The sequence below is a fragment of the Salmo salar genome, chromosome 10 (assembly GCF_965601325.2).
Source record: "Salmo salar chromosome 10, fSalSal1, whole genome shotgun sequence".
Taxonomy (NCBI): Eukaryota; Metazoa; Chordata; class Actinopteri; order Salmoniformes; family Salmonidae; genus Salmo; species Salmo salar.
Window position 1 is genome coordinate 89493135 of NC_138300.1, and position 72089 is coordinate 89565223.

The window sequence follows — 72089 nt, forward strand, 5'->3', positions numbered from 1 at the left end:
CATTGAAATGTACAGCTGTGTATCATCTGCATAGCAGTGAAAGTTAACATTATGTTTCCGAATTACATCACCAAGATGTAAAATATATAGTAAAAACAATAGTGGTCCTAAAACGGAACCTTGAGGAACACCGAAATTTACAGTTGATTTGTCAGAGGACAAACCATCCACAGAGACAAACTGATATCTTTCCGACAGATAAGATCTAAACCAGGCCAGAACTTCTCCATGTAGACCAATTTGGGTTTCCAATCTCTCCAAAAGAATGTGGTGATTGATGGTGTCAAAAGCAGCACTAATGTCTAGGAGCACGAGGACAGATGCAGAACCTTGGTCTGACACCATTAAAAGGTAATTTACCACCTTCATGAGTGCAGTCTCAGTGCTATGATGGGGTCTAGAACCAGATTGAAGCGTTTCGTATACATTGTTTATCTTTAGGAAGGCAGTGAGTTGCTGTGCAGCAGCTTTTTCCTTTTTTTTTTGAGGAATGAGAGATTCGATATACTGTAGGCCGATAGTTTTTTTTATATTTTCTGGGTCAAGGTTCAGCTTTTTCAAGAGAGGCTTTATTACTTCCACTTTTAGTGAGTTTGGTACACATCCGGTGGATAGGAAGCCATTTATTATGTTCAACATAGGAGGGCCAAGAACAGGAAGCAGCTCTTTCAATAGTTTAGTTGGAATAGGGTCCAGTATGCAGCTTGACATTTTTGAGGAAATTACTATTTTCATGAATGTGTCAAGAGATATTGGATTGAAAAACTTGAGTGTCTCCCTTGATTATAGCATGGGCATAATGCTATGTAAATGGTGATGCACTTCACTGGGTAGTGCTGCTGGGGGACACCATGTTAGCAGCTTACATGAGGCTTTTAACTTGATTAATTACTAGATCATGAGCCTGGGGCTGCACTGGCGACCACAGATGAGTGTTTTAAGTCCTTCATCTTATTTTAATCTTTCCTGGCGGCTGACAAGTCCAGGATTGCATGGTGCCCATGGTAAGTGAGACTGCCTGCCATAGATTTAGGGAACATCACAGAAAGATGCATATCATTGGATCCAATTAGGTGGAACAGATTTGTCTGATATAACAGTGTAATATAACAGAAACATGACAGGTGTAAATCCAAACTGTAAAGAGCAAACAGGATTTGGCTTTGCAAGTCAGCTTATCATACATCCCCTAATGCCCCCACTATACTTGACCATGGTGTGACCTTCAACCTTCCCCTGGTGTAAAGAAGTACTTACTGTGTGTGTTTAGGGAGTAATGAGATAAGAGAAATCCAAACAAATCCTCCACCTGGGAAGAAATAAAACATTGAAAATCATGTTAATGCATTGGCCTCATTCATTATGGTTAGATTTATACTGGACCTTCTCTGCTGGATTCTACTGTTCTGTCAACAGACTGTAGGTACAACATCTATTATAGCTCTTTAGTCTAGCATGCCCATGATATACATGACCAGGCCAAGAGAATAAACATCAAGGCAATGCATTTTTTACTCTGCATAGGTATTTCCAGACCCAGCGCCAGGATAAAGTGACAAAGGGGGCAGTTGAATTTTTTTTTTCTTACATTGGAATTATATTGAATTTGGTTTATCATGCTATAGCACAATAAACATAAAGTTCAAATGCAGAGACTCATTGAGTGCTTTTTGAAGCTGTGCTGTACACCAAAAAAATGCTGGGTTTTTTGGGTGACCAATCTGCTGGGTTGCAGGCATTGGGTCATTTAGTTGGGTTGTTTTCTTTAAAAAGAGCAAGGTTGGGTTGTTAATGCTGGGTTATTGATGTTGGGTTATTGAGATATGACTCAGTGGGTGGGTTAATTCTCCCACCAAATCCAGAAGATCAAATTCATCCGGCAAGCTCGTGAATGAGGACTGTTGAAGCTGTAGCAAGTCTACCAGACAGTGGAGCCAGCGCTGAGAGGAATTACTGTCCAACGGACAAATGGGTATCACTTTTCAACGGACAAATGGGCAAGGTAATGTGGCTGACCAAAAACGGTGAGTAAAAAGCTAGCTAACATTACTAATTATCCATTTAGGTTAAATAGACCTAGCTATCATAATGACATATTATCTCAGTCATTGACAATTTTAGATCACGTTAGCTAGCAAGCTAGCTAGTAAACCACTCCAGCAGTTAGTTAGCTAGCTAATTAACTACTTACCTAACGTTTGCTAACTTAGCTGGCTAGCTAAGTATTTTTTCCGTCAGTAATTTTACCAGGCAGGTGACCCGTGATACAAGTCAATATTCGACATTCATCCATATCTGAGGACGTCAGGAGATGGTGTGGAAACCGGCCACTAGGGGCAACAGTGAGAGCTATTACCTTCAACAAGGTTTCGGTTTTGCTAGGGCATTTTGGACAGGGATGGTGGATGGGCGTAAACATCTGCCTCTGGTTCCGTGTTCAAATCCAGCGATAGAAAGTCGTTTTTAATATTTTTGTTTTCAGCCTATCCCAAACCTTAACCCTTACCTTAACTATTCAAAGTTAATGCCTAACCTTAAGAATTCTGAGTAAATGCCTAAACTTAACCTTAAACCCTTTGAAATATTACTTTGGAACAACTTAGAGATTTGACTTTTTGAGAAACATGGATGAAAATCTAATTCTGACTTGAGACCAGTGGCGATTTTAGCATGTCAATCTTGTTGGGTTTTGGGGGGTATGCATGCCAGCAAAGCCACTACACAACACAACACAACACTAAACAACACATTAACTGCACTATAATGGTGACAAATGGTGCCCACAAACTTGTTACGGAGTCTAGTTGATAGGTAATCGACTAGCCGGACTGTTCCCCAGACTCCGCGTGTAGGGATTTGTACAATGCATGAACAAGGCTATTGAACTTGACATTGGTGTCTCCCTTTATTCCTTTATCAAACATATCAAACTGAAACATGGTATCAGAAGTGGCTCGAAAACCACACGTTGTCACATCCTGACCATTGTAAGAAGTCATTTTTCTATAGTAGATGGGTCAGGGCGTAGCATGGGGTGTTTGGTTGGTTGCCTGGTTTGCTATTTCTATTTTTTGGGTTCTAGGGTTTCTATTTCTATGTCGGGTTTTGTTTGGGGTTGATCTCCAATCGGAGGCAGCTGCTTCTTGTTGCCTCTGATTGGAGATCATTTTTATGTAGGGGGTTTTCCATTTGTATGCGGTGGGTTGTTAATTTTGTGAGTAGTGAATGCCTGCTCTGCGTCACGGCTTTCTTGTTTTGTATGTCAAGTTTATTGTATATTGCATTAGTTTCACGATTGAATAAAAGATGTGGCACTACGATCACGCTGCGTATTGGTCCGATCCTTCTGATAGCCCTGACACACGTTTGTTATTTTTGTAGCTAAGTACAGTATAGGCGCAGTTACGTTCCATATGAGAACACATGCCGTTTCCTACTCCTAGTCACAACACTGATCAACTCGTTGTTAGCTGGCTAGCTAGCATCACTACCTACCTCGATGACTGAAGGCAAAGAAATCTCCAATTCCATTGCTATGGAAGCGAACATTCTGCCACCAAATCCCATGGTTCTCACAGGGGACTGGAATACTGATAGAATAATTTGTATGTTTAAGATAATGACTAAAGTATTCCACCCTGAAACCATATAATTGTTTGAAATGTGTTAAGAGTCATAATTCAATAATGTGTGTGACTAGGCCATTGTGTTACTATTTCGCAATATGAGCTGGGTATAGTTGAGACACTCAAGGCCAACTGAACTGTCGACTTGTAAGAACTCTGAAACCAATAACAGGAAAGAGGCCTCCCCAACCTAGGTAGGGGAGTAACTGTTAGAAATGGCTGAGCTTGCAGAAGATAATGAGAAACTATGTGTTAGTATTGTGGAAAAATTCAGCCCACCTAAAGAAAGGTGGAGTTTCTACAGATGTGAGTTCATTTGTGTGTGTGTATGTTATAAAAGATTGTGTTCTCATTTTGAAGTCAGAGTGCTCTCTGAATAAAATATTGATCTAATGCAGAATCGGAGACTTTGTATAATTCTTTATTAAAAACCTGTTAGGGACTGACGTTCCGCTAGCAGAACGTCTCACCAATATCCAATGGTAGAGCGTGGCGCGAAATACAAATACCTTAAAAATGCAATAACTTCAATTTCTCAAACATATGACTATTTTACACCATTTTAAAGACAAGACTCTCGTTAATCTAACCACATTGTCCGATTTCAAAAAGGCTTTACAGCAAAAGCAAAACATTAGATTATGTCAGGAGAGTACCTTGCCAAAAATAATCACACAGCCATTTTCAAAGCAAGCATATATGTCACAAAAACCAAAACCACAGCTAAATGCAGCACTAACCTTTGATGATCTTCATCAGATGACACTCCTAGGAGATTATGTTATACAATACATGCATGTTTTGTTCAATCAAGTTCATATTTATATCAAAAAACAGCTTTTTATATTAGCATGTGATGTTCAGAACTAGCACACCCACCGCAAACTTCCGGTGAATTTACTAAATTACTCACGATAAACGTTTACAAAAAACATAACAATTATTTTAAGAATTATAGATACAGAACTCCTTTATGCAATCGCGGTGTCAGATTTTAAAATAGCTTTTCGGCGAAAGCACATTTTGTAATATTCTGAGTACATAGCTCGGCCATCACAGGCTAGCTAATTTGACACCCACCAAGTTTGGTGCTCACTAAACTCAGAATTACTATAAGAAAAATTGGATTACCTTTCCTGTTCTTCGTCAGAATGCACTCCCAGGACTTCTACTTCAACAACAAATGTTGTTTTGGTTCGAAATAATCCATAGTTATATTGAAATAGCTCAGTTTTGTTCGTGCGTTGAGGTCACTATCCGAAGGGTGACGCACGGGCGCATTTCGTGACAAAAAATGTCAAAATATTCCATTACCGTACTTCGAAGCATGTGAAACGCTGTTTAAAATCATTTTTTATGCTATTTTTCTTGTAAAATAGCGATAATATTCCAACCGGGCGACGTTATATTCATTCATAGACTGAAAGAAAAACATGGAGTCGTCTCGTGCACGCGCACTCCAGTGTCATTGTTCCCTGCCTGACCACTCACAAAAACTCCTGCTGTTTTTCACCCAGAGACTGCAGAGACGTCATTCCACTTTCTGGTGCCTTCTGAGAGCCAATGGAAGCCTTAGAAAATGTCACATTACAGCAGAGATGCTGTATTTTTGATAGAGATGCAACAGAAGGACAACAAATTGTCAGACAGGGCACTTCCTGTATGGAATCTTCTCAGGTTTTGGCCTGCCATATGAGTTCTGTTATACTCACAGACACCATTCAAACAGTTTTAGAAACTTTAGAGTGTTTTCTATCCAAATCTACTAATTATATGCATATTCTCGTTTCTGGGCAAGAGTAGTAACCAGATTAAATCGGGTACATTTTTTATCCGGCCGTGAAAATACTGCCCCCTAGCCACAACAGGTTTTAAACCGGAGATTTACGACCTCTGGGGAAATAGACAAAGCTTAAGTGATAGTTGAGTTCAACCATTGGGATAAAAATTCTCTTGACAACTTGGTCCTTTGAGCCGGATCTCAATACCTGTTTCTGTCGTCCCATGGGAGCACTGAAAACCATGCACGGGCGGATCAGAGATCCGTAAGATAAAGACCTGACCTCTGAAATTGAGGGTCCATTTCAGGCCGGTGGCAAACTGGTACACAACAGAAACGGTGATGAGATCCAACCAACATTTGAATCTCAGCTTCAAGGATAAGGTCTGTAATCTTTATTCATTAGTTTGGTGGTTAAGTTTAAAAACTCGCTTAAAAATTTACTTTAATAGACTGAATTAAATTCCTCTAGAGCATTAGTCAAAATAGAGTGGGAAAAGGCTTGATTCTTAAAACTAACAGTATTGATTTGTACCGGGTATACCATCCATATAATCTAATGTAGAGAAAGTTTAAATACAAAAGTATCTATGTTAGTGTTGGCGGCACTGGGTGACAGATCTCAGAACAGAGAAGACGGGTCCGAAATTATTTGTGGTAGTTAAGGCCATTGCCAAAAGAAACTACCCTGTATTGAGATAGTCCGTGACTGTTGAAAGTATACAGGGGGGATTGAACTTGTTGAGTATTGGTGTAGAGAAACATTAAAATAATTAACAGATAGAAATCCCACTAGGATTGAACTTGTTAAGTATTTTACATTTACATTTTACATTTTAGTCATTTAGCAGATGCTCTTATCCAGAGCGACTTACAGTAGTGAATGCATACATTTCATACAATTTCATACATTTTTTTTTCTGTGCTGTATTGGTGTAGAGATACATTCAAATAGTTAACAGATAGAAATCCAATTAAAAAGGGTTTAGGATTATTCTAAGAACGCTCGTATGTAAATAACAACCATATAACCCTATACCGTATAGGAGAATTTTCTAGAAACCAACAGAGGATGCCATGGGTGGCAAATCCTCAAAGGAGGTCCCGGAATTAACCGGGGATGAGAGATATATGGAGTCTAAGGATAAGATGAACGTGTATTATGGTGTGAAATGGAGGAAGAAGTATGGTTTTGAAGGGCGCCTAGATGTAGATAAACTATGATAAAGCAGATACATAAGAGGTGTGTAGATAATCAAGGGAAACAGCAGGTCGAGGGTTAGATACAGCCAGGGTGTGGCTGTCTAAAGCCCGGAAAAGAAGGCAAGAAGGCAAGTGTAAAGAAAGAAGAAGAAAGTGATAAAGGAACAGAGAAAGAGAGAGAGAAAGTTTCAAGAAGGATATCAGCAGGGGAAAAATTATGTGCGTGTGAGAGGTTTATTAACCAGTCAAAAGTCATAAGAAGCGGTAACCCGTATACGTGTGAGACCTAATAGTCTATTGTTAACCGGGGATGAGAGGTATATGGCTGGGGAATAATTACGTACGTGTGAGACAGAAATATTAACCAGTCAAAAGTCATGAGGCGATAACTCGTGTACGTGTGAGACCTAATAGTCCATTATAGAGAGAGACATATTAATCAGTCGAGAGTCACAAAGATGATAACTCGCCCACGTGTGAGACCTAATAATCTGTCAAAAGTCCTAACAGTGATTATTCCTAGTTCCAAGAAGAGTAGAGATGGATATATTAATCAGTCGAGAGTAAAAAAAAAAGATAATTCGCTCACGTGTGAGACCTAATAATTTATCAAAAGTCACAATAGTAATTATTCCTAAATTCTGAGAAGGAGATAGACAGAGACAACGAGAGCGAGAGCAGAGAGAAAGTTTCAAGCTAGACACAGGGATACTGGAGATGTTATGGTTAAAAGGAGTGACAGATGTGGGATTTATTAAAGGAGTTTTACCTGTAACTGTTACTCCTAAATAATTTTATTGACCTTATTGAAGGCAGTATATATTGAAACCAGAAGTAATAGCAGGGATTATACCTATGTTTAATTAAATAATGGATAATGATGTTATTATTGGAGAAGAAGATGCTTTTTGAAACTTGTCCATATTTTTTGTCCGAAAGGCTCCACCCTTAGTGGGATAGAGAATGGTGCTGGACTTATAAGGAGTAAATAGAAGTATTATTTTAAGAGTTTCTTGCGTCCCTGATTCTAGTACTCTCCTAAATTTGGGAAAATTAGATAGTAGATATTTCTCTGTGATTGATTTGGTTGTCACGTCCTGACCAGTAAAGGGGTTATTTGTTCTTATTAGTTTGGTCAGGACGTGGCAGGGGGTATTTTTTTTATGTGGTTCAGGGTGTGTTTGTGTATGTGTTCATGTAGAGGGGGTATTTGCTTTATATGGTTCAGGGTGGTTGTGTATGTAGAGGGATATTTGATTTATGTATTCTGGGGTTTTTGGGTTATTGTTGTATGTTAGTTTATTTCTATGTTCTGTCTAGACGTTTGTATTTCTATGTTTTGATAATGGGGATTGGGGCCTTCAATTGGAGGCAGCTGTCTATCATTGCCTCTGATTGAAGGTCCTATATTTAGGAGTGTGTTTGTTTTGGGAATTGTGGGAGATTGTTTCTTGTTTAGCTGTGTGCCTGACGAGACTGTCCAGTTCGTTTGTTTTTTGTATACGTTGTTTGTGTTTTCATTCTTCACTAAATCAAAAGAAGATGAGTATACATTTTCCCGCTGCGTTTTGGTCTACACCCTACGACACCCGTGACATTGGTCAATGAGTTTTTCTTACATTTTTGTTCACCCAGATAGTTAGGGGTGGTTTGGATTCCGAGTCTTATTCTCCCTTAGGTAGTTAGCTGTTGTTGTATGTAGATGATATGTTTGTGAGAAATTTAACACAACAAGGCTGTAAAATTGATATTATAGTATTATTATATTTTGTTGTTGAATAAGGTTACAAAGTTAGCAAGAATAAGTTTTAATTATGGTAGACTTATGTTAAGTATTTAGGACATATTTTAAGCCAACAGGACAGGGAAATGGATAGAGATAGAAAAACAGTGATTTTATAAGCGTTAAAAGTAATTATGAAAAGAAATATGATGCAGTTCTTAGGGATGGCAAATTACTGTAGATAATGGATCCCAAACTATGCAACATATATTCAATTATTGATGGGACTGATTTAAGATTAACCCATGTTATTGTTAAATAGAATACAGTGGACTCCCGAAGGAGAGATGTCATTAGTACAGATAAAACATATGCTATGTTTAGCATTCGTTTTAGTTTTATTTAATTATTAGAAGATTTTTATTTAAATAGTAGAAAGTTAACAGGGATATATGACATCTGTGGTGATCCAGGATCATTGAGAGTATAGAGATCAACTTAATCAACTACGTAATAATCGTAGAGATTGCTACCATAGACATGTTGATTTTTCTCAAATCCATGAGTGCAAAAAGGGAGACAGTGAGACAGTTAGTCAATATTTGGAAACAGAAACCATACTTGACACTGACTGTTATGGGAAAGAAAAGACACGTAAGAAAGAACAGAGAGAAAGCGCATCAGGCAGATCGTAGGAAAGGCAGACGGAGAAGGGCTCCCCCGCCCTATGTTGAGCCCGAAATGACCTTGATGGTTATGGAGTAGTAGGAAGAGGGGGGGGGGGGGGGGGGGCAGGAGGAGAGCAAGATAGAGAGAAAAGGTTAGAATCTCATAATAAGCCAGGATTTAGAGAAGATAGAAGTGACACAGAACGGTTAGATAACAGTTACTGAGTGGAGACCAGCATAGTTAATTTATAGACAGGTATAGATGAAAACTGAATTGGAAAAGCGAGAACTAAACCTGGTGTCCACTTAGACGTGGGGCCCGATTAACCTGTTAGGGCTAGGGGGCAGTATTTGCACGGCTGGATAAAAAAAATGTACCCGATTTAATCTGGTTACTAATCCTACCCAGTAACTAGAATATGCATATACTTATTATATATGGATAGAAAACACTCTAAAGTTTCTAAAACTGTTTGAATGGTGTCTGTGAGTATAACAGAACTCATTTGGCAGGCAAAACCCTGAGACATTTTCTGACAGGAAGTGGATACCTGATGTGTTGTATTACCTTTAAACCTATCCCATTGAAAAACACAGGGGCTGAGGAATATTTTGGCACTTCCTATTGCTTCCACTAGATGTCACCAGCCTTTACAAAGTGTTTTGAGTCTTCTGGAGGGAGATCTGACCGAACAAGAGCCATGGAACGATGATGGCCCATTAGACACCTGGCGCGCGAGTTCATGTTGGGTACCCTCGTTCCAATACGTTATAAAAGAGTATGCATTCGTCCACCTTGAATATTATTCATGTTCTGGTTAAAAAAGGCCCTAATGATTTATGCTATACAACGTTTGACATGTTTGAACGAACGGAAATATATTTTTTCCCCTCGTTCATGACGAGAAGTCCGGCTGGCTTAGATCATGTGCTAACAAGACGGAGATTTTTGGACATAAATGATGAGCTTTTTTGAACAAAACTACATTCGTTATGGACCTGTGATACCTGGAAGTGACATCTGATGAAGAGAATCAAAGGTAATGGATTATTTACATAGTATTTTCGATTTTAGATCTCCCCAACATGACGTCTAGTCTGTATCGCAACGCGTATTTTTCTGGGCGCAGTGCTCAGATTATTGCAAAGTGTGATTTCCCAGTAAGGTTATTTTTAAATCTGGCAAGTTGATTGCGTTCAAGAGATGTAAATCTATAATTCTTTAAATGACAATATAATATTTTACCAATGTTTTCTAATTTTAATTATTTAATTTGTGGTGTTGACTTGACTGCCGGTTATTGGAGGGAAACGATTTCCTCAACATCAATGCCATAGTAAAACGCTGTTTTTGGATATAAATATGAACTTGATAGAACTAAAAATGCATGCATTGTCTAACATAATGTCCTAGGAGTGTCATCTGATGGAGATTGTAAAAGGTTAGTGCATCATTTTAGCTGGTTTTATGGTTTTGGTGACCCTGTCTTTGAATTGACAAAACATTACACACAACTCTTGTAAATGTACTGTCCTAACATACTCTAAATTTATGCTTTCGCCGTAAAACCTTTTTGAAATCGTAAAACGTGGTTAGATTAAGGAGATGTTTATCTTTCAAAGGGTGTAAAATAGTTGTATGTTTGAAAAATGTGAATTTTGACATTTATTTGGATTCAAATTTGCCGCTCTTGAAATGCACCTGCTGTTGATGGAGTGCACCACGGGGGGGACGCTAGCGTCCCACCTAGCCCATAGAGGTTAATGACAGGATGATTTGTTTTTAACTTAGGAACAGGAAGAGGAGTTAGAAGCTGTACCCTCCGTGTTATGGTCCCAAGGACCCGTTGATGTGGGGTTAATTAAAGGAGTTATTTTAGTATAAGTAGTCCCGAAGTCAAAATATAGATTTTATTAAAAGTAATATTTAATGAAGCCCGAGGTTATAAAAGGGATTACTCCCATATTTGAGTAATTGGTAGAAGGGGGAGTAATCAGAGAAGGAGATGAAGCATAGTGAAATTCTCCAATGTTTTTGGTAAAGAAAGCAGCCCCGAGTAATGACTGGAGGATGTTATATCTACTTGGCTACTATAAGGAGTGATTTAGAGTATAATACCTGGAGCTTTATGTGTGCCAGATGTATATACTTTGTTTAATTAATTAAAACTAGAAAAAACTTGTTTTACTGTGATAGATTTGGTTAATGTATTCTTTTTTTTAGTAATACTAGTATATCCTGATAGCCAAGGTAGGTTGGGCTTTACCTTTTAGGGGAGGGAAGGGATATATACTAGGGTATTATATGATTTTTTTATAAGTAATTATGTGTAATTTAGGTCAATTTGAGCCCCCAGAAGGAAGTTAAATTTTGATTTATGTAGATGATATTTTAGTGGCTAATCCAACTTGTGAAAGATGTAAAAAAGATATACTGCAGTTGTGGACGTATATGGCAGAATAAGGCCATAAAATAAGTAAAAGGAAATTATAATTGTGGTAAACCAAGGTCGTTTATCTGGGATATATTATAATTCGAGAAGGGTGTACCCCTCTAGAAAAAAGGTGATTTTTCTTGGAATTATTAATTACTGCAGAGTCTGGGTGCTATATTATGCTTTCTATATAGGGAAGTTAAGTGCAAAGAAGGAAGCTTTAAAACCATATACAGCAGCACAGATAAATCTTAGAGGACAGAACAATTGATAAAGATTTGTTACAGTAAAGCCGAGAACAAGCACTTCAAAAGGAATTGGACATGTAGAAAAATAAATGGGTAATTCTACAAGATAATGTCTGGTATAAGAATTATTTATTTATTTTATTAAAGTTACTGTTTAGATATGCGGTAATATTGACACATGGGTAAAGCCATGTGTCAACAGGTGGGATGGTAGAGCAGGTTAGGAAACACTTTGTGGCCTATGGGGCCTATGGTATAACTAACTACTTCAAAAAAAAATATTCACGATGTGTTATCTGTGCACAGAATAATCATCAAGGTAGAGTAAGAGCACCACTGGGGGAATACCCCCAGGTAGAATATCCATTCCAACAATTGGAAATGGACTTCATTGAACTATCCCGAAGTGAGGGAAAGAAGTGGTGTTTAACAATAATAGATAAGTATATTAAATGGGTAGAAGCATTCCCAACTTACTTGGCGGACACGATTATGGTAGCTAAAATATTAGGTCCAGATATTATCCCTAGAGTTGGTTTACTTGGATCTATTTCTTTAAACAATGGATTACATTTTAGCTAATCAGGTAGACCATATAGAATGCCAGAGTTGGGGAGACCAGAACAGGCAGACATAGAAGTTGAAGACACACTAGCAGAACACCTGAGAAGACTGTTTGTTAACCATACCCGTATGTCCAAGATTTTGTGTCCAACAGGTGAATTACAGAAGAAGGTGATTCACTCAATCCAACCAGGAGACTGGGTGTGGATCCAGTCCCTGAGGAGAAAAGAATGGAAGCAGCCCCGTTGGGAAGGCCCATACCAGGTTCTGTTAACCACCGCCTTTGCCGTTAGAATAGCTGAGAGAGCTACCTAGGACCACGTTACCCACTGCAAAAAGGTAGGAACACATACAAGCACTGCTGATCACACACAGAGTTAGGAGAAGAACTGAGTACCAACAGGTTTCGGGGTTACCTCCTTAACCTGTTTAGGATAGGGGGCAGTATTTTCACGGCCGGATAAAAACGTACCCGATTTAATCTGGTTATTACTCCTGCCCAGAAACTATAATATGCATATCATTGTTTGATTTGGATAGAAAACACCCTAAAGTTTCTAAAACTGTTTGAATGGTGTCTGTGAGTATAACAGAACTCATATGGCAGGCCAAAACCTGAGAAGATTCTATACAGGAAGTGCCCTGTCTGACCATTTCTTGGCCTTCTATAGCCTCTTTATCGAAAACAGAGGGTCTCTGCTGTAACGTGACATTTTCTAAGGCTCCCATAGGCTCTCAGAAGGCGCCAGAATGGGGAATGATGACTCTGCAGTCCCTGGGCGAAAAACAGTAGGGCATTTGGAAAGTGGTCGATCTGAGAACAATGACACGGGTGTGCACGTGCATGTGAACAGTCCATTTTACATTTTCAGTGTTTGAACGAAAACAAGGTCTCCCGGTCGGAATATTATCGCTATGTAACGAGAAAAATCGCATAAAAAATTATTTTAAACAGCGTTTGACATGCTTCGAAGTACGGTAATGGAATATTTTGACATTTTTTGTCACGATATGCGCCGGTGCGTCACCCTTCGGATAGTGTCTTGAACGCAAGAACAAACGCAGCTATTTGGATATAACTATGGATTATTTGGAACCAAAACAACATTGGGTGTTGAAGTAGAAGTCCTGGGAGTGCATTCTGACGAAGAACAGCAAAGGTAATCCAATTTTTCTTATAGTAAATCTGAGTTTGGTGAGTGCCAAACTTGGTGGGTGTCAAAATAGCTAGCCATGATGGCCGGGCTATGTACTCAGAATATTGCAAAATGTGCTTTCACCGAAAATATATTTTAAAATCGGACACCGCGATTGCATAAAGGAGTTCTGTATCTATAATTCTTAAAATAATTGTTATGTTTTTTGTGAACGTTTATCGTGAGTAATTTAGTAAAATCACCGGAAGTTTCGGTGGGTATTGTCATGACGTTGGCCTCTTTGAGTACAGGGAGGACAGTTGACCCCCTTCCCCTTTCACCATCCCCCACCCTACCTTCCCCCACCCAGTCCCTGTGTGAAGGAGTGGTAAAATTCCAGAGAAGAATCTCTGGTCACATGGCCCATAGAGAGACACAGGAAATTCTTCCAACTCACAGAATTGGGGAACCGAGTGACATTTGTGTTCTGGAGAAGGTATGGAAGATTGGTGAAGAATCCAGCTACGAACTGGTCCGCTTGGTACAATTTTGTGATACTCAGAAGAGACAATATAGCCATATTACCATAAAACGGTTTATATAATAGCCTCAGCCTTGAGACTTGCATCCACATGGTTGTATAGAATGTATTAATAAGGATAAAGCTATTTGTAATACATTGAGATGCTATGTACTGATGTTAATGTGATAGAATTGTATTTCTGTACCAAGCTTAACTCAGTCATCGGCACGCCCCCAGGGACACAGACAGGACCAGGCGTCATGTGACATGTTCACTATAAAACTATACCCTGATCTACTTTCTTCAGACCAGGCCTCCACTCCATTGCGAGTTGGCCAATAGGTTTGACCATCCAAGTACTCTACTGAAAGTGAACCATACCATGTGGTTAACTTTTAGACTATTGATACCGACAGAATAAGAACAAGTCTTTGATATTAATTAATAGTCTGCAGCTAAAAATTATATCATTGAACGCGAAGACCAACGAAACATCCATTCTATAACGACATTAATGAATGTCGCTTTGAAAGATCCATTCTAACCGAGAGAGAGAGAGAGAGAGAGAGAGAGAACGCGGACAAAACTCCAACAGAACGACGCTCCAACAAGGATCCCGACGACACACTGAGCGTAAATATATATTGATTGCAATTGTTCCCAAATGAGTGAGCGTTCATGTGCAATTGATTAGCATGTCAATTGTTAATATTAATGAACTCTGTGTGTCTCCTCAGCTGACCGTTTATGACCCATTGTTCAACAGGCCACCAGGCCTGTTAGCCCACTAGGGCACATTACTCTACCAATTCTTTGTGACGATAATTACTGTTTGTATACTTTCTGTGAATTACTTAGTTTAGTAAATAAATGATTTTAAGACAATTGATGTATGGATGACTCTTAGTAAAGACTGGGTTCGTGCAGATACAACAATTTACGACGTTTGGAATGAGACTGGACGCGAGGTAAAATACACCATTTAAACCAGAAGATAATCGGCCTATACTATAATAGAATATAATATATATTGTTATAATATAGGAAAGTTATATTAGGAAAATTATAACTTTGTAATCTGAATATTTTCCTTGGTGCCCCGAATCTCCTAGTTAATTACAATTAAACGATTAATCAGTTTAATCGCGTGATAATAATTACAGGCAGTTAATTGATAAACATGTCTTCAGTTTAATGGTACCCCAAAGACACGACAGTATGCTAGTTCTGAACGTCACATGCTAATGTAAAAAGCTGGTTTTTGATATAAATATGAACTTGATTGAACAAAACATGCATGTATTGTATAACATAATGTCCTAGGAGTGTCATCCGATGAAGATCATCCAAGGTTAGTGCTGCATTTAGCTGTGGTTTTGGTTTTTGTGAAATTATATGCTAGCTTGAAAAATGGGTGTCTGATTATTTCTGGCTGGGTACTCTCCTGACATAATCTAATGTTTTGCTTTCGCTGTAAAGCCTTTTGGAAATCGGACAGTGTGGTTAGATTAACGAGAGTCTTATCTTTCAAATGGTGCATATTCTAGTTTCTGGGCAGTAGTAATAACCAGATTAAATCGGGTACGTTTTTTTATCCGGATGTGAAAATACTGCCCCCTACCCGAGAGAGGTTAAGAGTCATAATTCAATAATGTGTGTGACTAGGCCATTGTGTTACTATTTCGCAATATGAGCTGGGTATAGTTGAGACACTCAAGGCCAACTGAACTGTCGACTTATAAGAACTCTGAAACCAATAACAGGAAAGAGGCCTCCCCAACCTAGGTAGGGGAGTAACTGTTAGAAATGGCTGAGCTTGCAGAAGATAATGAGAAACTATGTGTTAGTATTGTGGGAAAATTCAGCCCACCTAAAGAGAGGTGGAGTTTCTACTGATGTGAGTTCATTTGTGTGTCCGTATGTTATAAAAGGATAGTGTTCTCATTTTGAAGTCAGAGTGCTCTCTGAATAAAGTATTGATCTATTGCAGAATCTGAGACTTTGTCAAATTTTTTATTAAACCGTAGATTTACGAACTCTGGGGAAATAGACAAAGCTTGAGTGATAGTTGAGTTCAACCATTGGGATAAAAATTCTCTTGACAAATACTGATTGGGACAACTTCAGGGATGAATTCGAGGACTACGCGCTGGCGACCGGTCTACATGAGAAACCCAACGAGGTACAAGCGGCAACTCTGAGGAGTTTGCTGGGCAGCCAATGCAGGCATATCTACCGGCACAATCTCATTCTGACAGCACGACAACAGTATGATGCAAAGGCTATATTGGATGCATTGGAGAATTACTTCAAACCCGCCAGAAACGTAATTTACGAGCCGTTCGTTTTCGGAAGCTGCAAACAGGAAGAAGGTGAGTCAGTACACAACTTTGTAACCCATTTGAGAGAAAAATCCGCCACTTGTGAATACGGGGGATTGAAAGATGAATTGATTCGTGACAAAATAGTACTGGGAATTGCAAATGAGGATACGTGCCGGCGTCTACTGAGAGAGAGAGGCTTAACATTAATAACTGCCATCGTAATGTGCCGCACTGCTGAAGTCACTGACATGAGAATGAGAGCAATGGAAATTGAAACCCCACGCTCCGACGTTGATACTGTTCACGCTGTTGCTAGGCAGACATTCAGACAAAACCAATCGAGGCAGAGTAATTCACCACGAACGGTGAACACAGAGAGCCCCGTAGCATGTAAATACTGTGGGAATACACACACACGTGGCAAAGAGCACTGCCCTGCCTACGGAAAACCATACAGAGCTTGTGGAACTAATAATCACTTTGCAAAAGTGTGTCTCAAAAGCAAAAGAAGGGTGAGTGAGGGCAAGATTCACTGTGTTGATGATGTCACTCAATGTTCAGAGCTGAACAGTGAAAGTGACATTTACATGCATGAATCCATTGGGGCTGTACACTCAAGAGGGAAGAAATGGTTTGTGACACTATGATTACACAACAAGCAACAACAATGTCAACTGGATTCTGGTGCTACATGCAACGTAATGAGCTACAAAGAAAAAATCAATCTGGCACCTGACACACATCTAATGCCCAGTGATACTAGACTAAAGCTGTACTCAGGAGAGCTAATGAGCTCTATGGGCACCTTTGAGACCGAATGTGTTATTCGGGGATGCAAACACAAGCTGGAGTTTGAGATTGTGAAAACCAGTCAACATCCTCTCCTCTCAGGCTCTACATGCAAACGCCTGGGACTGATGCAGTTCACTGTACCAAATGACCTGCACATTGTGGATCATGTCCAGCATGGACCCCTGTCCAAAGAACAACTACTCAGCAGATATGACGATGTATTCAACATGCCCGTTGAATCAGTGCCTGGGGAGGTACACTTTGAAGTGGATGAGAGCATCACTCCAGTCCAGTGTTCTCCTCGCAATGTGCCAATTGCAATGAAAGTGGCTGTGAAGGCCCAACTGGACAAGTATGAGGCCGCCACATGACATCTGTGACTGAACCAACTGACTGGATCAGCAATATGGTCATAGTGAAAAAAAACAGAGAAGCTGAAGGTCTGCATCAACCCAAAGCATCTGAACCAAGCACTGAAACAATCCCACTACATCATGCCGACACTAGAGGATGTCCTCTACAGCTTCCAAAGACAAGGATTTTCACCTTGGTGGATGCCCGTGATGCATTCCTTCAATGCAAGCTGGACGAAGAAAGCAGCTTCATGACTACCTTCTGGACCCCCTGGGGTCGGAAACGCTGGCTCAAGCTCCCGTTTGGTGTCTCAGTGGCGCCTGAGGTATACCAACGCAAGCAGCACGAGTTACTGGCTGGGCTCAAGGGCATTGAACCCATTGCCGATGATGTCCTGATCGTAGGCTGTGGTGACACAGACGAAGAAGCAGAACGCAACCACGATGTGAAGCTCCTGGCACTGATGGAGCGCTGCCGATCAGTTAAGCTTCGTCTTGGCCTGAAGAAGCTGCAGTTCAAGGTGAAAGACGTCCACTTCCATGGCCACATTCTCTCGGCAAAAGGCCTGAAGCCGACCCAGACAAGGTCCGAGCGATCCTCGACATGCCAAACCCGTCTGATGCAAAAGGAGTACAGCGTCTCATCGGTTTTGCAAACTATCTTGCAAAGTTCATGCCACACCTATCAGCAGTCTGTATGCCACTGCGCCGGTTGCTGGACAAAGACACACCATGGCACTGGCTACCCAAGCACGAGGCTACAGTGCAGGAGATGAAATCTCTGGCTTCATCCATGCCAGTGTTGCGCTACTACGACGTCACGAAGCCTGTCACAATCCAGAGCGACTCCAGCCAAAGGGGACTTGGATGCTGCCTTATGCAGGAAGAACAGCCTGTTGCGTTTTCCTCGAGAGCACTCACCCCCACTGAACAAAACTATGCACAAATTGAGAAAGAGTGCCGCAGCATCGTCTTCTCCTGCCAGCGATTCCATTACTTACATGGTCGAGAGCTGGTCACTGCTGAAACTGACCACAAATCACTCATTGCCATATTCAGGAAACCTCTCCAAAACTCGCCCAAGAGGCTACAAAGCATGCTCCTGACTCTGCAAAACTACAGCCTGAAGGTTCTTTACAAGCCAGGACCAGAGATGTAGATCAGCGACACACTGAGCAGGGCAACAGCACAATGTACAGGCAGAGGCACTGCCTATCAGCGGCAGGCCATCTGTTCGCTACAGCAGGAACAACAAGATGTTCAACAGATAAGTCAGGCAGACTACTTAAACGTCACAGATCACCGCCTAGCCCAGATCAGGCAACACACTGATAAGGACGAACACCTACAGTCACTGAAGTCCATGGCTCTCGCAGGTTGGCCATACCTGAAAGAGGAGACACCTTTCACAGTGAGAGAATACTGGACCTTTCGAGATGAGATCAGCGTGCAAAATGGCGTCTTGTTCAGAGGTCAGAAGGTCATTATTCCCAAATCACTACGTCCAGAGATGCTTACCCGCATACACTCCAGTCACGTTGGAGGTGACGCATGCTATTGCCAGGCTCGTGAAACATTATACTGGCCAAACATGCAAGCAAAAATTAAAGACTTTGTCAGCAACTGTACCACATGCAACGAGTACGCTCATGAACAGCAAAAGGAAACCATGAGTTCACACGAACTGCCCACAAGGGCCTGGCAAATCATCAGCATGGACTTATTCAGCCAGAGAGAAAAGGACTATCTTCTCATCTTTGATCACTACTCTGACTTTTGGGAACTTGAACTGCTCCCTGACTTGTCTGCAGAGACGGTCATAAGGCGCTGCAAGGCGCAGTTTGCAAGGCAAGGTCAGCCTGACAAGATAGTCACGGACAATGGCCCACAATTCACTGCACAGTTCAAGCGTTTCGCCTCAGAATGGGAATTTGACCACGTGACCTCCTCTCCAAGACACCCAAAAGCAAATGGCAAGGCAGAATCAGCTGTCAAGATTGCAAAAAATCTGTTAAGCAGGGCCTTACGCGACAGCAACGACCCATGGAAAGCGATCTTACAGTGGAGGAACACACCCACCGAAAACATGGACAGCAGCCCAGCACAACGCCTTCTGTCCAGACGTCTGAAAACTACCATCCCCGTAGCTAACAAACTACTTGAGCCCTGAGTCATGGTTGGCGTCACGGACAAACTGCGTCACAGAAAGCAGCTCGCTAAGTGCTTCTACGACCGGTCTGCTCGAGACCTACCAGAACTGGAGATGGGTGAAACGATAAGGATGAAACCGCTGCCGGGAGACCACACAGGACTTTGGAGGCTGGGCACGTGCCTACAGAGAGTTGCACCACGTTCTTACCTGGTGGATGTTGGTGGCTCCCTCTATCGTCGTCATCGGGTGGATCTGTGCATAGCAGTGCAGACAAACCAGAACACGCCATACACTCACCTAGATGAGCTGGATCACAGTCCAGGCCTAAGGGTAAGGGGCGCAGAATTGAGGCATGAGCCAACTGAAGGTGAGGCTTCTACCCCACCAAGCTCTCCAGCTCGTGGCCCTAATCCTACCCCTGTCAGAGCCAATACTTACTCACGGGTGGGTCGGCTGTGCAAGCCACCGAACAGGCTTACTATGTAAGCAAGAGACTGTGTTGACTTGTCCTCTGTTTATAAAAAAAAAGGGAAAAAAGGAAGATGACAACTGAAGTAAAAAGACAATGTCATGCTTTTTCAATTGTTATGACTTGACTGTTAAGCACTTAATGTTATGCCGTTATGTTTGCACATTCTATTGAAAAGGATGATGTTACGGAGTCTAGTTGATAGGTAATCGACTAGCCGGACTGTTCCCTGGACTCCGCGTGTAGGGATTTGTACAATGCATGAACAAGGCTATTGAACTTGACATTGGTGTCTGTCTTTATTCCTTTATCCAACATATCATACTGAAACGAAACTGTTAGGGCCTACATAAAGCTGTGCCAACAGCAATCCCAAAACATTACCACTGCTACACCTGGCTATCAGCGGAGCCTTGTCTGGCAGCGAAACAGTTCATACAGCCTCATTTACTGCCTTTAAAAAAACATAGCTGATATGGCTGACTTGCAATCTCTTAGGGATAGGGGGCAGTATTTTCATGGTCGGATGAAAAACGTACCCAAATTAAACTGCCTGCTACTCGGGCCCAGGAGGTAGGATATGCATATTATTAGTAGATTTGGATAGAAAACACTCTGAAGGTTCTAAAACTGTTTGAATGATGTCTGTGAGTGTAACAGAACTCATATGGCAGGCAAAAACCTGAGAAAAATCCAACCAGGGAAATCTGAGTTGTAGTGGGAAATCTGAGTTGTAGTTCTTTCAAGTGATTGCCTTTACAGTATACAGTGACTTCGGGTTCATTTTGCACTTCCTAAAGCTTCCACTAGATGTCAACAGTCTTTAGAACGTTGTTTGAAGATTCTATGGTGAATTTGATGGGAATAACAGCCCAAGGAAGTAGTTGTCCCATTATAAGGCATGGGCTCAGTCACGCGCAAGGACTTGGGAGCGAGCTGAGTTCATATTCACTCCTAAAGAGAACGGATAGGTCCGGTTGGAATTTTATTGAAGATATATGTTAAAAAGCCCCAATTTAGCCTACTGTTCTGACTTGGTGGTGCACATGTAGCCTATAGCCTGTTTCAGAGAAAAGTCATCATCGAATATTGTAAGAGCTTTCATTGTCTGCTTATATGCCCCCTTTATTTATCCTACAGTTCTGACTTGGTGTGTAGGGAGAATACTGTAAGAACGGCCCATGTTCTGAATTTTGTTGCTGTACATTTCAAAAGTGCTCAACAAATAGATATATTGTCTACATCCGTCCTAGCTCGCTCATTAATGTCTTAATCGAAATTACGGATTGCCTCTTATCCACTCGTTGTCCCCTTATGCCATAGTTTGTACATCTCAATTGTCAGCAGAAACCACATTTGTTTTAGCAAGTCAGCCATATCAGCTATGTTTTTTTTAAAGGCAGTAAATGAGGCTGAATGAACTGTTTCGCTGCCAGACAAAGCTCCGCTGATAGCCAGGTGTAACAATGGTGAGGTGTTGACTCTTCTGATGGGAATGCCTTATCTACACGTACATACTACCTCAATCAGCCCAACTAACCGGTGCCTGTATGTTGCCTTGTTAGTTATAGCCTCGCTACTGTTATTTTTCACTGTCTTTTTACTGTTGTTTTTATTTCTTTACTTACCTATTGTTCACCTAATACCTTTTTTGCGCTGTTGGCTAGAGCCTGTAAGTAAGCATTTCACTGAAAGGTCTACACCTGTTGTATTTGGTGCACGTGACAAATAAACTTTGATTTGATTTATGTAGGCCCTAACAGTTTGTGGGCACCGTTTGTCACTGTTATAGTCAAATTCATGTATTGTATAGTGTTGTGTAGTGGCTTTGCTGGCATGCATCCCACATTTATGGGGGGAGTTTACTCCACCAAGATTTACATTCTAAAATCACCACTGCACAGGAGGTTGGTGACACCTTATTTGGGGAGGATGGGCTCATGGTAGTGGCTGGAGCAGCATAGGTGGAATGGTATCAAATACATCAAACACATGGTTGCCATGTGTTTAATGCCATTCCAGGTGTCCATTTCAGCCTTTATTATGAGCCATTCTCCCCTCAGCAGCCTCCACTGAATATATATACAAAGTTCTGACTTCAAAATGTCAGCATTTAAAAGAAAAAAGCCTCTCATCAGGCAAAACCTGTCTTAACCAATAAAGCACAGGTGGGGTCTACCAGGCTCAGCCTCCCCTTGTGTTACCCCAAATTTCACTAAATACAACATCCCCAAATGGGGCCCTAAACACTGTCCACTATCATTTTGGTGATGTGGGGGCACTAACTTCCCAGCATGGGCCTTTGTTGAAGCAGGTAAGGGAGCATTATTTTCCCAAACAATGCACAGTGGACACTGGTGGATCCGGGTACAGGTATTACAGCCATATCTCTCCCAGGCACATGCGGGGTAAAATGCATCTAAATGCAAATGCAAGTGATTTCCTGCTTCACATTTAGACAAAATTCAATTTGTTGCAGCTTTGTAGTCTCTCTCAGCCTAAATGTCTTATTTTGGAGAAAGCCCTTCGTATCCTGATACTTTCTATGTCAACTATTCTCAGATTATTAGAAATCTTAAGATAAATGTTGTTTTGGGATATTAAACTTACTGTATCTTTGACAGGTTGCTTAAATTAGCTAGCAGTGCAGTATGTTTCTCTAATGGACCAGCGCTGCTGATGTTTTATGCTTCCAGGGCAGAGAGGGCATTTTTGGCCTGCCTGCATGAAGCCTCTGAACCTGGCTAGCTTTTGGAGACATCCTGTTGGTCCACCTGGAAGACATCCTGAACCTCATATTCAAATGAAAGAGTATATGAGACTCCTTGTTATTACAGTGGTGACCTGTTCTATGTGCAGTGACCATAAACTGGCCATCCGTAGTATATGATTTTTATGTCCATAAATCTAAACACCAGATGGCACCAGAAGTCCATTATTTTAACGTTGTAGGCCAGAACAAAGTTAAATATCCATTATGAAGTGGTGGGAAAAGTACCAAATTGTCATACTTGAGTAAAAGTAAAGATACCTTAATAGAAAATGACTCAAGTGAAAGTGAAAGTCACCCAATAAAATTCTACTTGAGTAAAAGTCTAAAAGTATTGGGTTTGAAATATACTTAAGTACGAAAAGTAAATGTAATTTAAAAAAGTATAAATCATCTCAAAGTCCTTATATTAGGCAAACCAGACAGCACAATTGTATCGTTTTTTTAAATTTACGAATAGTCAGGGGCACACCTGTTCTGCTAAGCATTCAAAATGTAATGACTACTTTTGGGTGTCAGGGAAAATGTAAGGAGTAGAAAGTACATTATTTTCTTTAGGAATGTAGTGAATTAAAAGTAAAAGTTGTCAAAAATATAAATAGTAAGGTACATATACCAAAGCAAACTACTTAGTAGTACTTGAAAGTATTTTTACTTAAGTACTTTAACCACTGCCCTTATGTGAGACGGAAAAAGAGTGCTGGGTGAGTGATTATTGAAGGGCTCATTGTGGGCAAGTGTTGTACAAAGGTTGCTGCACAAAGGTTGCTACTAGTTTGAAAGGTAGCCTATATGTCAGCCTTAAATATAAGTCAAACATTTTCATGTTACTATTTTGCATTCATGTATATGTGTATGGACCAATATAATTTGATTTGATGTTTCGCACTTTGGTGTTTCTTTTTGTAATTGCCTTCAGTTTTGTTTAATCATGTCAATTGTTTTCCCAATTATAGGCTTGATTTAATTTGTATTTCATAATTTGTTTTTAGGTGAATATTTTTTAAACATAAAGAAGTTAACTACACTAAACAAAAATACACTGCTCAAAAAAATAAAGAGAACACTTAAACAACACAATGTAACTCCAAGTCAATCACACTTCTGTAAAATCAAACTGTCCACTTAGGAAGCAACACTGATTGACAATAAATTTCACATGCTGTTGTGCAAATGGAATAGACAACAGGTGGAAATTATAGGCAATTAGCAAGACACCCCCAATAAAGGAGTGGTTCTGCAGGTGGGGACCACAGACCACTTCTCAGTTCCTAAGCTTCCTGGCTGATGTTTTGGTCACTTTTGAATGCTGGTGGTGCTTTCACTCTAGTGGTAGCATGAGACGGAGTCTACAACCCACGCAAGTGGCTCAGGTAGTGCAGCTCATCCAGGATGGCACATCAATGTGAGCTGTGGCAAGAAGGTTTGCTGTGTCAGCGTAGTGTCCAGAGCATGGAGGTGCTACCAGGAGACAGGCCAGTACATCAGCAGACGTGGAGGAGGCCGTAGGAAGGCAACAACCCAGCAGCAGGACCGCTACCTCCGCCTTTGTGCAAGGAGCAGCAGGAGAAGCACTGCCAGAGCCCTGCAAAATGACCTCCAGCAGGCCACAAATGTGCATGTGTCTGCTCAAACGGTCAGAAACAGACTCCATGAGGGTGGTATGAGGGCCCGACGTCCACAGGTGGGGGTTGTGCTTACAGCCCAACACCGTGCAGGACGTTTGGCATTTGCCAGAGAACACCAAGATTGGCAAATTCGCCACTGGCGCCCTGTGCTCTTCACAGATGAAAGCAGGTTCACACTGAGCACGTGACAGACGTGACAGAGTCTGGAGATGCCGTGGAGAACGTTCTGCTGCCTGCAACATCCTCCAGCATGACCGGTTTGGCGGTGGGTCAGTCATGGTGTGGGGTGGCATTTCTTTGGGGGGCCGCACAGCCCTCCATGTGCTCGCAAGAGGTAGCCTGACTGCCATTAGGTACCAAGATGAGATCCTCAGACCCCTTGTGAGACCATATGCTGGTGCGGTTGGCCCTGGGTTCCTCCTAATGCAAGACAATGCTAGACCTCATGTGGCTGGAGTGTGTCAGAAGTTCCTGCAAGAGGAAGGCATTGATGCTATGGACTGGCCCGCCCGTTCCCCAGACCTGAATCCAATTGAGCACATCTGGGACATCATGTCTCGCTCCATCCACCAACGCCACGTTGCACCACAGACTGTCCAGGAGTTGGGGGATGCTTTAGTCCAGGTCTGGGAGGAGATCCCTCAGGAGACCATCCGCCACCTCATCAGGAGCATGCCCAGGCATTGTAGGGAGGTCATACAGGCACTTGGAGGCCACACACACTACTGAGCCTCATTTTGACTTGTTTTAAGGACATTACATCAAAGTTGGATCAGCCTGTAGTGTGGTTTTCCACTTTAATTTTGAGTGTGACTCCAAATCCAGACCTCCATGGGTTGATAAATTGGATTTCCATTGATTATTTTTGTGTGATTTTGTTGTCAGCACATTCAACTATGTAAAGAAAAAAGTATTTAATAAGATTATTTCTTTCATTCAGATCTAGGATGTGTTGTTTAAGTGTTGCCTTTATTTTTTTGAGCAGTATATAAATGAAACAATTTCAAAGATTTTACTGAGTTACTGTAATGAAGACGCTGAGAGTCGAGAAGCAGGTGAAATGTTTAATAAAACAACAAACGAGACACCATAACAGTAGCATAAATGCAGGAACAATAGTGACTGAGGAAAGAACCAAAGGAAGTGGCAGATATATGGGAGGTAATCAGGAAGGTGATGGAGTCCAGGTGAGTATCATGATGACGTGTGTGTAATGATTGATGCCAGGTGTGCGTAATGATGAATCCCAGGACCGGTGGTTAGTATACCGACAACGTCGAATGCTGGAGGGGAGGAGTGGGAGTAGACGTGACAGTTCCAGTTCATATAAGGAAATCGGTCTACTGAAACGAAATCATTAGGCGCTAATCTATGAATTTCACATTATAGAGAATACAGATATGTATCTCTTGGTCACAGATACTTTTTTTTTAAAGATAGGGATGTGGAGCAGAAAATCAGTTGGTATCTGGTGTGACCACCATTTGCCTCATGCAGAGCTACACATCTCCTTCGCAAAAAGTTGATCACGCTGTTGATTGTGGCCTGTGGAATGTTGTCCCACTCCTCTTCAATGGCTCTGTGAAGTTGCTGGATATTGGCGGGAACTGGAACACGCTGTCGTACACGTCAATCCAGAGCATCCCAAACATGCTCAATAGATGACATGTCTGGTGAGTATGCAGGCCATCGAAGAACTGGGACATTGTCAACTTCCAGGAATTCTGTATAGATCTTTGCAACATGGGATTGTGCATTATCATGCTGAAACATGGTTATTGCGGCGGACGGATGGGCGAAACAATGGGCCTCAGGATCTCGTCATGGTATCTCTGTGCTTTGAAATTGTCATCGATAAAATGCAATCATGTTCGTTGCTTATGCCTGCCCATAGCATAACCCCATCGCCACCATGGGGCTCTGTTCATAACGTTGACATCAGCAAACCACTCGACCACACGATGCCATACCGTGATTCATTGAAGGTGAGCATTTGCCCACTGAAGTTGGTTATGATGCCGAACTGCAGTCAGGTCAAGACCCTGGTGAGGATGACGAGTGTGCAGATGAGCTTTCCTGAGACAGTTTCAGACAGTTTGCACAGAAACTATTTGGTTGTGCAAATCCACGGTTTCATCAGCTGTCCAGGTGGCTGGTCTCCGACGATCTCGCAGGTGAAGAAGCCAAATGTGGAGGTCCTGGGCTGGCTACATGTGGTCTGCGGTTGTGAAAAAGTGAAGTTGGAGGCGGCTGATGGTATAAAAAGGAACATAAAATTCTCTGGCAAAAGCTCCGGTGGACATTCCTACAGTCAGCGTGCCAATTGCACGCTCCCTCAAAACATGAGACATCTGTGGCATTATGTTGTGTGACAAAACTTCACATTTTAGAGTGGACTATTGTCACCAGCACAAGGTGCACCTGTGTAATTATTATGCTGTTTAATCAGCTTCTTGATATGCCACATCTGTCAGGTGGATGAAATTATCACCAATAGGGATGTTAACAAATTTGTGCACAACATTTTTGAGAAATAAGCTTTCTGGGATCTTTTATTTCAGTTCTTGAAGCATGGGACCAACACTTTACATGTTGCGTTTATATTTTTGTTCAGTGTATTTGTCATGTGATTAACCACAGATCAAGGTGCATAAAATTAGCATTCTCCAGGGATGCAAACAAGAATACAAATTGCATGGTCACAAATAGGAACTAATTTATTTCTGACCAGAATTTGAAATTTATTTTATCAGATTTTTCAATGACACAAAGAACTTCACAAAAATGTTCTTGAAAAATTGTGAAACAAAACCAGTGGTTGTGACACAAAACCAGTGGTTGTTGATACAAAAATCTTACAAACCACATACTGTATGATGTACTCTTTCTAAGGGTTACATGTTATATGATATTTATGTGTTTGTCCTTGAGCTATGAAGATGAGTCTGTGAGTGTAGGTCGGTGTATCATGGCCTTCATGAATTGTGATGAATGTGCGGTCTTCAAGTCAACGACTCTCCTCTTGGAACTGGCCCTGAAAAGATGTTCTTACAGGAGTGTTTATATCTGGACACACACACACACACACGTATTCACCAGCGCTCCTGTGCTGTATCGTATTGTTTGGCATGACAGTGTGGTATTATTTTAGGCTTTGTAATGGCCTGTATTGTTTCCCAGTGGGGTCTTTTGTGTTGGAGGGCTATAGTGACGCTGCAGGGGCAGGTTTGTGCTGACGCTGGCCTGTAGGGATGACAGGGCCTGATATGGCCGAATGAGTAGTCCAGAGAGAGTCAGCAGCAAAGCAGCTCAGAGATGGAGTAGGACCTGTGCACGTACACACTCTCTCATACACATTCTTAATAACAGTTTGTTCATCCAACTGAAGCGCAGCCATGCAGGAATCTCCTGGCTCTATTGGTGTGGATGGGGGTTATGCCAGTAACGTGCCTGCCTTCCTAACCAAACTGTGGACCCTGGTCGAGGACCCGGACACCAACCATCTCATCTGCTGGAGTGCTGTGAGTACCTGAAGGACTGACACTTCTGGTTGGTTAAAGAGAGTTAGCGGTCTTTCATATAGTGGAATATATTTCATGTGTTTGATAGAAATTACAAGATAGAGAAGTCCTGTTTTAGTGAAGATTCTACTTCTCTATTACTCAAGGATAGTTCTATGTTTGAACATCAAATCAATTGGTGACCATTTATACCCGGATTAACAAAAAAAGTTATCTGTTTAAACCTTTGGCTAACTCAAAACACGTGCCTGCCTTGCAATTCATCAGTGAAATTAGAAAATGCCTCTGAATGAAACAAGTTGTATTTCCGACATCACAACTAGGAAGTTCCGATGAGCACGTGAATGCAGGATTAGCTTCACCGCTACATGGCAAAAAGGTTCTGAACTATTTAAAACACTACCAAGATTTGAATTTAGTTCAACTACCACCAAGTAGTTTAATTACTAGTTGAACAACATGTAGTTCACTAGGCTACTCCCCAACACTGAGCTACAATGGTAACACATTTTCACTTATTGCAGCTGTTTAGCTTGTTAAACAAAGATTAGCCATAGGTTGGCAAAATAAATTATATCCAAGTCAAGAAATAAAGTTGTCATCATTAGAAAGAAGACATGCTCCTCTTTTCTACTGAAAATGTATTTATTCTGTTGTTGCTAGCAATATTCAAAAAGACATTGGGGGGGAATTTTCTAAAGATATTTTTGCTGACCCCAGGTTGATTACCCCTGTGCTACTGGACTTTACCTAAGTGACAAAAGTCCATCATCTTGTCATTGATTTACTGTCAAATAGGTTGTGTACAGCTTACTGATAAATGTGTTTTTCCCTCAACTTTCATTTCAGCTTTTAGCATACTTAAATTCTAAGAAATTAAAAAGGGAAGTGGCTAAGGTTCCCCTGTCTGCTCAAATCCATATATTATTTTCAAAAAGAACTAGGATATGCAAAGTAAAGACTTAATATGGACTTCTTGTTGTAAAAAGCAAATAAGACTTCCTATTTGATCAATCTTCACATGATTTATAGGACTGAGCCTTAGATGGTTTTGACACTAACGTCCTTGACTAAAAAGCATTCATCTGTGTCTGGGAAACTGGCTCTGAATGTTGAATTGAGGTAGTCAATGGCCAATCAGTGGTTCATAGAACTTAAACACAAACCCATATTTTGGTTCTGTCCCTCAGACTGGAACCAGCTTCCATGTTTTTGACCAGGGCAGGTTTGCCAAGGAGGTGCTGCCAAAGTACTTCAAACATAACAACATGGCCAGCTTTGTCCGACAGCTCAACATGTGTGAGTACCTCTCCTCATCCCTAAAGAATAAAGACTCTCTCGAATATTTAGCAGTATTTAGAAGTGAATAGTGTAGGAATGACTTGTGTATTGTTTATGTGTAGGTACTGTAGGATAGGCATTCATTTGAGTGTTTGTGCCTCTGGAGGTGTGTTTTGTGTGCCGCTAACTGTGACTGGTGTGCAGATGGCTTCAGGAAGGTGGTGAACATAGAGCAGAGTGGCCTGGTGAAGCCAGAGCGAGACGACACAGAGTTCCAGCACCTCTACTTCCTGCAAGGCCACGAACACTTGCTGGAGCACATCAAGAGGAAGGTGAGACAGAAACCTAGGAAATAAAACACACACACACACACACACGCCAACAAAGTACACATGGTAAGACCTCTGTGTGTGTTTAGGTCTCAATCGTGAAAAGTGAAGAGACTAAAGTACGGCAGGAGGACTTGAGTAAGCTGCTGTATGAGGTGCAGGTGCTGCGCAGTCAACAAGAGAACATGGAGTGTCAGATGCAAGACATGAAACAGTAAGTAGGAAGAACAGTGTGCTGATACAACGCATCAATCATAACTACATCCACAATGTATGACACATGCTAAATCAATACAGTTACAATTAGCAGTACTGTAGTTGGTTTAATGCTATGACATTTAGTTTGAGGCACTGAACTGGGACAAAACATATTACTAATCATACTAAGCCATATGCAACAGAGTCAAAGCAACTCATAGTCCATCCTCAGTAGTCCATGCATTGTCCCTGGCCGCATTGTATGTTCCAATGGTTTGGTCTATTGTCTACATTGGTTGAAGAGAACATTCAGCCGCTCACCTGACCGTTGCGCCCTATAATAGTGTCCGGTGAGCTGGTCAGGTGCATGCGTCAGGTAGCAGTACAGGTGACCTTTCACATGTCTCTGTCTGATCTGGAATAGGTGGATGACATTTGGCTGAGCACTCCGATATGACCCATCAGGGTGAACGGGCTGAAACCAGAGCACTGCCTAGTCACACCATTTAATCACACATAGATCACACACATGCGGGATGGTGAGTGATGGGGTTGATAATGAAATAGTGAATGTCACAGTGGTCTGTCTTACTCCTCCAGGCAGAATGAGGTGCTGTGGAGAGAGGTGGTCTCACTGAGACAGAACCACACCCAGCAGCAGAAAGTCATGAACAAGGTGAGAACCTCTGAACAAACATGACAATTGTGTGTGTGTGTGTGTGTGTGTGTGTGTGTGTGTGTGTGTGTGTGTGTGTGTGTGTGTGTGTGTGTGTGTGTGTGTGTGTGTGTGTGTGTGTGTTAGAGAGCGAGCGAGCGACAGGGGGGAGGAGTCCAAGTGTGTTACTTTGGTGCTGTTCTCAGAACCCCAGACCGCGGAACATTGTAAGAGGTAACTCGTCTGTCTAGAGAGACTACTTAGTGCTGCATCATTCTCTGTTTTTTGCTCCTTTATAGCTGATTCAGTTCCTATTCAGCCAGATGCAATCAAGCACACCCAGCACTGTAGCAATGAAGAGAAAGCTGTGAGTATACTGCTTCTCTTTGTAGTGCGTGCCCACACACACACGTACACACACACAGGCTAAGATTAACAATACATGCACTCAAAAACACACACACAAACACACCTGTATGTACATACACTATACTAACAAATCGACAATAGTAACACAAACACTGCAGTGGGAACGGCCAACTCAGCTGGATGTGGTCAGCTGCACAATCACAGTTGAGATGAATGGAGCTGAATGCTGAATCAGACCTACTGAGCTCTAAGCCCCTCACACACACACACACACACACAATCACTCACCCCCCCTCCCATCCTCTCACACCCACACCACCCCACTTAACCAGGGCGCATGACCCTCTATCCTCTATGAGAAATGCACTGTCAGCTTGTGTGACCCGTGTGAACAAATCGGTCGAAGGACAAGGCACAGTCACATACAACGCTCATATGTTCGCAGGTAGCCTAATGGTAAGAGCATTGGGCCAGTAACCAAAAGGTTGCTGGATCGAATCCCAGAGCTGACAAGGTAAAAAGCTGTCGTTCTGCCCCTGAGCAAGGCAGTTAACCCATTAGAAGACGTGGATGTTGATTATGGCAGCTCCTCTCTGATTCAGAGGGGTTGGGTTAAATGCAGAAGACACATTTAAGTTGTACAACTGACTAGGTATCCCCCTTTCTCTCATTACAGCGGTCATGCCCATAACACCTAAAGATTTACAATCACAACTGACATTAACTGTACATTGTTCACATTCATAACACTGTGGCATAGCTGTGTTCTACAATACAATTCATGTTGTCATTGTGCCCTGCTGTTTGTGCTTAGTATTGGTTGCAGTAAATTAAACTGATAGAGATATAGCATTGTGTACACAGCCTTGGCAAAATAGAAACAGTAGTGGCTGGTATAAGATGAATGAAATAAAATATCACAAAAGTCAATTACGTAGTGTAATTACTAACATACATTATTAACTTTTCTCAGTGGTTGAAAAGCAAGTGGGTTATTCAGTGTTTTAAGGTCTACATGTTCTACACAAGCCAAGCTAGTTTCTCAAAACTACCACTGCTTTCTTAGTCACCCTTGCAATAGAGGTTACAGGTACTTCCCCTTATCCTTGGCTCTCATCCAGTAAAGACGAGCAGACACTGCTCTCTCTGTCAGTTCCATGGCATGTCATTGCATAAGAGTATTTATATTGTTTTCTCAATATTCCCCCTCATGGTGATGCCTGGCCCATCCAGTCCCCTCATGCTGGATGTTGGCTCCACCACGCCCCCAGCCTCTAAGTTCAACCATAGCCACCAAATGGAGTCCCTGCATGAGCCCTTCTATATCCAGTCGGTGAGAACCCACTCTACCGTTCACCATTACACTACTTTTTGCTAGTTGTACTGCATTTAAAGTTTCCATTTAGCATTGGGACATTATGATTATCATAAAATAAAGCCCTTCATATTTTGAACTGCATAGTGACTGTCAGGCTGTGAGCTTCACAAACCTTTCATCAAACTCTCTTACTGCTCCTTCTCTACAGCCATCTACAGAAACTGCCTCTTGCTCCAATAGTGCAATGACAGGAGGACCAATCATATCAGACGTTACGGAAATGTCACAACCCAGCAACATGGCCATTCAAATGCAAACAGAAGAGACAAGGTGAGGATGAAATGTCAAAGTCACCTTTTATCCTGTAGTGATTCCCAAAGTAACAAAATCCAGTATCTAGCCTTATTCAGCAGGAACGATATGAACAGATGAGACTGCTGTGTTTCTGTCCCCACACAGGGATAAGTGTATGATGCTGATCAAAGAGGAACCAGTGAGCCCAGGGGTGCGAGGCCGGGGGGAGGGTGTTCCACTGGGCTCCTGCGAGGTGTGTTCTGAACCCCCTGTCCTCCATGTTGCCATGGTACAGTCCGTCCTGGAGGGCAGAGGGTCTGGAGCAGAGAGGAGGAGCAAGAGACCTGCTCTGGAAAGGTACACCCCCACACACACACACAGATAAACAGCTCTATATTGTTTTATTTTATTACATATTAACGTATTGTTTTCAAGTGAAGCCCAAGTAGTGTGATATGGTGTGTGTGTTGTAGACCAGAAGTACCTGATGCTGTAGATAATGTGGACATGAGTCTGGAGGACTTGCAGCTTCTCCTGAGGACCCACCAGCAAAGTGTGGAGCCCACCGCTGCTGTCGCAGATGTGAGTAGGACCCTCCGAAGCTTAGCAGACAGTGTGTTTAAAGCCTGTCTCCCGGAAGCAATGGGGAAACGTTACTGCAGAAACAGGCATAATAGCTCTCATGTGAAGTTTCTCTTCACTAGATAAGAGTGATAACAGTGATCACAGCAGCTCATACTGATAGGACGCTGTTCTGTCTTTACAGCCATTCAATTTTAACCTGCCCTTGAGTGAGTGGAACTTTAATGACATGGAGTCCAACCTAAAATCAGTGAGTAGAATATGTTTATGGTGTTTGAATTAGCTCTGCACAGATATTATATGTTGAAGTCGTCTAGTTATATATTCAGTAAAGTCAACACAAGTTATGAGTTACTGTGATTTTCCACTAGTTGCCACAAAGTTAAAATGGTATATATCGTAAAATTCTGTCTTAATATAAGGTTAGCAGTGTGGTTTAGGTTAGGGTTAAGATTAGGTTTAAAATCAGATTTTAAGAAGATAAATTGTAGAAATAGGCTGGGTTTGACTTTGTGTCTGTGGTAACTAGTGATCACCATTACTGTGTCAGCCATAAATGACTGGCTTTAGTCAGACAAAGGCAGGTAATGGTAAAACAACTTGTCAACATTTGACCTCACTTCTTGGGAGTATGAATCATTGTGTGCTGTGCAGGTAGCCTCTCTGTAGTTGGTTTATAGTACTGGTCAGTGTTATCTTTAGTAGTATCTAATCCCCCCCATGAAACACGTGTTCCAGTACATGTTTCAGAGCCAGGAGGCAGAGGCATACCCCAATGCTGGATGTGAGGAACAGTAACGGCTTGACAGATCAGCTGGCACAGGCTAGTCCTGACAAAGAAAGGTACAGTAAGTCGTTTTTGGGGGGTGTCTGTACTTTACTATTTATATTTGACAACTTTTACTCCACTACATTCCTAAGAAAATATTGACTTTTTACTCTTACATTTTCCCTGACACCCAAAAGTACTCTACATTTGGAATGCTTAGCAGAATAGGAAAATGGCCCAATTCACACACTTATCAAGAGAACACATGGTGATCCCTACTGCCTCTGATCTAGCAGACTCGATAAACACAAATGCTTTGTTTGTAAATTATGTCAGTGTTGGAGGGTGCCCCTCGCTATCCGGACATTTTTTAAACAAGAAAACCATGCTGTCTGGTTTGCTTAATATAAGGAGTTTAAGTGATCTATAGCATTTGCTTTTGATACTAATGTATATTTTAGCAATTGCATTTATTTTTGATACTTAAGTATATTTAAAACCCAATACTTTTAGACTTTTACTCAATTATTTTACTGGGTGACTTTCACTTTTACTTGAGTCATTTTCTATTAAGATATCTTTACTTTTACTCAAGTATGACAATTGGGTACACTTTGAACCACAGGCCATTTCTCGACCTGGATCTTTGTGCGTAGTTGAATGATTATATGGGCAGCAGTGGCGACCAAGAAAAAAAACATAAAAATAATTTATTTTGTCTCTCTGTGTTTCATAAATTTCCTTAAATTCGCAAGAGGCTGAACGTATCTTACTGGAGGAAGCTAACGAAACAGCGCCACTCTGTCTCTGTATGTGTAGCCCATCTATGCTGTCTGATCAAAAAGAGTATGACATTGTTGCCGTCTGTAGCATTGAATGCAAGGGAAGGCAGCGAGCATTTGGCCTCCCTTGGTCTTTCTTTAAAGATAATCTTCTCGTTAATCCAACCACAATGTCCGATTTCAAAAAGGCTTTACGGCAAAAGCATAACATTAGATTATGTTAGGACAGCGCCTAAACAAGAAAAACCACAAAGCCATTTTCCAAGCAAGGAGAGGCGTCACAAAAACCAGAAATACAGCTAAAATTAATCACTAACCTTTGATGATGATCATCAGATGACACTCCCAGGACTCAATGTTACACAATACATGTCTGGATATCATAAGGTGAATGCACCAATTTGTAAGTCGCTCTGGATAAGAGTGTCTGCTAAATGACTTAAATATAATGTTAAATGTAATGTATGTTTTGTTCGATAAAGTTCATATTTATATCCATAAACCCCATTTTACATTGGCTCGTGATGTTCAGAAATGTTTTGCCTCCCAAAACTTCCGGTGAATGAGCACATCAATTTACAAAAATACTCATCATAAACGTTGATAAAATTTACAACAGTTATTGAAAGAATTATAGATACACTTCTCCTTAATGCAACCGCTGTGTCAGATTTCAAAATAGCTTTACGGTGAAAGCACATTGTTCAATATTCTGAGTACAGAGCTCAGCCATCAAAGCAAGCTATACAGTTACCCGCCAAGTTCTGGAGTCAACTAAACTCAGAAATAGTATTATAAATCTTCACTTACCTTTGCTGATCTTCATCAGAATGCACTCCCAGGACTCCCACTTCCACAAGAAATGTTTGTTTTGTTCGATAAACTCCATATTTTTGTCCAAATACCTCCATTTTGTTTGCATGTTCAGATCACTAATCCAAAGGCATAATGTGCGAGCGCAAAACCCGAGACGAAAAGTCAAATAGTTCCATTACCGTTCGTAGAAACATGTCAAACGATGTTTACAATCAATCCTTAGGGTCTTTTTAACATAAATGTTCGATAATATTCCAACCAGACAATAGCGTATTCATTACAGAGGAAAAAGAAGGAGCGGCGCGCCTGTGTAAGCACGCAGTAAACAACTTGTTGGTCCCAGGCTTAAGACAGCTCTTATTCTCTCCCCAGTAACAGTAGAAGCATGAAACAAGGTTCTAAAGACTGTTGACATCTAGTGGAAGCCTTAGGAAGTGCAAAATGACCCCACAGACACTGTAGTTTGGAAAGGCAATCAGTTGAAAAACTACAAACCACTTCCGGGTTGGATTTTTTCTCAGGTTTCTGCCTGCCATATGAGTTATGTTATACTCAGACATCATTCAAACAGTTTTAGAAACGTCAGAGTGTTTTCTATCCAAATCTACTAATAACATGCATATCCTACCTTCTGGGCCCGAGTAGCAGGCAGTTTAATTTGGGCACGTCATTCATCTGAATTTCCGAATACTGCCCCCTGTCACTAAAAAGTTAAATAAAATAATAGCCAATCAGCGTTGCGCTAAACTGAGTGAGTTCAGCTGCGATTGGTCCTGGCACACCAAAAAAAAGTGTCAAGGGAAGCCAGTTTGCATTTGGCTTCACACCTATCACATATGAACTCATTGTGTCATTGTCCTCCGGTAGCTAGCTAGCTAAAATCAGCCCTTTCCTAAATTAGCCATGGATGGAGAGAGGGATTTGGGCTTGTGGTTTTACTTAATTCTCTGTACTGACCAATGATTATAACGGTGATTCTGATCAAACCATAAATGCATACATTGAGCCCCTGGCCTGAGAGGATGGAAGTTCAACATGTCGCTAGCTAATGTATATGTAGTTAACTAGCTGGCCTGGCGCATCATTGCTCATGAAAGGAAGTTAGGCTAGCGAGAAAGTATTTTTAGCCAAGTAATCTAGGACAACAAAAACTAAAAGCGTGTATGACAAAGTCATAGACCTTTTAGGCAACATGAAAGAAGATGGCATTTGCATTTTTCAACAAGTAGGGTGAGTCAACATGTTTTTTCCACTGTACAGCCACATCATATTTAGCTTACGTTGATTTGACTAAATAGTTTTTTGGCATCTTTTAGTTGTCAATGTATTAGACTAAATATAGGTGATTAGATGATGAAATGGTGCTGGGATAGTGGAGGCAGTGTCTGTTTTCTTTGAAACTTTCTATAACTCGTGGTTCTAAATCAATAGTTGTTTTAGTAGTCCGAAAATGTCAAACATTAACTTGCTTGACCATGCTGTAGATCATGTAACTGTTTGTTACATGCAATATGTTGTGTGGACTTCACCGGACATATGTTGTTCTCCGGTTTTGTGATGAAACAAAAGTTTATTCTGCCACTGTCTTCTTATTGTCTCGGCCTTAGGTCTATATTTTAGTGTGAAGGCATATGAACTAACAGGTTATAGAGCAAACAACGCAATAGGTTGTAATATGGCTTTTTTTTCCCTGGCTTGGCTTCTCCAACGGTTTTACCCACACACCACTTCTGATGGACAGCTCAGTTTGTACAATAATAGAAAATATTTACCTTTCTTTTGTGTTTCCGCTTTTGGCCAGAAAACAAGACATTCCTCAAGGCTCTCCGATGTGTTCCATCCCCAGTCGTCACGTCTTAGATCCAGCGCACCTGACCCAATGTGAGCAGAGCAGGAGGGATTCCTGTCACTCAGAGCTCTATGGGCCCACCTTCCATCCACCAGAGTGTCAGCTCTGGGGAGTTTTTTTCAGAAGCACTGTATGGCTTTTCAGAGAACCAGAGGTTAATCTATTTGGAATTATTCAGACTTCTTTCACTGAAGTTCAACAGTTTTATTGATGGAGACCCTGGCAGTTTTCACTTCAAAGGCTGATCCGCAGGACATCCTGACATAAGCAATGGCTTCTCTCCTAAAGCTGGACTGAGCTACATTTGGAGTGCCTGACCGAGGGACTTCAACTCATGAAAGACCAACCGACCAGTTGATATTTCAAGGATAAATTCCTAGCACAGAATTGGAGTACAACCAGCAAGTTCTACTATTCTCTGCCATCATGCCAGTGGTAGTATGCAAAGCTGCATCATACCAAAGTGGCCAAAGTTTGTAAGCACTTTAGTCTGTGTGGGAGAGTTTCTGCTTGTGGCGCTGATTTATTTCCCAAATAGCCCATTTGGTATGAAAATTATATTCTTGTGCAAATACTATATTTGTATTTCGAAATGATATTCATAAGATTACAGAAATAGTGTTCTCTTCTGTATGTTTTAATGTGAGAGGTCTAGGAAATATTTGATGATAGACTTCCCATTTGAAAAAACAATGAAGACACCATACATTGCTGTTTTGCACAATTTGTATCACAATTTATTCTTAATCACAATCCATATATTTCCCTTGAAACAGTGCTTTTGTGCACTCCTGTGCACAAGAGTAACTTAGACAAATTGTTAGTCAAATTTAAAACAAGGAGGTAGATGACCCAACTTCAGCTGGAGTTTAGATAAGATCAATGTGTAGACTCACTAAACAGGGAGGAAAGAGAGATGTACTAGTGTCACTAAACCCATGTCTGCCTATTTGTCTTTTTTCTTCCATCCATATAACTTTCGAGCTACTACATCTCTCTTTTTTTCTGACTAGTTTAACATTATTTACTATAGATAAACATTATGACCTTCCATTGATTTTAGTGGTGGATAGAGGCAAAGTAACGTTTGATTTCAAGACAGATGAAGAGCCTCCCTAGAGCATTTGGACTCTATGATGCCTCCATTTGTTTCAGAGACAGGCCAAATCCCATATTGGGATTATACACAATATACAAACAAAAGTATGTGGACACCCCTTCAAATTAGTGTATTTGGCTATTTCAGCCAGACCCGTTGCTGACAGGTGCATAAAATAGAGGACACAGCCATACAGTCTCAATAGACGAACATTGGCAGTAGACTGGCCTTACTGAAGAGCTCAGTGACTTTCAATGTGGCACCGTCATAGGATGCCACCTTTCCAACAATCAGTTCGTCAAATTTCTGCCCTGCTAGAGCTGCCCCGGTCAATTGTAAGCAATGTAATTGTGAAGTGGAAACATCTGGGAGCAACAACGGCTTAGCCGCGAAGTGGTAGGCCACACAAGCTCACAGAACAGGAAAGCTGAAGTGCACAGCACATAAAAATCATCTGTCCTCGGTTGCAACACTCACTACCAAGTTCCAAACTGCCTCTGGAAGCAACGTCAGCTCAAGAACTGTTCTTCGGGAGCTTCATAAAATAGGTTTCCATGGCAAAGCAGCCACACACAAGCCTAGGATCACAATGTGGAATACCAAGCGTAGGCTGGAGTGGTGTAAAGCTTGCCACCATTGGACTCTGGAGCAGTGGAAATGCGTTCTCTGGAGTGATGAATCATGCTTCACCATCTGGCAGTCCGACGGACAAATCTGGGTTTGGTGGATGCCAGGAGAATGCTACCTGCCCCAATGCATAGTGTCAACTGTAAAGTTTGGTGAAGGAGGAATAATGGTCTGGGGCTGTTCATGGTTCGGGCTAGGCCCCTTAGTTCCAGTGAAGGGAAATCTTAACGCTACAGCATACAATGACATTCTAGATGATTCTGTGCTTCCAACTTTGTGGCAACAGTTTGGGGAAGGCCCCCTGTTTCAGCATGACAATGCCCCTGTGCACAAATAAGACCCATACAGAAATGGTTTGTGGAGATCGGTGTGGGAGATCTTGACTTGACTGGCCTGAGCATAGCTCTGACCTCAACCCCATCGAACACTTTTGGGATGAATTGGAACGCAGACTGTGAGCCAGGCCTAATTGCCCAACATCAGTGCCCAACCTCACTAATGGCTGAATGGAAGCAAGTCCCTGCAGCAATGTGGATCTAGTTTCCACATCTAGTGGAAAGCCTTCCCAGAAGAGTGGAGGCTGTTATAGCAGCAAGTAGGGGACGCACTCCATATTAATGCCCATAATTTTGGAATGAGATGTTCGACGAGCAGGTGTCCACATACTTTTGGTCATGTAGTGTATCTTTCTTATACAAACTCCAGAAGGTATGGATGTAGACTGATGATGTAGGAGGGGGGTGCAATAACCCCCCCCCCCCCCCCCCCCACCCTCTTTCTCAATGATCTGAGCAGGCTCATATGATTTTGATAGACATCCTATATTCCTCAGATAATTTGGAATTTCTGGAAAACCATTAGAATCTGAAGAAACACCAGTGCACTTCCTTTGACTGTGGAGGACACATCTACATGGAAAACAGCCCAGGTCTTGACAATCTTCCTTTTGAACTGATAATACTATACTGTGCAATATTACAGAGTTGTGAGAATTCACAAGGTTGCAATACATCAATGACCCTTGGAATGTATAAAGTAACTGTATCAGAGGCTGCATCATAAGTAACACCTGTAGACTATAATCTTATAAGAGGGAAATGTAAGGTGGCGTATAATTGAAATTGCACTAAGAATTATCATTGTATTAGATTTAGCAGTGTTCATTTAGACTTAGTGTTTTCAGTGTATCAGTGTTTTCTTTATTACTGAAATATGAGTTTCTCTGATTTGCTAGGAGTGATACTTTACATTCAATTGGCGTTGTATTTATTTTTTATTCATTTGCACTGATTGGATGTTGACGATCGGATGTTTTTAAATATACATAATGCTTGTCAAGATTGCAGACATCAAAATATTTTTATTTTTTTGATTAATCATCATCTTCTGTAACAAAAGAAATCCATGGTTATAATGCATCATTGTCTATGGCTTTGCAAGGACAGTATTGTACATGGGCAGAACTGGACTAAAGTCACAATGAAACAAAACATGTATGCAATGACAATAAATGTAGTTAAAAATAAAAGTGAGCATTTTACAAGTGCTCTCGTTTGTGTGTGGGGAAGAGGGAGGGGTGGAGTATTTTACCAAAAGGAGGCCTATCATGAAATTATAGTATTTTACCAAAAAGAGGCCTATCATGAAATTATAGTATTTTCTAATGTATATGTGATCAGTTTATTTTCTAAGCAGAATAATTATTTTACATGATTTCTGTAAGAACTATATGATAGCTGTTAGCTCATCAAAAATGTAAGGAAAACTCAATTTTGGGGGTGGGAGTAGAGGGTGCCACTGAGGGTAGAGGTTAACAAGCAGTACAGATTCTAAGTATTTTTGCTCCTTCATTACTTTCATCCAGTGGGATATGATCCTGCTTACAAGACTCTGGGAAACAGGAAAAAAAAACTGCAAGATCTCATTGGATTAGGTTGAATTTCTGCCTCATCAGGGTCATCAGTATTAGATCCATGATGTCCAGTTTGAAGTTGGTGCTGTTGAAAGGTGTAAGGAAAGAAACGTGCAAAGAATGCAAGAAAAGGTAGGCCAGTGTAAATTGTTGAGCTGGTGTCGTTCTTGAACGGTTTTGGTTAATAGTTCCTCAACTTTGTTACATTGGATTTGTTTATGACAGGTGGATTTGTTTGGAGGCCATTTTGTCATGTAGCTGAATCTTCCCACTTGATTTGAATTCCGCAGTTTGCATCTGGTCATCCTCATATTTAGTAAAGTTACAGCTTTGCGGTAAACTGTCACCATGACGATCATCTGTACAAAATGTAAGAGTGTTAACTACTTATTTTTTGCAAACTTGACCAATGCCACATACACGTCATGTTGGGAACTGTAAATACGACCTTCCTACTGGGAAAATACACATGAAGGCCCCTCCAACTTGTAATTACGACTGGAAACGACTGATTTCAGTCCCTGAACTCTGATGTCATGCACCGCTGAAAATGGCAGCGATTTCGGCTATCAATGATGAGAAGGTTTCTTGCTTTCCTTCCGAGCACTTGAATGCTCAGTCGTTCCTCCGATCACTCCGACATGACACACCACTCAAACATAAAAAACAAGTAAGTTAGCTAAATACAATGTGTCTCAAATCAATTAGGTAACGTTAGCTAGCTACATTTTCTAACCTGAATGCATGTTCTCATATCTACACAGACTAGCAGCTTGTTGTTGGCAAAGAAAGTAAACAGGTAGGCTACCATGTGACTAACATTAATTGCAGCTGACCTACTAGTATGGTCAATGTGTTCAGAGTTGGATCGTGTTTACATAGCTAGAGCAGCATGTAAGTATATTATTTCATTACATGTTAGCACCTTTCCCACTTGGCTAGCTAGTGTTAGCTTTAACGTTACACACATTACTTGTTTGAATTGATGACGTCCTGAACAGTAGTTGCCTTTCCTTCTTTACATGGGCATCGTAGCCAAGATACTTTTCTGGAATAGGGTGCTCCTCTGTAGGTTTCCTGTCCACAAAGTGGAAAGAGCAATTCAGGGTAGTTTCGGGTATTTATTCAAATGTGTGGCTTTAAGCCAAATCTGAATGGATGCCTCGTCTTTTGAGGTGGGTGCAGATCGTATGGCAGTCCAGGGCGACCAAATGTCCCAGATTGTGCGGGACAGTCCTGCATTTTGGCTCTTTGTCCCGTGTCCTGCAACCAAACAATCATGTCTCGCATTTAATCAACGAATTCAAACACCTCAAATTTAGAATAAAAATGTAGATTTGCCCCATATTCTAGTCAGACATTCCAACCTGTCTCTTGCATCGCGTGGCATTTATGAAAATATATACAGTTGATGTCAGAAGTTTACATACACTTACGTTGGAGTCACTAAAACTTGTTTTTCAACCACTCCACAAATGTCAAATGTTAATTAACAAACTATGGTTTTGGCAAGTCTGTTAGGACATCTACTTTGTGCATGACACAAGTAATTTTTTCCAACAATTGTTTACAGACAGATTATTTCACTTATAATTCACTGTATCACAATTCCAGTGGGTCAGAAGTTTACATACACTAAGTTGACTGTGCCTTTAAACAGTTTGAAAATTCCAGAAAATGATGTCATGGCTTTAGAAGCTTCTGATAGGCTAATTGACATAATTTGAGTCAATTGGAGGTGTACCTGTGGATGTATTTCAAGGCCTACCTTCAAACTCAGTGCCTCTTTGCTTGACATCATGGGAAAATCAAAATAAATCAGTCAAGACCTCAGAAAAAAAATTGTAGAGCTCCATAAGTCTGGTTTATCCTTGGGAGCAATTTCCAAATGCCTGAAGGTACCACGTTCATCTGTACAAACAATAGTACGCAAGTATAAACACCTTTGGGACCACGCAGCCATCATACCGCTCAGGAAGGAGAAGCGTTCTGTCTCCTAAAGATGAACGTACTTTGGTGCGAAAAGTGCAAATTAATCCCAGATCAACAGCAAAGGATCTACTGAAGATGCTGGAGGAAACAGGTACAAAAGTATCTATATCCACAGTAAAACAAGTCCTATATTGACATAACCTGAAGGCCGTTCAGCAAGGAAGAAGCCACTGCTCCAAAACCGCAATAAAAAAGCCAGACTATGGTTTGCAACTGCACATGGGGACAAAGATCATACTTTTTGGAGAAATGTCCTCTGGTCTGATGAAACAAAAATAGAACTGTTTGGTCATAATGACCATCATTATGTTTAGAGGAGAAAGGGGGAGGCTTGCAAGCCGAAGCACACCATCCCAACTGTGAAGCACGGTGGTGGCAGCATCATGTTGTGGGGGTGCTTTGCTGCAGGAGGGACTGGTGCACTTCACAAAATAGATGGAATCATGAGGATGGAAAATTATGTGAATATATTGAATCAACATCTCAAGACATCAGTCAGGAAGTTAAAGCTTGGTTGCAAATGGATCTTCCAAATGGACAATGACCCCAAGCATACTTCCAAAGTTGTGGCAAAATGCCTTAAAGACAACAAAGTCAAGGTATGGGAGTGGCCATCACAAAGCCCTGACCTCAATCCTATAGAAAATGTGTGGGCAGAACTGAAAAAGCGTGTGCAAGCAAGGAGGCCTACAAACCTGACTCAGTTACACCAGCTCTGTCAGGAGGAATGGTGTCACGGGCTGGCTCGAAAAAACAGGAGAGGTAGAGTCAGGCGCAGGAGACAGAGAGTTCTTGACCACACTTCTTTATTCAAGAAAACTGGATGTGGTCGCCAAAAACATAGGGACGCAGTCCTTAAATAATTCTGCGGTGGTGTACACAATGAAACCAACTACAGGCAGAGGAAAACCAGCACACGTTCCTCAAGCACATAAACCGGACAAGAAACACAATCACGCACAAACACAAACATCCTATGCTAAACTAAATACCCCCCCCCCCCCCCCCCTACTAATGACTAACCCAAAACAGGTGCGTGCCTACCTAGACCTAACCAACAGAAAGTGAAACAAAAAAGGATCGATGGCAGCTAGTAGGCCGGCGACGACGACCGCCGAGCTCCGCCCGGCCGAGGAGGGGTGCCACCATCCGTCGGTGTCGTGACAGTACTCCCCCCCTGACGCGCGGTTCCCGCAGCGCGCTGACGCCGGCCTCGAGGACGCCCCGGAGGGCGAGGCGCAGGGCGATCCGGATGGAGGCTGTGGAACTCCCGGATGAGCGCTGGGTCCAGTATGTCCTCCACCGGTACCCAGCACCTCTCCTCCGGGCCGTACCCCTCCCAGTCCACGAGGTACTGCAGGCCCCTCGCCCGGCGTCTGGAGTCCAAGATGGACCGGACTGTGTACGCCGGGGGCCCCCCAATGTCCAGGGGGGGTGGAGGGACCTCCCGTACCTCATTTTCCTGCAGCGGACCAGCTACCACCGGCCTGAGGAGAGACACATGAAACGAGGGGTTAATACGATGATAAGAAGGAAGTTGTAATCTGTAACACACCTCGTTTATTCTCCTCAGGACTTTAAATGGCCCCACAACCCGCGGACCCAGTTTCCGGCAGGGCAGGCGGAGGGGCAGGTTCCGGGTCGAGAGCCAGACTCTCTCCCCTAGGGTGAACACGGGGGCCTCGCTGCGGTGCCGGTCAGCGCTCGCCTTTTGTCGCTCCCTGGCTCGTTCCAGGGATTCCTGCACAGCGTCCCAGGTCTCCCTTGAGCGCTGAACCCATTCCTCCACCGCAGGGGCCTCCGTCTGGCTCTGATGCCATGGCCCCAGGACCGGCTGATAACCCAACACACATTGGAATGGTGACATGTTGGTGGAGGAGTGGCGCAAAGAGTTCTGAGACATTTCGGCCCATGGCACGAACCTTGCCCACTCCCCTGGCTGGTCCTGGCAGTAGGACCGCAGAAACCTGTCCACCTCCTGGTTTACCCTTTCTACCTGCCCATCACTTTCGGGGTGAAACCCCGAGGTCAAACTGACCGAAACCCCCAGTCGCTCCATAAACGCCCGCCACACTCGGGACGTGAACTGGGGGCCTCGATCTGAGACGATATCCTCGGGCACCCCGTAGTGCCGGAAGACGTGGGTGAATAAGGCTTCCGCGGTCTGCAGGGCCGTAGGAAGACTGGGTAACGGAAGCAGACGGCAGGATTTAGAGAACCGGTCCACAACGACCAGGATCGTAGTGTTGCCCTGAGACGGCGGGAGATCGGTCAGGAAATCCACCGCCAGGTGGGACCATGGTCGTTGTGGAACCGGGAGGGGCTGTAATTTCCCTCTAGGCAGGTGCCTGGGAGCCTTACTCTGAGCGCACACCGAACAGGAGGAGACATAGTGCCTCACGTCCCTCACCAAGGTGGGCCACTAGTACCTCCCACTAAGACCACACACTGTCCGCTCAACCCCTGGGTGACCCGAGGAGGGAAGCTTGTGAGCCCACCGAATCAGACGATCGCGAACACCGAGCGGAACGTACTTACGACCCACTGGACACTGCGGAGGAGTAGGCTCCGTCCGTAACGCCCGCTCGATGTCCGCGTCCACCTCCCAGACCACCGGTGCCACCAGGCAGGAGGCTGGAAGTATGGGAGTGGGATCGGTGGACCGTTCCTCGGCGTCATGGAGACGAGACAGTGCGTCGGCCTTAGTGTTCCGGGAACCTGGGATATACGAGATGTTAAACTGAAATCTCGTAAAGAACATCGCCCACCTGGCTTGACGCGGGTTCAGTCTCCTCGCCGCCCGGATGTACTCCAGATTGCGGTGGTCAGTCCAGATGAGAAAAGGGTGACGCGCCCCCTCAAGCCAATGTCTCCACACCTTCAGGGCTCTGACCACAGCCAACAGCTCCCTGTCCCCCACATCATAGTTACGCTCCGCCGGACTCAACTTCCTAGAGAAGAAGGCGCAGGGGCGGAGCTTGGGGGGGGCGCCCGAGCGCTGGGACAGCACGGCTCCTACCCCAGCCTCGGACGCGTCCACCTCCACTATGAAGGGCAAAGAGGGGTCCGAGTGCGCCAGCACCGGAGCGTCGGTGAACAAAACCTTCAGACGACTAAAGGCCCTGTCCGCCTCTGCGGACCACCGCAACCGCACCGGGCCCCCCTTCATCAGTGAGGTAATGGGAGCCGCCACCTGCCCAAAGCCCCGGATAAACCTCCGGTAGTAATTGGCAAATCCCAAAAACCGCTGCACCTCCTTCACCGTGGTGGGAGTCGGCCAATTACGCACGGCTGAGACGCGGTCACATTCCATCACTACCCCTGATGTGGAAATTCGATACCCCAAGAAAGAGACGGCTGGTTTGGAAAACTCACATTTCTCAGCCTTGACGTATAGGTCATGCTCCACCAGTCGCCCAAGCACTTTACGCACCAGAGACACATGCTCGGCGCGTGTAGCGGAGTAGACCAGAATGTCATCGATGTACACCACTACACCCTGACCGAGCAGGTCCCGGAGAATCTCGTCCACAAAGGATTGGAAGACTGCGGGAGCATTCTTTAACCCATACGGCATGACGAGGTACTCATAATGGCCAGAAGTGGTACTAAATGCAGTTTTCCACTCGTCCCCTCCTCGGATACGCACCAGATTATATGCACTCCTGAGATCCAATTTCGTGAAGAAGCGTGCCCCGTGAAATGACTCCATCGCCGAGGCGATGAGAGGTAGTGGGTAACTGAAACCCACTGTGATGGCATTTAGACCTCTATAGTCAATGCACGGGCGCAGACCTCCCTCCTTCTTCTTCACAAAAAAAGAAGCTCGAGGAGACGGGTGAGTTAGATGGCCGAATGTATCCCTGCCTCAAAGACTCAGTGACGTATGTTTCCATAGCCACTGTTTCCTCCTGAGACAGGGGATAAACGTGACTACGAGGAAGTGCAGCGCCCACCTGGAGGTTTATCGCACAGTCTCCTCGTCGATGAGGTGGTAATTGGGTCGCCTTCGTTTTACTGAAGGCGATAGCCAAATCGGCATACTCTGAGGGAATGTGCACGGTGGAGACTTGGTCTGGACTCTCCACCGTAGTCGCACCGATGGAAACTCCTATGCACCTGCCCGAGCACTCATTTGACCACCCCTTAAGAGCCCTCTGTCCCCACGAAATCTTAGGGTTGTGAGTGGCTAGCCAGGGAATCCCTAGAACCACTGGAAACACTGGGGAATCAATGAGGAAAATACTAATCCGCTCCTCATGACCCCCCCGCATTACCATGACCAGTGGCACAGTGACCTCCCTGACCAGCCCTGACCCTAGTGGTCGACTGTCTAGGGCGTGCACGGGGAAGGGTTGGTCCAACTGGACCAGGGGAATCCCTAACTTAGCCGCGACCCCACGGTCCATAAAACTCCCCGCCGCGCCTGAATCGACTAGCGCCTTAAACCGGGAGTGAGGGGAGAAACAAGGAAAAGACACTGACACATACATGTGACGGACAGGGGGCTCTGGGTGAGGCTGGTGCTGACTCACCTGAGGTGTCAAAGGAGCGCTCTGCCTGCCTTCTGGACTCCCAGGTGAGTCTCTCCAGCACCGGTCCACAGTGGTTAACCAATAGTAAAGGGCTTACATGTGTTCCATATATATATATATATATATATGTTACAGGAGAAGGTCAATTTGAATGAGGTGCACATGAGGTGCAGGAGCGAACTCCCCCTCCAGTCTTCCTGGCTGCTGCCCCCCCTATCTCCATAGGCGTGGGAGCAGGAGGGCTGGAGGGTGGAATGAGCAGGGCCAGGGTCGGACGTCCGCGGGCGGCCAGCAGATTGTCCAGTCGGATGGACAGGTCCACCAGTTGGTCCAGGGTGATGGTCGTGTCCCGACAGGCTAATTCCCGGCGGACGTCCTCCCTCAAACTACAACGGTAGTGATCTATAAGGGCCCTCTCATTCCACCCTGCTCCCGCGGCCAGGGTCCGGAACTCGAGAGCAAAATCCTGCGTGCTCCTCGTCTCCTGCCTCAGGTGAAACAGCCGCTCACCCGCCGCTCTCCCCTCCGGGGGATGATCGAATACTGCCCGAAAGCGGCGGGTGAACTCTGGGTAGTTGTCCCTGGCTGAGTCCGGACTGTCCCACACGGCGTTTGCCCATTCCAGGGCCTTACCCGTGAGACAGGAGACGAGGACGCTGATGCTCTCCTCCCCCGAGGGAGAGGGACGAACGGTCGCCAGGTATAACTCCAACTGGAGTAAGAAGCCCTTACACCCAGCGGCCGTCCCATCGTACTCCCTGGGGGGAGCGAGTTTCACCCCACTGGTACTGGGTGCTGTGGGTGCTGGTGGGGGCGCAGGCTGTTGACCTGCAGCGTTCAGGGGGCCGAGAGCGCTTCGGTCCCAGCTCTCCATGCGCGCCAACACCTGATCCATGGCGTTTCCCAGACGGTGGAGCAGGGTGGAGTGTTGGTCAACTCTTTCCTCCATGGACAGGGTTGGCGCTGAAGCTCCTGCTGACTCCATCAAGTTTGGGTGCGTGATTTCTGTCACGGGCTGGCTCGAAAAAACAGGAGAGGTAGAGTCAGGCGCAGGAGACAGAGAGTTCTTGACCACACTTCTTTATTCAAGAAAACTGGATGTGGTCGCCAAAAATATAGGGACGCAGCCCTTAAATAATTCTGCGGTGGTGTACACAATGAAAACAAACCACAGGCAGAGGAAAACCAGCACACGTTCCTCAAGCACATAAACCGGACAAGAAACACAATCACGCACAAACACAGACATCCTACGCTAAACTAAATAACCCCCCTCCTACTAATGACTAACCCAAAACAGGTGCGTGCCTACCTAGACCTAACCAACAGAAAGTGAAACAAAAAAGGATCGATGGCAGCTAGTAGGCCGGCGACGACGACCGCCGAGCTCCGCCCGGCCGAGGAGGGGCGCCACCATCCGTCGGTGTCGTGACAAATGGGCCAAAATTCACCCACTTTATTGTGGGAAGCTTGTGGAAGGCTACCCGAAACGTTTTACCCAAGTGAAACAATTTAAAGGCAATGCTACCACTTACTAATTGAGTGTATGTAAACTTCTGAACCCACTGGGAATGTGATGAAAGAAATGAAAGCTGAAATAAATCATTATCTCTACTATTATTCTGACATTTCACATTCTTAAAATAAAGTGGTGATCCTAACTGACCTAAGACAGGGAATTTGAATGACTTTCTGAGACATTGCTTAACTTCAGATGAATTATCTCTAGACTAGGAAGTTCCAGACTAAGGTAAGTAAGGACTAACCAGTTCATCTTTGTAAAGCCTAATTAGAGCTGACCTGAGGATTCTTCAGAAATCAGGGATGGGACATTAATAAGCATTGTGTGGAATTGGAGCAAGTCACCTAAACCAAAAAAGGTTGATGATCAAAACATTGTTTTAAAAAATCCCTCACTTTCCCCCAATTATTATGATAGGTGTATACTGATGATATTATAGTAGTCATCGTCAAACAGAGTCAAGTATACTGAACAAAATGATAAACGCCACATGCAATAATTTCTAAGATTTTAATGAGTTACAGTTCATATAAGGAAATCAGTCAATTGAAATAAAATCATTAGGCCCTAATCTATGGATTTCACATGACTGGGTAGGGGTACAGCCATGGTTGGGCCTGGGAGGGCATAGGCCTACCCACTTTGCAGCCAGGCCTAACCACTGGGGAGACAGGCCCAGCCAATCAGAATGAGTTTTTTCCCCACAAAATGGCTTTGTTACAGAGAGAATTTCCCCCACCCCCTTCAGATGATCCCGCAGGTGAAGAAGCTGGATGTGGGCGTCCAGGGAAGGCGATTATGAGCCCGGTTGGACTTACTGACAAATTCTCTAAAACAATATGTGAGAGAACTTGGGAAGGTTGAACACCAGACGGGCTGCGGCGTTCTGGATGAGTTGTAGGGGTTTAATGGCACAGGCAGGGAGCCCAGCCAACAACGAGTTGCAGTAATCCAGACGGGAGATGACAAGTGCCTGGATTAGGACCTGCGCCGCTTCCTGTGTGAGGCAGGGTCGTACTCTGCGAATGTTGTAGAGCATGAACCTACAGGATCGGGTCACCGCCTTGATGTTAGTGGAGAACGACAGGGTGTTGTCCAGGGTCACGCCGAGGCTCTTAGCACTCTGGGAGGAGGACACAAGGGAGTTGTCAACCGTGATGGCAAGATCATGGAACGGGCAGTCCTTCCCCGGGAGGAAGAGCAGCTCCGTCTTGCCGAGGTTCAGCTTGAGGTGGTGATCCGTCATCCACACTGATATGTCTGACAGACATGCAGAGATGCGATTCGCCACCTGGTTGTCAGAAGGGGGAAAGGAGAAGATTAATTGTGTGTCATCTGCATAGCAATGATATGAGAGACCATGTGAGGATATGACAGAGCCAAGTGACTTGGTGTATAGCGAGAATAGGAGAGGGCCTAGAACAGAGCCCTGGGGGACACCAGTGGTGAGAGCACGTGGTGCGGAGACAGATTCTCGCCACGCCACCTGGTAGGAGCGACCTGTCAGGTAGGACGCAATCCAAGCCTGGGCCGCGCCGGAGATGCCCAACTCGGAGAGGGTGGAGAGGAGGATCTGATGGTTCACAGTATCAAAGGCAGCAGATAGGTCTAGAAGGATGAGAGCAGAGGGGAGAGAGTTAGCTTTAGCAGTGCGGAGAGCCTCCGTGACACAGAGAAGAGCAGTCTCAGTTGAATGCCCAGTCTTGAAACCTGACTGATTAGGATCAAGAAGGTCATTCTGAGAGAGATAGCAAGAGAGCTGGCCAAGGACGGCACGTTCAAGAGTTTTGGAGAGAAAGGAAAGAAGGGATACTGGTCTGTAGTTGTTGACATCAGAGGGATCGAGTGTAGTTTTTTTCAGAAGGGGTGCAACTCTCGCTCTCTTGAAGACGGAAGGGACGTAGCCAGCGGTCAAGGATGAGTTGATGAGCGAGGTGAGGTAGGGGAGAAGGTCTCCGGAAATGGTCTGGAGAAGAGAGGAGGGGATAGGGTCAAGTGGGCAGGTTGTTGGGCGGCCGGCCGTCACAAGACGCGAGATTTCATCTGGAGAGAGAGGGAAGAAAGAGGTCAAAGCACAGGGTAGGGCAGTGTGAGCAGGACCAGCGGTGTCGTTTGACTTAGCAAACGAGGATCGGATGTCGTCAACCTTCTTTTCAAAATGGTTGACGAAGTCATCTGCAGAGAGGGAGGAGGGGGGAGGAGGATTCAGGAGGGAGGAGAAGGTAGCAAAGAGCTTCCTAGGGTTAGAGGCAGATGCTTCGAGTTTAGAGTGGTAGAAAGTGGCTTTAGCAGCAGAGACAAAAGAGGAAAATGTAGAGAGGAGGGAGTGAAAGGATGCCAGGTCCGCAGGGAGGCGAGTTTTCCTCCATTTCCGCTCGGCTGCCCGGAGCCCTGAACTGAATGCCCAAAAAACATTTCCACTGCATTTCAGCCCTGCCTCAAAAGGACCAGCTGACATCATGTCAGTGATTCTCTCGTTAACACAGGTGTGAGTGTAGATGAGGACAAGGCTGGAGATCACTCTGTCATGCTGATTGAGTTCGAATAACAGACTGGAAGCTTCAAAAGGAGGGTGGTGCTTGGACTCATTGTTCTTCCTCTGTCAACCATGGTTACCTGCAAGGAAACACATGCTGTCATCATTGCTTTGCACAAAAAGGGCTTCACAGGCAAGGATATTGCTACCAGTAAGATTGCACCTAAATCAACCATTTATCGGATCATCAAGAACTTCAAGGAGAGCGGTTCAATTGTTGTGAAGAAGGCTTCAGGGCGCCCAAGAAAGTCCAGCAAGCGCCAGGACCATCTCCTAAATGTGATTCAGCTGCGGGATCGGGGCACCACCAGCGCAGAGCTTGCTCAGGAATGGCAGCAGGCAGGTGTGAGTGCATCTGCATGCATATTGAGGTGAAGACTTTTTGTGGATGGCCTGGTGTCAAGAAGGGTAGCAAAGAAGCCACTTCTCACCAGGAAAAACATCAGGGACAGACTGATATTCTGCAACAGGTACAGGGATTGGACTGGAGTAAAGTCATTTTCTCTGATGAATCCCCTTTCCGATTGTTTGGGGCATCCGGGAAAAAGCTTGTCCGGAGAAGACAAGGTGAGTGCTAACATCAGTCCTGTGTCATGCCATCAGTAAAGCATCCTGAGACCATTCATGTGTGGGGTTTCTTCTCAGCCAAGGGAGTGGGCTCACTCACAATTTTGCCTAAGAACACAGCCATGAATAAAGAATGATACCAACACATCCTCCGAGAGCAACTTCTCCCAACCATCCAGGAACAGTTTGGTGATGAACAATGCCTTTTCATGCATGATGGAGCACCTTGCCATAAGGAAAAAGTGATAACTAAGTGGCTCGGGGAACAAAACATTGATATTTTGGGTCCATGGCCAGGAAACTCCCCAGACCTTAATCCCATTGAGAACTTGTGGTCAATCCTCAAGAGGCGGGTGGACAAACAAAAACCCACAAATTCTGACAAACTCCAAGCATTAATTATGCAAGAATGGGCTGCCATCAGTCAGGATGTGGCCCAGAAGTTAATTGACAGCATGCCAGGGCGGATTGCAGAGGTCTTTAAAAAGAAGGGTCAACACTGCAAATATTGACTCTTTGCATCAACTTCATGTAATTGTCAATAAAAGCCTTTGACACTTATGAAATGCTTGGAATTATACTTCACTATTCCATAGTAACATCTGACAAAAATATCTAAAGACCCTGAAGCAGCAGACTGTGTAAATTAATATTTGTCTTTCTCAAAACTTTTGGCCATGACTGTACACCTCAAGCAAAGGTGTATACTCAGGAGATGAATCTCTGAACTTAACAGCGGCATTTTTACACTTTCGTGTCATCGCACTTCCCTTACTCGATGGTGGTGACTCTGCTTCTAAAATACGTAGTGGTCACGTTCCAGGCTGGCAGCATTGCAGGCACATGACAGATCTTATCAGATTTCCACAGCATGTGATATAGCAATATTTTGGGGGGTTGTTTGTGTTTGGCGTCGTATCAAACAGCTGCTGTTGTACATCTATTTGCCTTTCTCGGCATTGATCTTCCTCAGGCATAACTTTGTCTCCTTGCCTTCCCGCTCGTAGATGCAATACAACCAGAGAGGAAGAAGCAAATATGCTCTTTGATACAACATCTGCAATGCAGTCAGTCTGGAACAAGGGACCATGGTTTCGGTCTGGAAGTATGCCTTTGACTGCACATACAGGATTGCAGTTTAACTGAAGAACGGCCCAGAAAAATAATTCCCATGGAAGGCCCCATAGACAAGTCAAATTTGAAAATTCCTAGTAAGACACACAAAACATCCATTAAATTATTCAAATAATTGTCACTGAGGACGATTTATTTTCCATCACTCACAGCCGAAGATATTAACATTTTATATTCATACTCTGATGTTACGAGCCCAGCTAGACAAGACCCCTGACCTGGAATACCTCATGATCAAAGGCCGACCCAACTATCTCCCAAGAGAATTCTCAACTGTTTGTATCATTGTGTACATCCCCATACAAGCCAACACCATGTGGCACTCAAGGAATTACACAGGACTTTAATAAATCGGTAACAGCTTTTACCGAGGCTGCATTCATTGGACTTTTAAGGAAATTTAATGAAAAGTCTCTTTCAATTCAACACGTCTGTCACGTCCTGACCAGCAGAGGGCGTTTTGCTTAGTCTTGGTCAGGATGTGGCAGGGGGTTTGTGTTTGTTAAATGTTGGGTTGATGATTGGGACTTCCAATTCAAGGCAGGTGTGTATAGTTGCCTTTGATTGGAAGTCCTATATAGGTGTGAGCCGCCCGCCAGTCAACAGTCACCAGAGCCGCCCGCCAGTCAACAGTCACCAGAGCCGCCCGCCAGTCAACAGTCACCAGAGCCGCCCGCCAGTCATACGTCACCAGAGCCGCCCGCCAGTCATACGTCACCAGAGCCGCCCGCCAGTCATACGTCACCAGAGCCGCCCGCTAGTCAGGAGCCGCCAGAGCCGCCCGCTAGTCAGAAGCCGCCAGAGTGGCCAGACTGCCCGGAACTGCCAGAGTGGCCAGACTGCCCGGAACTGCCAGAGTGGCCAGACTGCCCGGAACTGCCAGAGTGGCCAGACTGCCCGGAACTGCCAGAGTGGCCAGACTGCCCGGAACTGCCAGAGTGGCCAGACTGCCCGGAAATGCCAGAGTGGCCCGTCAGTCAGGATCAGCCCGAGGGGCCCTCCTGTCCTCCGGCCCAGCCCGAGGGGCCCTCCTGTCCTCCGGCCCAGCCCGAGGGGCCCTCCTCCGGCCCAGCCCGAGGGGCCCTCCTGTCCTCCGGCCCAGCCCGAGGGGCCCTCCTGTCCTCCGGCCCTGCCCGAGGGGCCCGTCTGCCAGGGTCAGCCCGAGTGGCACGTCTGCCCGGCGCAGCTAGCGGCGCCACCAAAGTGGGCGACGCCAAAGGGGGAACGAGGTCCACGTCCTGCACCTGAGCCACCTCCATGATAGGTGGGTTGGGGAGGGAGGGTGTAGCACAGTGCCGTCGGTGACGGCAGCCACCCTCTGTTCCCTCCCTTATGGTTTAGGGGTTATTGTTTGTTGGTTTTGTTGGGGTATTGGGGATTTTCTTGTGTTTTTCTTTTTTAAGGTGCATCCCGGAGTCTGCACCTTGAGGGGGGGGTACTGTCACGTCCTGACCAGCAGAGGGCGTTTTGCTTAGTCTTGGTCAGGATGTGGCAGGGGGTTTGTGTTTGTTAAATGTTGGGTTGATGATTGGGACTTCCAATTCAAGGCAGGTGTGTATAGTTGCCTTTGATTGGAAGTCCTATATAGGTGTGTGTGTTTGTCTTTGGGGTTGTGGGGAATTGGTTTTGTACTGCGTTTCATCGCCTGCAGAACTGTTGTAAATCGTGAGTACCGTTCATTGTTTTGTTTTCCCTGTGGATGCTTTTTTCATTTACCAATTAAAATAATGAGTGTCCACACTTCCGCTGCGCCTTGGTCCTTCTCTCTCCTGTCTGACATTTTCGCCGAAGAGTACGACTTATTTTGTGACAACGTCTCTTGCCTCACTCGCAGGGGAAAAACTTTAGACCATTGTTATTCTCCATTCTGAGACAAATGCAAAGTCCTCCTTTGCCCCCCCCATTCTGAAAATCTGACCACGCCTCCATTCTGCTACTCCCCGCCTATAGGCAGAAATTAAATTACCCGTGGTAAGGTCTGTTCAATGCTGGTTAACCAATCGGAATCCATGCTACAGGAAAGCTTGATCACACGGACTGGGATATGTTCTGGGCCGCCTCTGGAAATAACATTGACAAATACACTGACACAGTCTCTGGGTTCATCAGGAAGTTTATAGAGGATGTTGTTCCTAAAGTGAGGATTAGAACATACCCAACCAGAAACCGTGGATAGAAGGCAGCATTCACGCCAAACTGAAACCACCGCTTTAACCACGGTAAAGTGACTGGAAACATGGATGATGACCTCTGCAAGACAATCAGAGGCAAAAAAACAGTAAAGGGATAAAGTTGAGTCGCAATTCAATGGCTCAGACAAAAGACACGTGGTAGGGACTTCAGACAATCATGGATTATAAATGGAAAACCAGCCACCTCGAGGACACAGAGGCCTCACTGCCAGATAAGCTAAACACCTTTTCACCCTCTTCGAGGAAAACAACACAGAGCCGCTGCTCACGAGATCTGTGGGCCCCCGATCTCTGTAGCTGATGTGAGTAGGACCTTCAAGGACCTTGCAAGGCCTCCGGCCCAGACTGCATCCCAAGCTGCGTCCTCAGAGCATGCCACGGCCAGCTGGCTGGAGTGTTTACAGGCCTTTTCCAACTTCTCACTATCCCAGTCTGTCATCACCACTTGCTTCAAAATGGCCACCATTGTTCCTGTACCCAAGCCAGCGAGGGTAACTGAACTAAATAACTATCACAACCCTCACTTCTGTCATCATCAAGTGCTTTGAAAGTCGAGGACCATATCACCTCCACCATACCCGACATCCTTCACCCACTACCATTTGCATACCGCCCCAACAGATCCACGGACAACTCAATCGCCGTTGCACTGCACACCGCCCCATCCCACCTGGACAAGAGGAATACCTACAGTACCAGTCAAAAGTTTGGACAACCTACTCCTTCCAGGGTTTTAATTTATTTTTACTATTTCTACATTGTAGAATAATAGTGAAGACATCAAAACTATGAAACAATACATATGGAATCATGTAGTAACCAAAAAAGTGTTAAACAAATCAAAATATATTTTATATTTGAGATACTTCATTGTAGCCACCCTTTGCCTTGATGACAGCTTTGCACACTCTTGGCATTCTCTCAACCAGCTTCATGAGGCATGTAGTCACCTGGAATGCATTTCTATTAACAGGTGTGCCTTGTTATAAGTTAATTTGTGGAATGTCTTTCCTTAATGTGTTTGAGCCAATCAGGTGTGTTGTGACAAGGTGGGGGGGGGGGGGCAAGAACAGCCCAAATATGGCAAGAACAGCCCAAATAAGCAAAGAAACAACAGTCCATCATTACTTTAAGACATGAAGGTCAGTCAATCTGGGAAACTTTCAAAGTTATTGAAATTTCTTCAACAATGACCCAACACACCTCCAGGCTGTGTAGGGGGTATTTGACCAAAAAGGAGAGTGATGGAGTGCTGCATCAGATGACCTGGCCTCCACAATCACCCTACCTCAACCCAATTGAGATGGTTTGGGATGAATTGGACTGCAAAGTGAAGGAAAATCAGCCAACAGGTGCTCAGCATATGTAGGAATTTCTTCAAGACTGTTGGAAAATCATTCCAGGTGAAGCTGGTTGAGATAATGTCAAGAGTGCAAAGCTGTCATCAAAGCAAAGGGTGGTTACTTTGAAGAATCTAAACTATAAAATATATAGTGCTCAAAACTTGAGAGAAATAATATTTTTGTGCTAATGGCGCGTTTCTGCAAACTTTTTTTTCAGCTCATGAAACGTGGGACCAACACTTTTTTGGTTACTACATGATTCCATATGTGTTATTTCATAGTTTTGATGTCTTCACTATTATTTTACAAAATAGAAAACAGTATAATTAAAGAAACCCTTGAATGAGTAGGTGTGTCCAAACTTTTGACAGGTATTGTATATCACAGTAAACTTGAAGTCATGCGATGATATGTTGTGTGGTCCTTCCACTATGACCCAGGAAAACATGCGGTTTATTAGGCTATAGACAGTGCTGTAAAGTACTTAAGTAAAAATACTTTAAAGTACTACTTAAGTAGTTTTTTGTGGTATCTGTACTTTACTATTTATATTTTTGATTACTTTTACTTACTACATTTCTAAAGAAAATAATGTACTTTCTACTCCTTACATTTTCCTTGACCGTCAAAAGTACTCGTTACATTTTGAATGCTTAACAGGACAGGAAAATGGTCAAATTCACGCACTTATCAAGAGAACATCCCTGGTCATCCCTAATGGCTCTGATTTGGCGGACTCACTAAACACAAATGCTTCATTTGTAAATTATGTCAGTGTTGGATTGTGCTCCTCACTATCCATAAATAAATAAAAAAACAAGAAAATTGTGCCGTCGGGTTTGCCTAATACAAGGAATGTGAGATGATTTATACTTTTACTTTTGATACTTAATTATATTTTTTAAATTACATTTACTTTTCATACTTAAGTATATTTAAAATCAAATACTTTTAGACTTTTACTGAAGTAGTATTATACTGGGTGACTTTCACTTTTACTTGAGTCATTTTCTGTTAAGTTATCTTTACTTTTACTCAAGTATGACATTTGGATACTTTTTCCACCACTGGCTATAGATGAAATAAGTTATGAACTTCACAAGGTGGTGAATGTGCAAGGTGATGAGCTTGATGCTTCTTTCCAATAAATATCGAGTGTCTTATTCTGGTGACATGATGATCGATGTTTGGCTGCCGTTTGACAAATACAAATAATATCGCTCTTATCCATAATAATCTCATACTGTAGGTACTGTAGCCTTCTGGCACTGTATCAGCGAGCTGTTGGATGTAGCGCATGTGCCGAGACCAGAGTCGGCACATCTGCTAAATAACGCAACACTTTTGTGTTTTGGTTTTTGTGACAAAACCATCAGTAGAGTTGAAAATGCAATGCAAACCCATTTAACTTGTATTTTTATTCAGTACATGGGATTTTGACAGTAAATGTAATTTTATGTGAACTGCATCATTGGGAAAAATGCGCATATTATTTTATGCAGATTTTTGAATATTCGCATGAAAATCGGTCGCAAATTGGATGGAAACCTAGCTATTGTCAACAATAGACAATAAAACCACTTTGCCATTACGTTCTAGGTAAAAGGGTTACACTTTGAGCCCTTCTGAATGGTAAGACATTGACAAGAAATTGTAATTTTCCCATCACAGAGTAAAACCACAAGTGTGATGAGTGATGCATTCCAGGGAAGGAGGAGTTGATTATTTCAGTTTCATTTTAGATAGTTAACCAAATGACTAGACAGCTTTTTCCTGTCTTCTGGAGAATTCTGTGGTGGCAAACACGCATGCGTAGTCGTGTTGGTCTCATGTTTCATGAGCTGAAATAAAAGATCCCAGACATGTTCCATATGCAAAAAAAGCTTATTTCTCTCATTTTGTGCACAAAAGAGACTGAAAAACAGCTATCTCAAGGCCATCAGACTGTAAAACAGCCATCACTAACACAGAGAGGCTGCTGCCTACATACAGACTTGAAATCATTGGCCACTTTAATAAATGGATCACTAGTCACTTTAATAATGCCACTTGAATAATGTTTACATATCTCGCATTACTACTCTCATATGTATATACTGTATTTTATACCATCTATTGCATCTTGCCTATACCGCTCTGTCATTGCTCATCCATATATTTATATGTATATATTATTATTCCATTCCTTTACTTAGATTTGTGTGTATTAGGTAGTTGTTAGATTACTTGTTAGATATTGCTGCACTGTCAGAACTAGAACCACGAGCATTTTGCTACACTCACATTAACATCTGCTATCCATGTGTATGTGACCAATATGATTTGATTTGAGGTGGGTGTGCTGTCCTTCCTGTCATCTTACTCTAATGGTGACTCAGAAGTCACCTGACCTGTCCCAGGTCTCTTGGTTTCCATAGCCTTTCATACTTATGCTGGCCTTTTTGAATTGTAATATATAAAAATCCATGTCATGAGAATCTATGAAGTATGTGTTTTTCTGTTTTATCTACAGTACCCCTACATCCCAGCACACATGACCAAACCCAAAGAGCACAATAATCTCATCCTTGTTCACTTGCAGGAAAAAGGTACTTTGACCAGCCTGTAATGTTTGACTGTGACATAGTTCATATCGATTGATTGATGCTGATGGCTGTGGTTACAAACATGATGTAGTAGTTAAGCAGACGATCACATGTTGCTGTGTAGTTATTATGTTGATATACTCTGCAGTGTGTCTGTGAGCGGATGTGGATATTGTCGTCTCCCAGATTTCTCCCAGCACTGTTTGCAGTCCCAAGAACTATAAGCTGGTGACTGCCTCTCTGTTTGAGCTGTATGACAATGCACCAGGCTACGGGCCAATCATATCCAGTCTCCCACAGCTTGTGAGCAGGTAAGGTACTCCTGTATATTCACCATAATATGAAATACTGTAATTCATAAGACAAAATTAAATTAATTCAGCTTGAAGATGGACAGACGTGCATTGTTTTTAGATTCGTTTGTATATTCACAATACAAGCTTTTTATTTTTGTTGCAGGTTCAACTTCATTTACAATGAAATCCCAACAACCTGAGTGTGGTGACCAAGGACTGTCTCTGTGAGTTCAGTGTGAGCAGAGGAAAAGGGGCAAGCAGGATTCCACTACACCTGCCTTTAAACAGAGTGCCCAGTGGTACTAAACATTTGAATATTGATCTGTATAGAAAATAAGATGTTTTTAATCGTTTTCTGTGTCAACTTTTTTATTCTTACAGAATTATAACTTTGTGACATGAAACCTTTTTGTATTCACAGAAAAGTAGAATTTTTATGTTGGTGTAGATGTTAACAAAATAAAACAGTGTGCTTTTGTGTTTTTAATCATTGTAACATACTTCATTGTCTTTCTTGACTTTTTAATGAATTACCAAGGAGTTATCTTTTATTTTCAATTAAAGATGGTTTTAAAACATTAAACTAAGAAACAGTTTTCTTTAATATACTGACCAGATTGTAATATTGCTGTTTCAATACTAGTGATAGCATAGCTATTACACCAGTCTTAAAAAGTTTCAAAAGTTTGTCTATTCCAACTGATCACCATAAGACTATTCTACATCAATAGCGGTGTATAGAATGTTGTTCATTTGTCAATTAAGCATATTGTTCAGATGATGACAATATGACAACTTTCATCTTAGTGGCCATAAGTGACAGCATGTCTAGACTGATATTGAAAGCAAGACTTGTACTGCCAGTGTGTCATTTGTGCCAACAACTTACACAACAGTTGTGGTCATTGGTTTTGTGGTCAAATGGTGTTGTCATAAACTCAATTCGTGACACTGGTAATGTGGCATATGCTGATAAAGAATGTTACAAGATAGCATTGTAAAAATGGAATAGCCTACACAAGGATCAAACAGAACTAGCTATAAATGTCCAGTATAGTCAGAGCATTGGGAATGGAGAATAGCAGAGCTTCTAACCTCCAGGATCACAGCTTTGTCAGGCAACTACTGACCATAACATCTATAAGCAAGAAAAATGGATAGACAATGTCCACAGATTGTTTATTTTCTTCAAAAGATTTTTAGTATGAGGACAGTTTCCTTTCTTGTAATCTGCTATCTACCACTGTTGCCCTCAAATATCTATCTTCTTAATAAATGCAAAATTATGTAAAATGCTTCAGGTGATACACAATGTATAGAATATTTTTGAAAAGGTGCCAAGTAGGCTAACATTTGATTGGTGAACCAAGTGTGTGTGGGGGGAGGAGTAGATGTTGTCATGCTCATTTAAAACATGAACCAAGTTATTTTCCTGAGCTTCTGTTTCTCTTCACTCTGCTGCGGAGTACTAACACAAAGCCATTTCACCATGCCGCCGACCAACTTTTCTACCTCCTTCAACTTTGATGGGAACTTTACTTCCAACCGTACCACCATCTTGGACAGCAATCTCACCTCCAACAATACCTCCAGGGACTTTAATGTTCTAGCCCCTTGCTTGGTTCTGGGGCTGTGCTTTCTAGTGGGACTGCCTTGCAATATAGCAGTGATCGTCACCATTGCTAAAAAAATCAAGCACGTGAGGTTGAAGGAGAACAAGAGCTTCTCTCTGAAGTTGATCCTGAGCCTAGCTGTTTCAGACGCTTTGTCCCTCAGCACCATCCCTCTGGTCATCTACGTACTGACCTATGAATGGACCCTTGGTACTTGGATGTGTGGCCTCTCCACCTACGGCCTGTACTGCTGTTTGTATGGCAGTGTTCTGAATGTCACTTTGATAGGTGTGCACCGGCTCTGCATTGCGAAGAATGAGACTAGAAACACAATGAGCAACCCTTCCAAGGAGCAACACCTCAAGAAGCGACATAATAAGATGCTGGTGGGCCTCTGGGTACTGGTGTGTGTTCTCGCCTTCCCCATTGTCTTCACTCGAGGGGTTGAGCCCAAGAGGGGGCGGCTGAGGTGCCAAAGGAGTACAAGGTTGGAATGGGAGAAAGTGTCAATTCTTCTGATGGAGACTATTTTTGGGTTTGTCATCCCTTTCTCCATCCTGGCCACATGTTACTTTTGTTTGCAGAAGAGGACCAAGCCAGAGGACACAGAAGAGGAATGCTCAATGCATCGAAAGGCTGTCTCAAGGCATCAGAGAATGAAAAATCTAGTGACCAGCATTTTAGTAAGCTTCTTTATATTCTGGATACCTGTAAATGTCATCAATGTGGTAGATATTGTAACTACTTTAGTCAGAACGGCTCATCCGGGGGACTACAACAACATTAAATCTTTTAGGAGGATGGTTGGGGATAATGCCAAGGCTCTGATCTTAATCAACAGCTGTTTGAACCCCTTCTTGTATGCCCTTGTTTATGAAAGGCAAGTGAGAATTAAGCCACAGAATCAGAATCAAACCAACCCCATGAATGCAACTTCACGTCTATCTGATTAGTGTGATTACTGCAGTAGCTTCATGTGGAGCCAACACAGTGGTGTAGTGCAATCAGGCAGGTGATCAAACAAGTTCTTTGGCGGAATATGTGTCTGCATTTTGGTTGTAACATTTACATTACTTTAAACTTTCAGTGGACAACCCCATCAGTGTCTTTCAGAACCCCTCCTAAAACCCCACCTGTTTCGTTTAGGTTGTTTTCAGTGACTCTTTTACTTCCCCTTTCTGTTTGAGCAAAATGTTTGGTTTTCTTGCTGGGGAATGTAAAATATGTTCTAAATGAATGTTTTTATTACCAACCAATAATGATCTTATGATTAGAAGAATGTAAGGATACATTTTGTGGTATCTTTTTAGATACTTAGCTACATCATTGTGTTTTACACAAGCCAGAATCCGAATGAATCAAAGTCGAATAGTGGATGATCTGAATTTCTCTGCAAGCCCTCTCCTTTTGTCTTTTTCTGTTATCAAAGCGTGTTTGATTTGTCTATATTTATTTGATGGGTAATATTTTGTGATCGCTTGTCAAGTAGGCAAGTGTGGTTTGTCTCTGACATGTATAGCTCTCTGTCTCTCAAAAGCTTAAGCCTCACAGTTTCCAGTGAAACACCAAAACACTTGGTGGATGAAAAATCATCAGAGCAAAACTATCAAATGATGTGTGCTATAAAACAGGCCTCCTGAATATTTCACAATCTTTTCACAATCTAAAACTCATTGATTTGCTGAATTAAATGTTTGACGCTAAATTGGTATCAGATACCTGATTATGAACTGACCAAATAACTATTTTATATGAAGAAGAAAAACCATATCAAGGCTTTGAATAAAGTGCATATTGTAATAGTGTATCATCTGTTGTTTCTAACTGTGTAGAGAAACAATCCTGATAACATCGTTGTTTTATGTTTTAATTAATGATGAATGTAATTATCACTGAACAATGTTGCTGCATTGATGTATTTGATGTATTTTATGGTGAAAGGAATTGCTAATAAATCATTGCCTGTGGTGGCTTGATGTAGTGTACATGTAGAAGAAGTAAACAGCTATTTGTTTGTTATACATTTGCCTTTTGTGGTATGGCCTTTGTTTTATCTGATGTTTCATTTGCATACAAAGTGTGCGTGTGTGTGTGTGTGTGTGTGTGTGTGTGTGTGTGTGTGTGTGTGTGTGTGTGTGTGTGTGTGTGTGTGTGTGTGTGTGTGTGTGTGTGTGTGTGTGTGTGTGTGTGTGTGTGTGAAATTATGCCCAACTTCTTTTACACTAGCTGTGGCTATACTCCATAATCCCTCAAATACAGTAACATTGACAAAGTCAGTGTGTTAGGAATAATCAGGCAGGGTCACCGCTGTGTAGTAATAGACTGACCTTGCAATCATTGCTGAAATTCATAAGGCCACATGAAGATAAAACACAAGTAAACATTGCCATCAAGTGTCTTCATAATAGGATTCATGCTTAATATTGCTGCACTGGTATAGACCAGAGGCCTTTTCTTTCCCTGGGACCCCCTCCCAGACAAACTGGTGAACCAGGGACCCCAATCATACGTTAGCGAAAACATGTTTCCACATCTTGTCTTATCATCAGGTGAATGATAATGGCAAGGAGACGTAATCAACATTTTAACATGAATACATTTGGTTGATCGTTTTTCATTATTTTGACCTCCCCACATTATAATTGTAAGAGGTGTAAACTCTAACATAGCCTATTAGCTAGAAAGGTAACTCCAAACATACAGTTGAAGTCGGAAGTTTACATCCACCTTAGCCAAATACATTTAAACTCAGTTTTTCACAATTCCTGACATTTAATCCGAGTAAAAATCCCCTGTTTTAGGTCAGTTAGGGTCACCACTTTATTTTAAGAATGTGAAATGTCAGAATAATAGTATAGAGAATTATTTATTTCAGCTTTTATTTCTTTCATCACATTCCCAGTGGGTCAGAAGTTTACATACACTCAATTAGTATTTGGTAGCATTGCCTTTAAATTGTTTAACTTGGATCAAACGTTTTGGGTAGCCTTCCACAAGCTTCCCTCAATAAGTTGGGTGAATTTTGGCCCATTCCTCGTGACAGAGCTGGTGTAACTCAAATCAAATCAAATTTATTTATATAGCCCTTCTTACATCAGCTGATATCTCAAAGTGCTGTACAGAAACCCAGCCTAAAACCCCAAACAGCAAGCAATGCAGGTGTAGAAGCACGGTGGCTAGGAAAAACTCCCTAGAAAGGCCAAAACCTAGGAAGAAACCTAGAGAGGAACCAGGCTATGAGGGGTGGCCAGTCCTCTTCTGGCTGTGCCGGGTGGAGATTATAACAGAACATGGCCAAGATGTTCAAATGTTCATAAATGACCAGCATGGTCAAGTAATAATAATCACAGTAGTTGTAGAGGGTGCAACAGGTCAGCACCTCAGGAGTAAATGTCAGTTGGCTTTTCATAGCCGATCATTGAGAGTATCTCTACCGCTCCTGCTGTCTCTAGAGAGTTGAAAACAGCAGGTCTGGGACAGGTAGCATGTCCGGTGAACAGGTCAGGGTTCCATAGCCGCAGGCAGAACAGTTGAAACTGGAGCAGTGGCACAGCCAGGTGGACTGGGGACAGCAAGGAGTCATCATGCCAGGTAGTCCTGAGGCATGGTCCTAGGGCTCAGGCCCTCCGAGAGAAAGAAAGAAAGAAAGAGAATTAGAGCGAGCATACTTAAATTCACACTGTAACTGATTTAGGTTTGTAGGCCTCCTTGCTCGCACACACTTTTTCAGTTCTGCCCACACATTTTCTATAGGATTGAGGTCAGGGCTTTGTGATGGCCACTCCAATACCTTGACTTTATTGTCCATAAGCCATTTTGCCACAACTTTGGAAGTATGCTTGGGGTCATTGTCCATTTTGAAGACCCATTTGAGACCAACCTTTAACTTCCTGACTGATGTCTTGAGATGTTGCTTCAATATTTCCACATCATTTTCCTTCCTCCAAAATAGATGCCATCTATTTTGTAAAGTGCACCAGTCCCTCCTGCAGCAAAGCACCCCCACAACATGATGCTGCCACCCCCCGTGCTTCATGGTTGGGATGGTGTCCTTCGGCTTGCAAGCCTCCCCCTTTTTCCTCCAAACATAATGAGGGTCATTATGGCCAAACAGTTCTATTTTTGTTTCATCAGACCAGAGGACATTTCTCCAAAAACGATGATCTTTGTCCCCATGTGCAGTTGCAAACCGTAGTCTGGCTTTTTTACGGCGGATTTGGAGCAGTGGCTTCTTCCTTGCTGAGCGGTCTTCAGGTTATGTCGATATAGGATTCGTTTTACTGTGGATATAGATACTTTTGTACCTGGTTCCTCCAGCATCTTCACAAGGTCCTTTGCTGTTGTTCTGGGATTGATTTGCACTTTTCGCACCAAAGTACGTTCATCTCTAGGAGACAGAATGCATCTCCTTCCTGAGCGGTATGACGGCTGCGTGGTCCCATGGTGTTTATACTTGCGTACTATTGCTTGTACAGATGAACGTGGTACCTTCAGGCATTTGGAAATTGCTCCCAAGGATGAACCAGACTTGTGGAGGTCTATAATTCTGATTGCCTGATTTCTTTTGATTTTCCCATGATGTCAAGTGAAGAGGCACTGAGTTTGAAGGTAGGCCTTGAAATACATCCACAGGTACACCTCCAATTGACTCAAATTATGTCAATTAGCCTATCAGAAGCTTCTAAAGCCATGACATAATTTTCTGGAATTTTTCAAGCTGTTTAAAAGCACAGTCAACTTAGTGTATGTAAACTTCTGACCCACTGGAATTGTGATACAGTGAATTATAAGTGAAATAATCTGTCCGTAAACAATTGTTGGAAAAATGACTTGTGTCGTGCACAAAGTAGATGTCCTAACCGACTTGCCAAAACTATAGTTGGTTAACAAGAAATATGTGGAGTGGTTGAAAAATGAGTTTTAATGACTCCAACATAAGTGTATGTAAACTTCAAACTTCAACTGTATGTCCAAGTCAAGAAAGCTTACCAGCAGCCAGCAACACTTGCTGCACTGGTAGCCTGTTCACCAGTGCTTTTTCAAAGCCTATGTTATTCCAATGAGTGTAATTTTCTATTTTCTACCGTAGGTATGTATTCTCTTGTTGCTAGCGATAAATCCCACTAGGGACCCCAGACTCCCGGTTGAATACCTCTGGTATAGACTCATCATATCCCTAAGACATTTTTTTAAGCGTAAAGAGCTGGACTGTATCTACGTCAAGCCATAAGCATGAGTTATGATCCTTATGTGAGTAGCAGAGATTCAGTTCCATTAGAGCAGCGGTTCTTGCACTATAAGTGAGAACTATTTTCATTGTATGTTAAAAATAATACACTTTGGCTGTTAAGACAATTATACTTTGACCATTGTCTCCCATTTTATTTTATTGTGATGTTAATGACATTTGTTTTTTATTATAATTATTTGGTGCACGTCGCTAGATACAGTATAGCCTAGCTTTTAGCTAGCTAGCTGCTCTATACCCTAACTTGCTAGAAAGTTATAGAAACAAGTTGAGTAAAAAGTAATTGAACGTAATGTTTTATTATCAACTAAAACAATATGTTTATTCTGTCGAATGAAAAGGTCATATTTTGCCATCTCCCAAAATAAATGTGATCTCTGACGAGAGACTAGGCTCTCCTCCACCTTTTCTTGAGTTGTTAAACCCTATCCTATACTCTCCGTCCAGTAGCGGAACGAGATTGTATGAAGTTTAAGCACAACATAATAAAATACATCACGATCACGCTGGATCTGATTGAATGTAGGCCTTAGTTCTACATTAAGATATTAACAATTTCGTTTCTGTAATGTCCCAGAAGCCTCATTTATACCTGCCGCTAACATGCACCCTTTGTCCTAATCTTGTCCACATTCTGATTGTGCCCACATTTTCAGAAATATGTGTCTCATATCCATCCACTGTGTCCGTACTATGACCAGATTTCCAGGTCCTTCCCTGTATGCAAATTATTTGACACATATTCTTTCATTTATTTATTTATTTTAAGACATATTGATGCCATAAGTCAATGGTGCCCCCTGTCAATGATTTTAGAGGGTGGGATAATGATGGTTTAAATGGTTTCACTCTCCATGTCCATCTACATTTGTAAGATATCCAGTCACAATGCGTGTCTGACTACCTCAGGAGGTGGTCAGGAAGACCTGATCACAATCAGATCACAATGAGTCTTTTAATCATCTACACCTGTCTAAAAATGTGGACACAATCAGAATGTGAACAAGATCATGACAAAGGACGCATGTTAGAACCAGGTATAAACGGAGCTAGAATCACTGCGGCCCGGGGCCTCCTGAGTGATGCAGCGGTCTAAGGCACTTAAGCGTCACTACAGACCCAGGATTTGATCCCAGGCTGTGTCCCAACCAACCTTGACCGGGAATCCCATAGTGCGGCGCACAATTGGCCCAGTGTAGCCCGGGTTAGGGGAGGGTTTGGCCGGAGGGTCTTTACTTGGCTCATTGTGCTCTAGCGACTCCTTGTGGCATTCCGGGCGCTTGCAGGCTGACTTTGGAATCACAATTGGATATTATGAAATTGGGGAGAAAAAGGGGATAAATACAAAAAAATATGTATACAGTCGTGGCCAAAAGTTTTGAGAATGACACAAATATTAATTTCCACAAAGTTTGCTGCTTCAGTGTCTTTAGATTTTTTTGTCAGATGTTACTATGAAATACTGAAGTATAATTACAAGCATTTCATAAGTGTCAAGGCTTTTATTGACAATTATATGAAGTGACTGATGGCAGCCCATTCTTGCATAATTAATGCTTGGAGTTTGTCAGAATTTGTGGGTTTTTGTTTGTCCACCCGCCTCTTGAGGATTGACCACAAGTTCTCAATGGGATTAAGGTCTGGGGAGTTTCCTGGCCATGGACCCAAAATATCGATGTTTTGTTCCCCGAGCCACTTAGTTATGCAAGGTGCTCCATCATGCCGGAAAAGGCATTGTTCATCACCAAACTGTTCCTGGATGGTTGGGAGAAGTTGCTCTTGGAGGATGTGTTGGTTCCATTCTTTATTCATTGCCGTGTTCTTAGGCTAAATTGTGAGTGAGCCCACTCCCTTGGCTGAGAAGCAACCCCACACATGAATGGTCTCAGGATGCTTTACTGTTGGCATGACACAGGACTGATGGTAGCGCTCACCTTGTCTTCTCCGGACAAGCTTTTTTCCGGATACAATTGGAAAGGGGATTCATCAGAGAAAATGACTTTACCCCAGTCCTCAGCCGGCCGATCCCTGTACCTTTTGCAGAATATCAGTCCGTCCCTGATGTTTTTCCTGAAGAGAAGTGGCTTCTTTGCTGCCCTTCTTGACACCAGGCCATCCTCCAAAAGTCTTCGCCTCACTGTGCGTGCAGATGCACTCACACCTGCCTGCTGCCATTCCTGAGCAAGCTCTGTACTGGTGGTGCCCCGATCCCGCAGCTGAATCAACTTTAGGAGATGGTCCTGGCGCTTGCTGGACTTTCTTTGGTGCCCTGAAGCCTTCTTCACAACAATTGAACCACTCTCCTTGAAGTTCTTGATGATCCGATAAATGGTTGATTTAGGTGCAATCTTACTGGCAGCAATATCCTTGCCTGTGAAGCCCTTTTTGTGCAAAGCAATGATGACGGCATGTGTTTCCTTGCAGGTAACCATGGTTGACAGAGGAAGAACAATGATTCCAAGCACCACCCTCCTTTGAAGCTTCCAGTCTGTTATTCGAACTCAATCAGCATGACAGAGTGATCTCCAGCCTTGTCCTCGTCAACACTCACACCTGTGTTAACAAGAGAATCACTGACATTATGTTTTTTTGAGATTCAGTTCATTTGCATGGCAAAGAGGGACTTTGCAATTAGTTGCAATTCATCTGATCACTCTTCATAACATTCTGGAGTATATGCAAATTGACATCATACAAACTGAGGCAGCAGACTGAAAATTAATATTTGTGTCATTCTCAAAACTTTTGGCCACGACTGTACAGTACCAGTCAAAAGTTTGGACACACCTACTCATTCAATTGTTTTTCTTTATTTGACTATTTTCTACATTGTCGAATAATAGTGAAAACATCAAAAGTATGAAATAACACATATGGAATCATGTAGTAACCAAAAAAAGGGTTAAACAAATCAAAATATATTCTATAGTTTAGATTCTTCAAAGTAGCCAACCTTTTCCTTGATTCAGTTGGCTTCCCTGTGGCTCAGTTGGTAGAGCATGGTGATTGCAACACCAGCGGTACATTTTAGTCATTTACCACACGCTCTTATCCAGAGCAACTTACAGTAGTGAATGCATACATTTCATGCATTTTTTTTTTTTGTACTGGCCTCCCATGGGAATCGAACCCACAACCCTGGCGTTGCACACACCATGCTGGCGTTGCAAACACCATGCTCTACCAACTGAGCTACAGGGAAGCATTATGTGTGCAACACCAGGGTTGTGGGTTCGATTCCCACAGGGGGCCAGTACAAAAAAAATGAAAATGAAAATGCATGAAATTAAAATGAAATGTATGTATTCACTAATGTAAGTCGCTCTGGATAAGAGCGTCTGCTAAATGACTAAAATGTAAAAAATGTAATGTAAAATGTAATGACAGCTTTGCACACTCTTGGCATTCTCTCAACCAGCTTCACCTGGAATGATTTTCCAACAGTCTTGAAGAAATTCCCACATTTGCTGAGCACTTGTTGGCTGCTTTTCCTTCACTTTGCAGTCCAATTCATCGCAAACCATCTTAATTGGGTTGAGGTAGGGTGATTGTGGAGGCCAGGTCATCTGATGCAGCACTCCATCACTCTTCTTCTTAGTCAAATACTCCTTACGCAGCCTGGAGGTGTGTTGGGTCATTGTCCTGTTGAAAAACAAATGATAGTCCCACTAAGCGCAAACCAGATGGGATGGCATATCGCTGCAGTGTCACCAGCAAAGCACCCCACACCATCACACCTCCTCCTCCATGCTTCACGGTGGGAACCACACATGCGGAGATCATCCGTTCACCTACACTGCGTCTCACAAAGACACGGTGGTTGGAATCAAAAATCTCAAATTTGGACTCATCAGACCAAAGGACAGATTTCCACCGGTCTAATGTCCATTGCGTGTGTTTCTTGGCCCAAGAAAGTCTCTTCTTCTTATTGGTGTCCTTCAGTAGTGGTTTCTTTTCAGCAATTCGACCATAAAGGCCTGATTCACGCAGTCTGCTCTGAACAGTTGATGTTGAGATGTGTCTGTTACTTGAACTCTGTGAAGCATTTATTTGGGCTGCAATTTCTGAGGCTCGTAACTAATGAACTTTGCCAAGAGTGTGCAAAGCTGTCATCAGGGCAAAGGGTGGCTACTTTGCAGAATGTCAAATATAAAATATTTTGTTGTTTAACACTTTTAACACTTTTTTGGTTACCACATGATTCCATGTGTTATTTCATAATTTAGATGTCTTCACTATTATTCTACAATGTAGAAAATAGTACAAATAAAGAAAAACCCTGGAATGTCCAAACCTTTATATATATATAATCATGGCGGTCCAGCATACAGAGCCCCAGGGAGGGAGAGACACACTTGACAAGGAGATCAGATATCTCTCAGGAGTTGGTGTTAGTGCTGAAGTTACTTGGGTACAATTATATTCCAATTAACTATAACCATTTCTAGTATATGCAATTTCACTCACAGCACATAGCTTCTTAAAGAGAGAGTAGGTTTGACGTTTATTTTTTAATGAAAATATATTAAACATATATTTTCCAGTTATGCAATGTCCTTAACATATATATTTCAAATCTTAAAACACAGATTTGAGACCATAATAACATCACCACAAATACCAGTCTGCTTTGTTTTCAATGTATTATTTTTACTTGATAGGGGTTTCAACTATATCCACAACAACATGTTGCAGTGCTTTATAGTACAATATGTAATCTGATACTTAGAATACAGCCAATCAGGTTTTAGAAAACTGGACAATGGAAACTGGAGTGTTAGCAGATTCCTCTGCTTCATGTGGAGATGTCTCCAGGACTCAAGAACTAGTAAAACACACCCGCTGGCCAAGCTAACTCACATCCCTCTGGTACAGCTATTGGAAGTGGGGATATGATACAGCTGCTCCAAAGTTTTTTGAAGTATCAAGAATGGTTACTGTTATGCAAACAGACATTACCATCAATATTGTGTGTGTGTGTGTGTGTGTACACATACATTTGGTAAAATGCAGAGATGTAGCTCACAAACAACCACTCCCTAATTTGCTCATCAATTTACAAGGGTGTTGAGTGTATGCTAATGAAACAAATGCACTTCTCACACCTTTACCCCCTTAGCGGGTTTCCCTGGCCTGCAGGGTGCAGTGTGCTGTCCAGGAAGTGCTAGGGGGAGGGAAAGCAGAGTTATTCCTGTATGAGGTGAGTGACTTCTAGAACAGTGGCGCCACAGAGGAGTCCAAACCAACCCTTTTTAGATCACAGAGAGCATGCAGGACTATGAGAGAGTCTGGGAGAGTGTGGTGGATACAACAAGCACTCTAGGAGCAGCAGACAGACGGATAAAGCTTTGTGCTTTTGAAGAACAAGGGAAGTTGTAATGCTGAAAAAAATACATCAATTCATATTTCTTTTAACCTCAGATTTTTTACCTCCAAATCAGGTTTGTTCTTTTCATTCTTACTTCTATCTCAAAGGAAGAGATGGTATTATAAGACAGTCTTCTAATTGGGGCATTTTAATTACCATGTAGAACTACTCAAATGAATCCTGTCCCATGACAGCAGTATATCTGAGAATGTTATTAACTGTCAAGGAAACCTCTCCCTCCCAGCCCCTACCCAGAATGCCTTACACTCACAACACGATCCCCAGCCTCCTTTGACAGCTCCAAGGAAAGCTATTCATTTTCTGTCAACATATCCTACAGCTCACCTGACAAGTACATTACTT

General features: G+C 42.9%; 2 protein-coding genes across 4 annotated transcripts in view; one reads left to right on the top strand and one right to left on the bottom strand.

Annotated features, from left to right (window-relative positions):
- The first annotated feature begins 27671 nt into the window (after positions 1-27671).
- LOC106560841 (heat shock factor protein 4) lies at positions 27672-33784 on the top strand. Its single transcript, XM_014124200.2, has 12 exons — positions 27672-27915; positions 29106-29214; positions 29401-29528; positions 29615-29739; positions 30324-30399; positions 30678-30745; positions 31981-32080; positions 32274-32395; positions 32525-32716; positions 32833-32941; positions 33126-33191; positions 33680-33784. Exons 1-12 carry the CDS (start codon positions 27790-27792, stop codon positions 33737-33739), a joined length of 1281 nt encoding a protein of 426 aa, XP_013979675.1. The 5' UTR covers positions 27672-27789; the 3' UTR covers positions 33740-33784.
- A 37066-nt stretch (positions 33785-70850) lies between these two features.
- Positions 70851-72089, bottom strand: part of LOC106560839 (breast cancer anti-estrogen resistance protein 1) — a 137047-nt gene continuing 135808 nt past the window's right edge. For all 3 annotated transcript variants that reach the window (XM_082957223.1, XM_082957221.1, XM_082957222.1), the window contains one exon: positions 70851-72089. This exon is cut by the window's right edge and continues 968 nt beyond it. The gene's annotated coding sequence lies outside the window, so the exon portion shown is untranslated.

Excerpts from the sequence above, each read along its gene's own strand:
- LOC106560841 (XM_014124200.2), top strand. The coding sequence starts at position 27,790 with ATGCAGGAATCTCCTGGCTCTATTGGTGTGGATGGGGGTTATGCCAGT. Across the intron at positions 30,746-31,980 it reads GTAGCAATGAAGAGAAAGCT|TCCCCTCATGCTGGATGTTG; the intron begins GTGAGTATACTG and ends TGGCCCATCCAG. Across the intron at positions 32,081-32,273 it reads AGCCCTTCTATATCCAGTCG|CCATCTACAGAAACTGCCTC; the intron begins GTGAGAACCCAC and ends CCTTCTCTACAG.